This window comes from Pelophylax lessonae (assembly GCF_965119305.1).
Source record: "Pelophylax lessonae genome assembly, chromosome: 11".
Classification (NCBI taxonomy): Eukaryota; Metazoa; Chordata; class Amphibia; order Anura; family Ranidae; genus Pelophylax; species Pelophylax lessonae.
The window spans coordinates 190589359-190661447 of NC_138778.1; the positions used below are offsets into that span (position 1 = coordinate 190589359).

The 72089-nt window shown below is 47.1% G+C and overlaps 1 protein-coding gene across 1 annotated transcript; it reads right to left on the reverse strand.

The window, feature by feature from the left end:
• Positions 1-1127: 1127 nt before the first annotated feature.
• On the reverse strand, positions 1128-42481 carry SERINC3 (serine incorporator 3). The gene is made up of 10 exons (XM_082271716.1): positions 42328-42481; positions 26989-27150; positions 18694-18887; positions 16395-16474; positions 12830-12967; positions 10449-10618; positions 8079-8169; positions 5067-5247; positions 2913-3137; positions 1128-1365 (listed from the first exon to the last, which is right to left on the reverse strand). Exons 1-10 carry the CDS (start codon positions 42364-42366, stop codon positions 1227-1229), a joined length of 1419 nt encoding a protein of 472 aa, XP_082127842.1. The 5' UTR covers positions 42367-42481; the 3' UTR covers positions 1128-1226.
• Between the last annotated feature and the right edge of the window lie 29608 nt (positions 42482-72089).

Sequence of the window (72089 nt, forward strand, 5' to 3'; positions counted from 1 at the left end):
TATTTGTCATGTGGGCCCCCCAAAACCCAGAGTCACTCTGCACTTCCAGTTATCTCCCCCCCCCCCCGTCACTAAACCAAATTGCCAGGCTTTGCTTTATCAGATTGCAGCAATTTCTGCTGCACAGACCGAAACCTGTCAAATGGGATAAGAATACTTTTAGGTGTTTCCTTTATTCTTAAAAGGTCAAATTAACAAAAAAAATGAAAATCTGTACATCTGCCTATCTGTTGCAGTCCAAGTTAGTTGCCTGGAATGACAGGTGCCCAAAAACTGTCAGCTATAGATGGGTGTCTAATTGTGTATCGATTTGGCTTGTTAAATGTCCCCAATCTGTTTTTTAGGGTGAAAGCACCCCTTGCAGCAGACTGGAAATAAAGGATATATGCAGATGGCGAACTTTTTTTTTTTTTTTAAGCTATGTCCACCTTTAGCAACATGTTACACCCATATTTAGGGTGTAACATGTTGCTTAGCCCCAAACCTTCAGCCTTAAGCCCTACCCCCTCCCCATGACAGCAGGCAAGGGTTATTCTCCCCCCACACCTGCTGTCACATCTAAAATCTATGTGGCTGTACAGGGATCTGTGAATGAATAACCTACAAGTCCCATCCGCCATAGCAGCAGACAGTCTTGTAGTTCTTAATGGACTACTAGTGTACTGATCAGGACATTCGTAGTCCATTGTCACATCCTGCAGCTCAGTAACTGAAAGCCCATAGCAAGTTATGGACAGAGCTATAGGAAGTGCCTACAGGAACCTGACATTGCACCCATGATCCATTGATCACAGGTGCAATAAATTTGCAGGCTCCTGTATTTTTTTAATCTGCAAAAAGTTGCATTTTTTTCCCCCTAATTGGTGAATTTCTAGTCTTTAAAATGACAAATCACAAAATATCTGAGCTGTGGAGTCCTGTATGGAATGACAGTCCAGGCTCCAGATGCTTAGGACTACAAAAACTGAGAGGAAATAAGCTGTGCTAAAGCTTGATGTGGCTGAAAAGACCGGATTTATCATTCAGCAACCTCCTGGGGCTTTGGAGGACCCTTCCATGTTGCACAGAACTTGGACAAGAAAATAAAATCTCTGTCCAGGCACTTTCAGGTGATCTGCTGTAATATTTTTATAGGGATTGATGGCTTTCTTGATGACGGGTGCACCCCGAGCAAACTTTGAAAATCGGGGATGATTGTTACCAAAAAAGGGAGGATCGGGAGACATCTAATTGAATTCTCTGTTGGGACAGATGACGGGAGCGATCAATGTCCAGGAATAGAGCAAAAGACACACCCAGCTGGAGGTAATCTTCACCCAAACAGCTGGCCACTTGCTTGTTATAGTATTCAAATCAGCATCCGGGCTACGGGGGAAAATAAAAATATAAAAGCATTAACAATGGAAAACTTTTAGGCTTCATTCACACAGGGCGTTTTATAGCGTATGTCCGTGCAGAGCTGTGTTTACCCACACAGAGATGTACAGGTGTTCCATGCATCCCCATTGATGTCAATTGGTATACAGGAGCAGCTGCTCCCAATCTGGGACATGCACCTGCCCACATCAACACCAGTGAGACTGCATGCACAAGAATGCAAAGAACAACTGTGCTACCCTATATGGGAGTACGCTATATAATGCCCCTTGTGAATAAGGCCTTAGACTGCATTCAATATGAATGTCCATAGTCATGTGATTATAATACACATTTTCATATGCTGCCATTCAATAAGCCCTTCAACGCCCATACTAAAACTCCCCTCTATAACATAAGAGTGAGGAATACTGTAAACGCAGCGGAAATAACAGGTCAGGGTTGTCCGCTCACTAAAGAATATTAGGAGCTCACTGGGTTTTTGGCAGATAACCGGTATTGTTTCTGTACTTGCAGCATTTTTAAAGAGAGAAAAGATAGGGAAATGTTTATTTTACCCAGACATACACCTTAACCCTCTGAGAATAATAGATTACAATTGGTTGATAGTGCAGATGTGAAACACCCATTACGTTCCTGGTCTGGGAGGAAGTGCGCTGGGCCCGGGCCATTACAGATTGGGAAATTTGATTGGGCTTCACCCTCTGACACAAATGTGTCCTTAGTCTGGGGCTTTCCTTTGCGATTTTTTTCACCAATTCTGGAAAGGATCTGATTCAATCCCATGCTCCTCTGGCAAATACTGGGGATTATATTTCTCATCCATGCCCTAGTCCCTTGTGGGTTCTGGTGTGGGCCCTGCTGTCCGGCTGTTTCCCCCACGGACCTCCCAGCTACGGCCATGCTCTACATTTTTTAATACTGGACTTCAGTTCTTTATGTGTTTTTCACTTGCAGATATGGTATAAAACTCTGGACGAATATACCCCAAGAAAAAGACCCTCGGATAAAACGCGTAGGGGTTCCTTGGAGTCCATATGTTTTGCTACATGAGTGAACAAGTCTTATCCACGTATTTTGTACCATGTCCAATTTTGTGCACTTTTTAATCAATTGTTAATTTTTTTGTACCTATGGTTGAAAGCTGTTGTTTCAGCACTGTGATTTTTTTTATCTGGATTCAATAAAAAAATAAGTTTCTATTGATTTTGCATCCACATTTTCCATTACTTTCCCTGGTATCGCAATGTCCCGTTCCCCATTCACCAATTCCTTTTCTTGGGAATCGTTTTGCTCTAAATTCATTTTGGGATAGATACCACAGCTTGGAGTTCTAGAGCGGAACTAACTATTGTTTCATTCTTCACCTCCTAATTAATAATGTGATAAAGCACTGAAAACTAACAGCTTTGGTCCTAAAGGAGAAACAGAAATATAATAAAAATGTAAAATGACCAGCCTGCCTCTCTATCAACACAGCCCAGTGATTGGCTAGTAGTGCCATTCCATAATGAGCATACTGAAGAATCTCTCACCTGTACCAGTTAGTAAGGGTCATCATGACGTAGAGGGAAGCCAGGCACAGCATGAGATGGAAGAAAGAATAGCTGTACTGGACGCCATCCTTCTCATTATCCAACACACGTCGCACCTGCCCGTCCTCGCCATCCGAGCCGGTTCCTACGGTGTCATCCAGCATGGGGGTGTCACTGCCAGATAAGGTGAGCTTGTTCACTTGGCTATTGGTAGAGTTTCGGATGCTGCAAAAAAAGCGCATACAGTCTGATGAGAACAAGCTGCAATACAATGAGCAACCACAAAACAACTCTAATACTGCCACCAACATCAAAACACATATCTATTCTAGGGAAAAAAGTGGAATGCTCGCCCTAATATAAAGACCAAACCAGAGCCAACTAAGGGCATTATTATTCTCCCTGGATAGTCTATTGATGTAATAAAAATCCATTGCCCAAAGACAGCAGATCTGAACATTTTGTAAAGCGCTAAAAAACCAAGAACAGGCTTGTGAGTGAGCCTATAAAACCTTTTAAAATTTAAAGGTTAGAAGTTTTTCCCCTTCCATAGCTTTTACTAGCCAGTAAATTCCCCCTGTGCCTCACTGAAATTAGATTCCAATTATATGTAGGAACCTGCCTCCGTAACAACTGTCTTAACCACTTGCTGACCATCCTATAAAAGGGTCCTTTCACACGAACGATCCAATCAGATCCGCCTGTCAGTTTTTAAGGCGGACCTGATCGGATCCTCCATGAATCCCTATGGGGCAGCGGATGTCAGCGGAGACATCTCTACTGACACGACTGCTATCTGCTTCCGATCCTGTCCGTGAAATCTGGACAGATGGAAACCCTATTTTCCATCCGTCCAGAGGATCGGATCGGATGGGATCCGATGAGAACAGACAGGCGGTTCGTTCTCATTTGATTCCCCCCATAGAGGACAGCGGGGATCTGACAGCTCCCTCTCTGCACTCAGAGTGGAGACAGAGTCGCCATCTGCCTACTCAGCCGGGATCGGTGGATCGATCCCCGCTGAGAAGCACGGAGTGCGGAGGCGGACCGTGTGAAAGGAGCCTAATAGTTTGCTGCCGGTGGGCCGCTTCTGCTGTGATAATTCACAGCAGAATCCGATCTGCGGGGGCCGGCACTCAATGTCCGCCGGCACCTGCTGATCGTCAGGCACAGACTCAGAATGGGGATCTGCCTATGTAAACAAGGCTGGTCTCCATTCTGACAAGGGGGAAGGGATGGGTTTTGTGTTCCTGCAAATCAGGGGCTAAAATCCATATCTTCCCCCCAGTAAAAGCAGCACATACTGTACGCAAAAACACTGGTTAGGCACACAGTTAACCCTTTGATCGCCCTTAGATGTTTAACCCCTTCCGAGCCAATGTCATTAGTACAGTGACAGTGCATATTTTTAGCACTGATCACTGTATTAGTGTTACTGGTTCCCACTAAGCGTCAAAAGTGTCCGACTGTCCGCTGCAATATCGCAGTCCTGGTATAAGTCACTGATCGCCACCATTACTAGTATAAAAAGAATTCCATAAATATATACCATAGTTTGTAGAAGCTATAATGTTCGCATAAATTAAATCAATATACGCTTATTGGGAATTTTTCTTTTTTTTTACCAAAAAGCACATAACATATTGGCCTAAATTTATGAAGAAATTTGATTTTTCATTTTTTTATTGGATAGGTTTTATGGCAGAAAGTAAAAAAATATATTTTTTAAAAATTGCTGGTCATTTTTTGTTTATAGCGCAAAAAATAAAAAACCCTGTGGTGATTAAATACCACCAAAAAAAAGCTATTTTTGTGGTCAAAAAAAATTACAAAATTTTATTTTGGTACAGCATTGCATGACTGTACAATTGTCAGTAAAAGGAACGCAGTGCTGAATCACAAATAATGGCTTGGTCATGAAGGGGGGTAAATCTTCCGAAGGGCAAGTGGTAAAGGGGATTTCCCTCACATTGGAAAGGTTCCTTCTCACTTCCTGTTGAGTCTACAGGACAGAAAGCAAAGGGAAATCTACTAATAGAAATCTACTAATGGTTTCTGTATGTCCACATCACATCGGATTCAGACTTCTTTTTTTACTGAAATTTGGCAGAAAAACACAGCCCCATCGGATGCTTCTGGCAAGCCAGCTCTCACCTGGAATACAGAAGGCACAGCACAAATAGTACCAGGCCAATGATGCTCTGAGTATCCCACCACTGCAATGACTTTATGGGCTCTGGTGTGGGGACCACTGGAATGGTCCCATTTTGGGGACTCAGCGTTGGAGCTGTAATCTTGTGGAGGATGGTCATTAAGCTCGGGTTGCATGTACGATCTGAAAAAAATAAAATAAAAAATCTGCGGTTAAAGACACTCAATCAAGGGCGACAGCCAGCATAGGGCACTTTGGCTTAAAATAAGCATTAATATACATATCCTTATAGCAGGGCTCTCCAAACTTTGTAAACAAAGGCTTTAGAGAGGCCGGACTGTAGCCAGTAGGAGTATAAAATTCCCTGGCATCAGTGCCCCACCATTTGTTTTATTTGGAGAAATAGTGCCCCGTTGTTGGTATCAATTGGAAGAATAGTGCCCAATTGATGGTGTCACCAGGGAAAATGGTGCCCCATCATTGGAGTCAATTAGTGGAATAGTGTCCCAAATGCCAGATAAAGGCAAGCAAAGGGTCACAATTGGCCCCTGGGCTGCAGTTTGGAGACCACTGCCTTAAAGACATCATCTCTTCAGACCAGCTTTTAATTATCAAAGATGTTACTGGTGGCAATAACACCAATCTTCTCTGGAAGAAGAAGCCAAATGGGGTAGACTGCCAAGTTGTCTCCCTGTCAAAAAACAAAATTTTTTCACAACCCTGACCAAAGCCGAGACCCCCTTAGCTTGCAAAATTCTATGTACCTCCAGTTATGAAAAACAATAGGAAAGGACACCTGCCACTCCACAATGCCGCTTTCATTCATTGTGCAATTTCCAACAATTGCGGATTACTTCTTTTTGGAAAGAAGGTGTCAGGGAGTGGAACCACAGTAGATCAAAGTACAGTAAAACCTTGGAATGAGAGTAACTTGGTTTAAGAGCGTTTTGCAAGACAATCAAAAATGTTTTTTAAATTTTGATTTGATAAACAAGCGATGTCTTGATATAAGAGTAGTGTCATGTCACAACTGAGTATAAAAGGAGAAGAGAGGGGCCTCCAACTGTAGCAATATGGTTACATTTAATGAAGGTACAACTAGGGATGCACCGAAATTTTCGGCCGAAAATGGGTTAAAAATGCCGAAATTAATGGCCGCCGTGAGGAAGGAGGAGGGCGCAGCACAGGTTTGAAAAGTCCCGCCTCTGGCCGGCCGCCCGCCTCCCTGTGATGTCCCTACTACTACGATGTGTATGAATGAACTGACACACCGGGCGGGAGGGCGGGCGAGCCGCTGCTAATAGCTATAACTATGTGAGCGCTTCACTTCCCTGTCAGGCATGTATCTCCTCTGACAGGGAAGTGAAGCGCTCACATAGTTATATCTATTAGCGGCCGCTCGCCCGCCCTCCCGCCCGGTGTGTTAGTTCGTTCATGCACAGATCGTAGTAGTAGTGACATCACCGGGAGGCGGGCCTCCGGCCAGAGGCGGGACTTTTGTATGAAAGACACCGGAGGAGCAGAGTGTCTGACAGTAAGGACGCTGAGGCGGGGGGGGGGGGGGGGGGGGAGGGGAAGCTGAGGCGGGGGGGGGGAGCTGAGGCGAGCTTACCAATGGTATCTAGTATTATGCAGCATGAGGGAGTTAATGTATTGCCACTGCTGGTCACTGATGCATTAGTGACCGACCAGTGGCAGTTAATTAACCCCTTTGTGCTGCATTAGTGCAACCAGTATCAGTGCAACCAGTGTTAATTAACACTGATACTGGTTGCACTAATGCAGCACAAAGGGGTTAATTAACTGCCACTGGTCTGTCACTAATGCATCAGTGACCAGTAGTGGCAATACATTAACCCCCTCATGCTGTATAATACAAATACTATTGGTAATTAAATTAACCTCTTGCCAACCCGTCACAGTACATATACTGTGACAGGGAGGCAGCGACAGGTGTATGTCGCTACCTGTTTTTGGTGTATGCCCCTCTTCTATCTATTTTAAAATTATTTGGGGGAAAAAGTCATTTTCGGTTTCGGCCAAGGGCATCCTGCATTTTTGGTTTCGGCCCAGAATTATCATTTCGGTGCATCCCTAGGTTCAACATTTAGCAACTCACATGGTTGTTGATTAAAACAGTCACATCTAAGTATGCAGGAATCTGGGGTAAAGCTATGAGGAAGGCTGAGGCCGAAACCCGTTAGCATCAATGGACATTTGCTGTTGTGCATCAATAAAGGATCTTTTAAGAAGAAGCACCAAGTTGCCGGCTTTTTGTTGGATTTATCTGGGGTAAAGCTGTCCACATAGACCATCCTCCGAACCGCCCTTGACGTCATCCATTACACGCTGCACTCCACGAGTGCTTGCTCAGATCGCTCTACTGCAGGGTAGTCTTCCCGGTCACGACTGACAGCAGTGAGAGCTAGCAGTGAGGAGGATGTGGACAGCTTTACCCCGGATGCCTGCATACTTAGATGTGTCTGCTTTAATCATCAACCATGTGAGTTGCTAAATGTTGTACCTTTATTAAATGTAACCATATTGATACACCTAGAGGTGCCTCTCTTCTCTTTTATACTCTGTAGCTCCTGCTGGATTTTGCTTCTAATCTCCTTGTGGAGGCGCCATTTGTGGATGGACATTTTATGGTTACACAACCTATCACTTGGCTATATTCTTTTTATATGGACTATAAACTGAAGGACTTGTGAATAAATGGTTGTGCAACGAATCATCTGAGTTTCCATTATTTCCTATGGGGAAATTCGCTTTGATATAAGAGTGCTTTGGATTACAAGCATGTTTCCAGAACGAATTAGGCTCGCAATCCAAGGTTTTACTGTATAGAAAACTGCCTCCTACATATGAAGAAGATGGTTCAAAACCGGAGCTAAAACAGTCCACCTACACACAGCCTCAGATCTTCCAAGCTGTAGGTAGATACTGACACCAAGCTTCAGAACGCCCTTTCAAAACACAATAACCAAGTTTTGTTAAATTGAAACACTTACCAGGTTCGTTGGATATGGCAGACCAGGTCAGGTAAACTGTGTACAGGCTAATCACAGAGGACTGAAGGAGCCCAGAACGTGGTTGACCTTCCTGCAAAGCAAAGAGCACACATTATTTCTAATATTTGATACCTTGAACACCAGGCCTATCCTACAACATGATCAGACCCTATTTTCCAGTTTTCCTTATAGGATAAGTTCACCTTTGGAACAGGTTACATGCTCCCGCTGTGACCGACCCTTCGGTCACAATTTAAAAACAGCACAGCTGTGCGGGGCTCCACCCAAGCGGCCGCGCCAGTCATTTAGTTCTGTGAATAAATGAACTATAAGTATTGTCGACCGTGTGGATAACGGCTTGTAGTTCTTAAAGTGATACTAAACTCTCGTTTAATTTTGTTTAAAAATAACAAACCTGTCATACTTACCTGCTCTGTGTAGTGGTTTTGCACAGAGCAGCCCGGATCCTCCTCTTCTCAGGTTCCCCGCCGGCTCTCCTGGCCCCTCCCTCCTGCCGAGGGCCGACACAGCAAGCAGCTTGCTATGGGGGCACCCGAGCCAATCCCCTACTCTGTGTCCATTCAGACACAGAGCCGTGGCTTGGCCCCGCCCTCTCTCTCCTCACTGGCTCACTGACTTAGACAGCAGAGGGAGCCAATGGCGCACTGCTGCTGTCTCAGCTAATGAGGAGGGAGAGTCCAGGACAGTCGAGGCTCTTGTGCAACATCACTGGATCAAGATGGGGCTCAGGTAAGTATTAGGGTGGCTGCTGCTCACAGAAGGTTTTTTTTACCTTCTGCCTTTAGAACTGTGAGGGTGCTGGTGAGCACTCTCATCCATTTATTCTTCCTGCCATTCAGTAACTGCCTGCCAGTACCAGAAGAATGTGCAGACAGTGTAAAGAGAGTCTGCAGGATCCTGGCATTGCACCCACAAATCAGCAGATGCCTTACAGGCTGCAGAGTAAAAAAAATAATAAATGTGGCGGAGTTGCTGGCCTCAGCCAATCATATGGGGGAGTGCTTCAATAAACTGTGGTTTTATTGGACTGAATTCTCCTGCTCTCCTGAATATTGCCTGCTATTGGGCTCCTAGGCTTGAGATCACTTGCCAGTCTGGCTTCAGTCCCTGTGGTCTTTTGCTGTCTTGCAACCCCTTCCCCCCTACAAATTTGTCACCCCACCCATTTCTTTTTTCTTTTACAGCTCAGAGGGAGCACTACACGTTTTCCAGTCATACTGTTTGGTTATGTTAGAGGTAAATGACCATTTCCATCCTAGGACCATGTGAATCAGCTTGCTCTCAAAGGAAGAATTCTAGTTTACATACTGTACTCTATGTTTTTGTCTTATGCATTTTGCATTTCTGGCCTTGGAAGGAGCAATGTGTACGATATAGTTAACCATAGCAGCGAATCTGTCAGTGAGCCGATTGCATTACAATGCCATTTGGTTGCCATGAGTTACTATTCACATCAGCACTGCTCTTTTACTTTAACAATGTAGGCTATGTGGGACTTTAAGTGAGACACCAGCAGGTAATGCCCAGAGTCTCCATCCCTGTATCAGAAAAAACTAAAGTTGAAAAGGATTAAAAGAGGTGCATGGAACCCAGTCTGATGTACTCACCCTCCAGTCTGCCACCAACCAAGTAGACCTGTCTCTGATATAAATAAAGAACAGGGGTTTAGTTGACACGCATTTGCAAACGCACGTGTAAGCTGCAGGGCCACTACAAGGCACCCTAGAAAGTGTTAGGATTGCAGGTAATACTGGGTGCCGTGTAGTGGCCCTGCAGCTTACACGTGTGTTTGCAAATGCGTGTCAACTAAACCCCTGTTCTTTATTTATATCATGAGACAGGTCTACTTGGTTGGTGGCAGACTGGAGGGTGAATACATCATACTGGGGGCTGGCTGGCTTCCATGCACCCCTTTTAATACTTTTCAACTTTCGTTTTTTCTGCTCTTTTACTTTAAGCTTTTATAAACGCAATCAGCTTATAGGGCCACAACCAGACATGCCGTGCATTGCAGGACACACCAGAACTTGCTGATTGAGCGCTGTACAAAAGGAGCTGCCCGCTCTGCAGTCTACCACTCATGTTAGAATATCTATGTCATTTTCCAGCCTGTAGGCTTTTCAGAAAACATAAAGAACATAGATTAGGTTTACCCTGTGCATGACATACAGTACTGCGGAGAGTTCTGCCTGCTGAGCCACAGAGAAAGCAGCACTCATTTTGTTGCACTTCACAGCAGTTCCTGCAATCTGTATATCTAGAACGTTAGGAGGTGATCTCGTCTGTTCTACACCCTCCAACCCCCCCCCCACCACCACCACCACCACCACCAGCATCCGTGGACTGTACCTGCACTTTGGGGAGGATGGAGATGACCGATACAACGAAACACATGATCATGTTGAAACTAATGAAGAATTTGTTCTCGGTGCAACCCCCGGGCACAGTGTAGAATACAAAAAGGAGGGCGAAGAATGTTATTGATGCGACGTACAGCAAACTCATGGATGACAGCAAGACTAGAAGATACAAAGACAATGGAAATTATCTCATACGCACATAACAATTCACAAATGCTAGAATTCAGGTTGTGTCATCACAAGTATTAAACCAGCAGCTGAAAAGTACTATTGAGGTAGAGCTGCATTTTTACTCATTAGTGTCTCTAAAATCAGTGTATACATTACCTTCTTCAATAGGCACGGACTGGACGATAGAGCCTCCAAACAACTTTTCTGTAGGACAGGTAGCATAAACATGTATGATCCGCGGAGAATGCAAACTGATGCCCTGTGTAGAAAGTTAAACCCCTGACTCCGACGATCTCTGGACAGAATTGGAATTGATTTGAGCAATAGTTTAAATGGGTAAAGTGAACCTGATCTTTGCCAATGCAAGGCCAAACAATAGGTTTGGTGTTAAGCCGGCCCCCCAACACTTCCCTTCACTTTCCAGTTGTCCCATTTGCCACTAGAAACAATTTGCAGAACCCCCATGCAAAGGCTCCGTTCATACTGCTGCAACCCCAAAGTCATGTGACTTCCAGTGCGGCTTTGAATTGCAACTTCAATGTGACTTTGGCAAATCAAAACAATACAGTGTGTGACATGTATTACTGAAAGAAACACTCTGAAGCTAAAGTCGTAAAGATACGACAAAGAAACAACATCCTTGTGACTTCTGTGACGGTGACTCAAGTCGCAGCAATTAAATATGTAAACCCAACATTTAATTATTCTGATATGTGCCTGCTGTACCATGTACTTGTATGAGAAAGTATCCTGTTCTCTTTATATTGCTTGTGAAATCCCTGGTGATCCTGCCAGTCCCTCTGCTTTCCTATTAAAAACTGACCACACTAAGCAGGAGAGCACAGTGTGGTTAGTTCTCTAGCTGTGCTGGGAACTTAGTGTGCTCTCCTCCAATGATCATACTTGTCCTGACAACACCCCCCCCCCTCGCACTGCACAGCCATTCACTGGGAAGCTCAGTGTACTGCTGCTTCTCCTTCCCCCAGCTCTTAGGTAGCAGAAAACAGAGGGAATGTGATAACTTATAAAAAGGAAGAGAAAAAGAAAAAAGGTATTATACCTTTGCCTTTTATTTCTATTTTAAACTGAATGGGTGGTTTTACAAGGTGATCGTTTACAATCACTTTAAGATGGCACCCATTGAAATGAACGTGTTATGACTTGTCATGGAACTTTGTGTCACATCCCTACTCCCATGTGACTGTGCTGGATCGATCACCTAATACCAGCGTCGTCATGACCCCCCTGCTAGGAAATACCAAGTATTTTTTCTTTCCTCCTGATGGTTGAAAAGCAAAGCATGTACCGTAAGTAGTGCTGAAGTACATGAAGAAGAATTGTGCAGCACTGAAGTGTCCCTGTAACTGTGGTTTACAACAAAATGGCACCTGTCTGCACACTGCCACAGCATACTGTGAGCTTCTGTTAGAGAAAAAAAAAAAAGGCTTCAGCTTGGTCTCCTTCCCATGGGAGAACAAGTTTTGCCCAGTAGTCTCTACGATTAGGTCCCTACTGGACGAAACAGGTGGAGGGGGGGATCTCCAATGGGAAAGACACCAAGCTGAAGCCATTTTCTACTAAGAGGAGCTCACCATATGCTGTGGCAGAGAGCACACTGGCGCCATTTTGTTGTAGTCCTCGATGTGTCGAACGCGCCAGTATCCAATCCGATCAGCACTTGCAAACACTGTGTCCAGTCAGCTGGGATAACAGATTGGGCCATTTGAGCGCTACCAACTTTATTCGGTTTTTGGTCTGTTATGTAATTGTCTACCCAATGACTCTTAGAATTTGATCTACATGGCCATTATTCCTCCCTCTCTTCGGGTGACAGTAGAAGTTACATAATGCTTATGCTCACATCAATTTCTTGTACACTTGGGATTTGCATGAGACAGACCCAAAAACAAGACTAAAACATGTGTAGACTATTACACAAATACCTACTTTCTATCCAATTTATTCTAATCCTGTGTGAACTAGAAAATGGTTTATGGCCTGGAAATGCTCCACACTCTGCTCTACAACTGTCTCACATAACACCACGGATTGACACGAAGAATCATGTCAGTGTGCTCCTTACCTAAATTAAACCAACCCAAAACAGAAGCAAACCACAAAAAAAATAACATGTCAGACAAAAAAAATGACGTCTTTGGGCTTCAGTGTGAACAGTAAAACATTTAGGACCATTCTTACCTGCATACCAACATCTGGAATTCCCCTCCTCCATGCGCTCCACCCAGGACTCGTTCCAGGAATGTGCAAAATCAACAAGTAGTACCAGCTGGATGAGGATGAAGGAAAAGGCTCCTGCCGCTCCAAAGATAAACCAGGCTAGAATAGGGGAAAAGGACACCACAAATAAAAGCGGAATTCTGGTAAAAAATAATTATATATTTATTACACACAAATAGAAACAACCAAACAAATTATGCCCTTGGTAGCCCTGGAAGACATCTCTCGATGAGGAAAAACGCCTCGGGCAGAGCCTCATGCTGACGTCATCGCATTCCCAGAACTACAAGTCTATGCCGGCTTGGTGACTTATTACATGCACATGTGTTTTATGCTAATGTGAGTGTATTCACTTATTAAATAGGGGAAAAGTTTTTATTGCACTATGGAGAAGAGTTTTTCTTCTTTTTTTACATGAATACCTCTTCTAGGTAAACCAACCAAAACTCCAGAGGTGGAATCCCAGGTGATGGAGTGATTCTATATGCGTTATATCAGTGTTTCTCAACCCTTTTTCAGTCAAGGCACCCTTTAAAATTATAGAGAATCTCAAGGGAACCTTTCAAATTATGGACAGGTCTTGAGACACCCCATTCTAAAATGTAAAAAGCTATTCTAATAGTTTTACATAATGCAGCAACATCCAAATACGTAGGACACCCAACGTTGGAGGGGATTTTTTTCTTCCAAAGCAAATACGCTTTTGCACACCGGTACTGACTAGTAATCAAGTGTTTCTCTTCTCCCTCAATTTCTCTCCATCACTCAGCTAATGTGACCCCAGTGCTGAGGGAGAGGGGCACATGAGGGTCAAACAAGGATGCTGTGGAGGTGACAGACATCCTCATTAACTGGTGACATCATTGGTTGGTAGGATGCCAGTGTCTAGAAAGTCGTAATGGTGCACAATGAAAACCCGTGGCTTTGTGTAACAAAAAGGCAGGCTTCATCCACCTGCTGTCTTGTATACAATTTTGATCAATTTATAGGCATTTTGCCAAGGTACCCCTGAAGCAGCCTTTAAGGAACCCTGGTTGAAAAAGGCTGCGTTATAGGACTTCTCTTGAGGGTGGCTGCTGGTGACACTTTCAGTGTGGAATCTAGTAAAGGAGCACTTTATTACGGTCCAATTTGACCTAAGTGATTGAACTTTTTGTGGACTCTATTAGATCTACCTAAAGTTCTGATTTATTATACGTTTTTATTTTTAAACTCTTTATTGATGGAGAAAAAAAAAATATAAAAAAAAAAAAAAGGTACATACAACAAGGCACTCAACAGGAATGCCAACAGATCAAATAAGGCACTTACAGAAACGGCATCAACTCAGATAAGTATACTCTAAAGGGAATTTCCATGATATACATTATATATGAGCAGGTTATCTTAGAGGACGAACAGCACCATGCAGCTCAACACGGTGTAAGGCAAAACAGTCAAACATGACACGAAAATGGTACAGGGAAAGGTATATACAAACAAAAAAGGTCCACTCTCATCGAACCAAATCTAGGTAACAGAGTTAGTAAGGTCAGAAGAGCACCAAGCCCCCCAGACTTTATCATACTTGGCCGGGCAACCTCTATGTTCAAACACAAGCTTTTCATAGGGCAACACCTGATTAACCAACTCTATCCACATGTGTATTGAAGGAGGAGCGGGTTGAATCCATTTGAGGGCAACGGCCTTATGTGCCGTAAACAAAGCCTCCTGTAGCAAAGTCCTAGCATGTCTCGGCCACTGCTCCTCATCCAGCACTCCTAGTAAACACACCATGGCACCGCGTCAGACAGGACTGAAGAAAGAACCTCAGTCACCCTCTGCCAGTATCGCGCAATGACCGGACACTGCCACATGACATGCCCAAAGTCCGCACGCAGGTGGATTCACCTTGTGCATGCAGGGGTCGGGAGTCTATGCATGGCATGCAGCCAGACCGGAGTCAAATAAGACTGGTGTAGCATGTAAAGATGGATCAACCTATTGTTGACAGCCGGAGAAACCGAGAGGTGCGTCGAACACGCCTCCTCCCAGTCCTCATCCGATAGGTCAGGGATAAGTTGCTGCCACTTGGTACGCACCACCAGCGGATTACTATTAACCGTGGTCGACAACAGATGTAAATTTATTATATGTTTAATAAATCAATTGTGTTACATTTCACTCATAGTTATAATTTATAACTGGGAAGGATACAAACACATATATATATATATATATATATATAATATAATATATATCACATGCACACAGTATAGGTCACAACCCCCTTTTCTTTTTCTCTGCAGCCAGCCTCTAATTCTATCACTTCAAGTTTTATATGGCTTATAAGGCTAATACTGTTTGTTTTAGCGATAGTTACCCTGCCTTGACTGAATTCTGTTTGCTGTCTGAACCCTAACCCTTAGGGCTCTTTCACACGGGCGGTCCGATCAGATCCGCCTGTCAGTTTTTTAGGCGGATCTGATCGGATCCGCCATGCAGCTCTATGGGGCAGCGGGTGTCAGCGGAGGTCACCTTCGCTGACACCCGCTGCCATCCGCATCCGATCCTGTGCTGAAATCTGGACGGATGGAAACCCTATTTTTCCATCCGTTCAGTAATCGGAGCGGATCGGATCTGAAGAGAGCGGACAAGCGGTCCGCTCTCCTCCGATCCCCCATAGAGGGCAGCGGGTGCTGAGACACCTCCCTCTCCGCTCTGCAAGCGGAGACGGAGCTGTCATCCGCCCGGCTCAGCGGGGATCGCGGATCGATCCCTGCTGAGCAACACGGATCCGCCTGCGGAGGCGGACCGTGTGAAAGGAGCCTAAAGCTTCATACTGTCAAGGCTGAAGCCAAAGCCCACAGGAGATGTGAAAGGCCTGCAGTTACTGTCACTTGTTCTTCACCCCTTGTTCTAGGTCAATGGTCAATGCCAGAACTTTCGGTCAGTCTTGTTGGCTCCTGTGGTTCTCTTTCATGGGTCACATGACCTGCAGTTGACAAGTCAGACTACATGACCCTCAGACCTCAATGTCATCTGTGTGTTTATTCACTTTCGACTGCAGACAATGTACTGCTGCCAAGTTATTACACTTCACATTCCCCTACATACCCCCTCCATCCGGTGTCCCTCATGAGTTGATGCCTGCATTAACTTTTCAGGAAGCAGATGTATCTACGTATGAGTTTCCGGAGTATTCATAATAAGGGGAAGAAAGGACTGTGATGAGCTAGGAAGGGGGGCAGGGCTGGGACAAGGGGTAGGCAGGTGGGTCGGCTGCCCTGGGCGCAATGGTTTATTGCAGGGATGGGGGCACCTTGACCCTAACCCTAAGGGAAGGGGGGGGGGGAGCAGTTTGGCATCTTTGCCCTGGGCGCTGGATGACCTTGTCCCCGGCACTGGGGGGGGGGGGGCCTGATAGGGCTGAATAAGAACAGGAGGAGGCTCCAGTATAGTCAGAGTAGGATCAACAAATAGCTACAATAAAGAAGGTGGATAATCAATGGTACCATAGACAACTAAGTAGGTAATTTGTAATTACTTCTTGTGAAGGGTCCTTCTGGAATGTAGAAAGCTCCCACCATAATACCAACAATGGCCAATACTTTGAAGAACCAGAACCTGGAACAAAAAAAATGCCATTAAAATTTTATCAAAAGTAACTGAAAGAAGAGCTGCCTTTTTTTTTTTTTTTTTACAAAAGAGCAGCTAAAAGGTTGGCAGAACGACAGGCAAAGGTTTAGATTACAAATGAGAAAAAAGGACGACTATTTACTAAGTGGTAGGGAGATGTTTGTAACTGAAGCGGTTCCTTAGACCCCCCCTTAAAAAAAAAAAAAAAAAAAAATTAAGTCACCAGCTACAAGTACAGTAAAACCTTGGATTGCGAGCATAATTCCTTCCGGAAGCATGCTTGTAATCCAAAGCACTCTTATATCAAAGCGAATTTTCCCATAAGAAATAATGGAAACTCAGATGATTCGTTCCACAACCATTTATTCACAAGTCTTTCAGTTTATAGTCTATATACAAAGATTATAGCAATGCGATAGGTTGTGTCATCATAAAATTTCCATCCACAAATGGCGCCTCCACAAGGGGATTAGAAGCAAAATCCAGCAGGAGCTACAGAGTATAAAAGAGAAGAGAGGCGCCTCTAAGTGTAGCAGTATGTTGACATTTAATGAAGGTACAACATTTTAGCAACTCACATGGTTGGTGATTAAAGAGGCACATCTAAGTATGCAGGCATCCGGAGTAAAGCTGTCCACATAGACCATCTTCTGAACCACTGGCTCTCACAGATGTCAGTCTGCAGTTGTGATTGGGAAGACTACCCTGCAGTAGAGTGATCTGAAAGCGAGACTTTGAATCGCTCGTGGAGTGCAGCGTGGAAGGGTGTGATGAAGATGGCAGTGAGGAGGACGGTCTATGTGGACAGCTTTACCCCGGATGCCTGCATACTTAGATGTGCCTGTTTTAATCATCAACCATGTGAGCTGCTAAATGTTGAACCTTCATTAAATGTAACCATATTGCTACACATAGAGGCACCTCTCTTCTCTTTTATACAGTTGTGACGTGACGCTACTTGCATATCAAGACATCGCTTGTATATCAAGTCAAAATTTATTTTAAAAATGTGCTTGTCTTGCAAAGCGCTCTCAAACCAAGTTACTCTCAAACCAAGGTTTTACTGTACTTCTAAAAGAACACTTACCTGTTCAGGGATCCAGAGCTGTCCCAACCCAGGCCTGTTCTTTGCCGGTCTTCATGTCCCTATCATGCCAACTGTGGGAAGCCGGCTGTGACTCCTTGTGGCTTCACTCTGCACGCTGTGCTCTGTGAATGGTCCCCGCAGCCCTCTGGAATCTGTGACGTGTCCCAAGAGGCTGTGAGCAGAGGAGGGGGGGCAGAACTCCTGCTTGGATCATGTAGGTCACATGTGTCAAACAAGGCCAGCAGGCCAAATCCAATTCATGTGGCCCTTGTCCCTCTCCTGCTGTTGCGGTACCCCCTCATCTCCACCCTCACCTTGTCTAAGCAGTCAGCAGCAGAAAGGAGGACAGAACTCCTCTGCAAGATCCTGCACTTCTTCGTGCAGCTGCGGAGAGGCTTGGCTCTGCCAACTGTCTCAGCAGTTGGCAGCAGAGGAGGATGAAAGAACTCCTCCTACAGATCCTGTGCCTCTTTGTGCAGCAGGAGCACGTCCTCGTCTCCACCTCCCCTGGTTCCAGCAATCAGCAGACTCCAGCGCTCCTCTGGTCCTCCTCCTTCTTCCTGCAGCAGCACAAGGTAAGGGGAGGTGTACTGTGATGTAACAGAGGGTAGGGTTTCTGGGGAGCCTTTTAATGTATCTGCCCAAACAACTTTATATGACTTATTTTATGTCTGGTCCACCTGTTATCAGTTATCATCACCTAGGGCAGTGATGGCGAACCTTGGCTCCCCAGATGTTTTGGAACTACATTTCCCATGATGCTCAACTACACTTCAGAGTGCATGAGCATTATGGGAAATGTAGTTCCAAAACATCTGGGGTGCCAAGGTTCGCAATCACTGGCCTAGGGTGACAATGCTGCTCTTTCATAGACACGGTACACTGACACCTTAGGACATGAAGTGTGTTTGAGGCAATTTTATCAGGTGAAAATAAAAAAGTCTAAAGACAGAAAACGAATGCTGCCAACAGATGTAAGGATTAGCAAGCTGTAATAACCTACATCTATATTCTTAGGCTTTGATCTGCATTAAGGAGCTTTCTATTAAAAGGATGGCAGTATACGGAGAGATCCAAGGACTGCAGCACAGGACATGTGTATGTGGGAAGACAGACTTACCCATTGTGTATGGCAGCCCGGGGGTCCTTGCTGGTCTTCACTCCAATCATGAGCAAGGCGAAGACTAGGAAGAAAATGGTCATGGCAAAGCTGACACGATACACGGCCTTATAACCGACCAGCACATCGCAGTCCACGTAGCCATTAACACTGGGGATGGTTGTGCCAAATCCTCCTTCACAAAACCCTGGGATCTGCAGAGTGGGAAATAAAACCACACATGAGGCCTCAGCAAAGACCCTTCTGCTGGGGGTCCTGGACAACAAACTAAACATTAAACACCAGGGAGTAAAATGCGTCGGATCACTGCGAGTATGCTAGAGATATTGAGAAGTGCTCTTCATGCTAGGGCTACACTGGTGCGATGTGGGAACCACAACAATTCCTGTGAGAGTTCAGAATCACAGGCAGTTCACACTGCGCTCTGCGAACTGCTGCAGGTATAAATATAAAAAGGTAATGACACCCCCAAGTCGGTTCACAGTACGAACTGTGGAATTGGATGGAATCAGATCGCATGGGTCTGAACTAGGGATAGACCGATATGGTTTTTTCAGGGCCGATACCGATATTTTGGTCACAACGTATCGGTATCGGCCGATATTTTGTACATTTAAAGTTTTGAAAAATAAGACAATTGACACAAATCTGGTACTGAACATGTTAATTTTTGTTTAATGCTTAATGGCTGGCTTGCTGGCACCCTGTGGTGGGTGGCTGACTGGCACCCTGTGGTGGGTGGGTGGCTGGCACCCTGTGGTGGGTGGATGGCGGGCTGGCACCCTGTGGTGGGTGGATGGCGGGCTGGCACCCTGTGGTGGGTGGATGGCGGGCTGGCACCCTGTGGTGGGTGGATGGCACAGGGCCTGTGGGTGGCTGGCTGGCACCCTGTGGTGGGCGGATGGCTGGTACCCTGTGGTGGGTGGGTGGATGGCTGGCTGGCACCCTGTGGTGGGTGGGTGGCTGGTACCCTGTGGTGGGTGGGTGGATGGCTGGCTGGCACCCTGTGGTGGGTGGGCGGCTGGCTGGCACCCTGTGGTGGGCGCCTGACTGGCACCCTGTGGTGGGCGCCTGACTGGCACCCTGTGGTGGGCGCCTGACTGGCACAGGGACTGTGGGTGGCTGGCTGGCACAGGGCCTGTGGCTGGCTGGCTGGCACAGGGCCTGTGGCTGGCTGGCTGGCTGGCACAGGGCCTGTGGCTGGCTGGCTGGCACAGGGCCTGTGGCTGGCTGGCTGGCTGGCACAGGGCCTGTGGCTGGCTGGCTGGCTGGCACAGGGCCTGTGGCTGGCTGGCTGGCTGGCACAGGGCCTGTGGCTGGCTGGCTGGCTGGCACAGGGCCTGTGGCTGGCTGGCTGGCTGGCTGGCACAGGGCCTGTGGCTGGCTGGCTGGCTGGCTGGCACAGGGCCTGTGGCTGGCTGGCTGGCTGGCACAGGGCCTGTGGCTGGCTGGCTGGCTGGCTGGTACAGGGCCTGTGGCTGGCTGGCTGGCTGGCTGGCTGGTACAGGGCCTGTGGCTGGCTGGCTGGCTGGCTGGCTGGTACAGGGCCTGTGGCTGGCTGGCTGGCTGGCACAGGGCCTGTGGCTGGCTGGCTGGCACAGGGCCTGTGGCTGGCTGGCTGGCTGGCACAGGGCCTGTGGCTGGCTGGCTGGCTGGCACAGGGCCTGTGGCTGGCTGGCTGGCTGGCACAGGGCCTGTGGCTGGCTGGCTGGCTGGCTGGCACAGGGCCTGTGGCTGGCTGGCTGGCTGGCTGGCACAGGGCCTGTGGCTGGCTGGCTGGCTGGCTGGCACAGGGCCTGTGGCTGGCTGGCTGGCTGGCACAGGGCCTGTGGCTGGCTGGCTGGCTGGCTGGTACAGGGCCTGTGGCTGGCTGGCTGGCTGGCTGGCTGGTACAGGGCCTGTGGCTGGCTGGCTGGCTGGCTGGCTGGTACAGGGCCTGTGGCTGGCTGGCTGGCTGGCTGGTACAGGGCCTGTGGCTGGCTGGCTGGCTGGTACAGGGCCTGTGGCTGGCTGGCTGGCTGGTACAGGGCCTGTGGCTGGCTGGCTGGCTGGTACAGGGCCTGTGGGTGGCTGGCTGGCTGGTACAGGGCCTGTGGGTGGCTGGCTGGCTGGTACAGGGCCTGTGGGTGGCTGGCTGGCTGGTACGGGGCCTGTGGGCGGCTGGCTGGTACAGGGCCTGTGGGCGGCTGGCTGGCTGGTACAGGGCCTGTGGGCGGCTGGCTGGCTGGTACAGGGCCTGTGGGTGGCTGGCTGGCTGGTACAGGGCCTGTGGGTGGCTGGCTGGCTGGTACAGGGCTGCTGTGGGTGGGTGTATGGCTGTGATACACTCCCGCGAGACTAGTCCCGACTCCAGATGAGGCTGTCCAAGGCGAGGGAGGCAGCCTAAGGCAGAATGACGTCACAAAAATATCGGCAATATTGGCCAGGTCCGGGCCGATACCTATATATCGGGGAAAGTGCATATCGGACCCCGATATATCAGCCTTGCCGATAATCAGTCTATCCCTAGTCTGAACACCCATGCAATCTGATTCTAGTGCAGACAAAAAATATATAAAAAAGGGGTCCTGCACCATTTTGGTGTGAATGCGATACGATTTCTGCCATAAAACCTGTATGGCTGAATCTGCACTGCACAGACATCGCATGTGATGTGCACAGGAATGGGGTGAGAATCACATGTGACGTCTGCAATCACACCAGTGTGAACCTAGCCTCAGTGAAGACTTGTGCGGGTATTTTTATTTATTTTTAAAGACCATTAAATGGTGTTATCTCTTGACACCCTGGAGGTTTGTCTAGCATTGTATAACATGAGGCACAGCTCTTCAAGTTATAATCTCCTTGGGATAAACATGAAGCATATGAACATGTGATCCAAGGTATTAGGCCCAGAGCTAAACGCCATTACACTCCTCACACATGCAGCTTGTGACCAGCATAAAAGCATTCCACAGGACAAAGGCCAAAGCCTGAGAGATTATAATATATATATATATATATATATATATATATATATATATACATATACACATACACACACACACACATATATATATAAAAATTCACTGCTTGCTGATAACTGCTTCAAGGATTGTCTGCAAGGAATGAACATTCTAACAAAGTTGGTTTATTTAACTGTATAAATATATATTAACACACAAATAACTTTATTAAGAAGGTAAACCTGCATTATTTTAAATTTTTTAAATCTATATAAGATGAGTTCAATGTACAACCTGAACCTAAACTGGATGTAAACCTCAGACATTAAATATGAACAAAGCATATTCCTCTATAGTGTGTACTAGTCTCAATCCAGAGCACTAAGTGTCATTTCTGTCTGCTGATTTGTTCCTCTGCTACCAAGCTGGCATGAGTCACTTCTGACTAGTTTTCCTGACACCAAGAGAAAAATGGTGACAAGCGAGGGACTTTCAGCTGATTGACAGCCTCAGCTCTGTTCCTGTGTGAAGGGGGGGGGGCAGTGTTAATTTCGTCGACTAAATTAACACAATTTTAGTCAACTAAAATACGACTAAAACAATTCAGATTACTAAAATACGACTAAAACTAAAATAGCATTTTAGTCAAAAGACTATAACTAAAACTAAATCGAAATTTGCTGCCAAAATTAACACTAGTGCATGCTCAAAGCTTAATACCATAAATAACATATTAGATTTTTCACTCCAGGACCAGCAGTAGTATATAATGAGTTTTGAAATTGTAGAGAAATGCTTAAATAATGCATTACAAATTACAATTGAACTACACCCATTCGATTATAGATGACTAAAATGTACTGGAGTTTTAGTCGACTAAAATGTACTGGAGTTTTAGTCGACTAAAATGTACTGGAGTTTTAGTCGACTAAAATGTACTGGAGTTTTAGTCGACTAAAATGTACTGGAGTTTTAGTCGACTAAAATGTACTGGAGTTTTAGTCGACTAAAATGTACTGGAGTTTTAGTCGACTAAAATGTACTGGAGTTTTAGTCGACTAAAATGTACTGGAGTTTTAGTCGACTAAAATGTACTGGAGTTTTAGTCGACTAAAATGTACTGGAGTTTTAGTCGACTAAAATGTACTGGAGTTTTAGTCGACTAAAATGTACTGGAGTTTTAGTCGACTAAAATGTACTGGAGTTTTAGTCGACTAAAATGTACTGGAGTTTTAGTCGACTAAAATGTACTGGAGTTTTAGTCGACTAAAATGTACTGGAGTTTTAGTCGACTAAATACGACTAAAACTAAAAACACTTGCAGAAGACTAAAATGGGACTTAAACTAAAATGCCATTTTAGTTCTAAGACTAAGACTAAAACTAAATTGAAATTTGCTGCCAAAATTAAACACTGGGGGGGGGTGTCACTTCCCTCCAGTCAGTCCAACGCACATGTCTGGTAGAAATGGCTGTTCATATAAGTGGGTGTTGAAGCGACCATTGGCTGAAACTGTGACTAATCAGTGTAAGAGAATGTCACCAGTACACCAAGGATCTTCGGTGCGAGTCCAAAGCTTTATTCAGCGATCACATTTTTACAGAAGATTGCAACGTTTTGGAGCCATGCCGTACCCCTTCATCAGGCAGTAAGGGCTGTAACGATGTGATTGCTAAATAAAGCTTTGAACTTGCACTGGAGATCCTTGGTGTGCTAATGACATTCATGCTCTTTCCCTCTAATCAGCTCTCACTAATTGTAATTTCAGCTCCGCCCCCTTTTTTCGGAACACTTAGGGCTCTTTTACACGGGCGGTGCACCAGACGGAGCCCGTTCTGCTCAGCGGAGGATGGATCCGCCGATCCCCGCTGAGCAGGTGGATGACAGCTCTGTCTCCGCTCTGTGTGTGGAGACGGAGCTGTGAGATCCCCGCTGTCCTCTATGGGGAGATTGGATGAGAACGGACCGCCTGTCCGTTTTCATCCGATCCCATCCGATCCTCCAGACGGATGGAAAATAGGGTTTCCATCCGTCCGGTTTTTGCAGGTAGCAGCGGTTGTCAGCAGAGATGTCTCCGCTGACACCTGCTGCCCCATAGGGATGCATAGAGCATCCGATCAGGTCCGCCTGAAAAACTGACAGGCGGATCGGATCGGATCGCTCGTGTGAAAGGGGCCTTAGGCAAGCTTTATAAATTCTGCAATTTAAAAACGGATGTAGAGAAGAAAAGATTGCAGATAAACAGGAACAACTTATGTAGGAGGATTTGTTTCACCTCTGTGCATCACCTGAGGCCAGTCCCGTCACCAGGTACATGGAAGGGTTTACAACCACTAAAAAAGAAAGCTACCCTATAACCTAAGCAGCTACTGAAAGCCAAAAATGACAAAACCACTTCATCATCATCTTGTTCTGAATATTCCAAATGTCATTGTAATGAGGCAGCTGTATTGGCGAGCTCAGCGATAATCATCGGCCTCATTACATTCTTCTAGTGCCGACGAGTGACTGTGGAGATGATTAAATATGAAACCTGGAAATTACCGGCTGTATGATTACACCACGAGGCCATGCTAATAAATGAGACCAGCCTAAAATCTAATCTGCTTACAGAGTGTCTTCTCCGATCCTCCCGCTCATCAATATGCTGGTGAAATGATTGCATAAAATAAAAAGTGAATGTTACAAACCATTCCATAAACCTCAGCAAATTTCTAATATAGGGAAAACAGAGGGCTGAATGGGGCCAACGCTGAACAGAATTATGTGCAATGTCTAAGGCTGCCCATACATTATACAATTTTCTTATTCAATTTCCTTTAGATTTACCTTCAACTATGTAGTGGAAGGGCCTGATTACATACAAATTGAAAGTGTTTAGGTTTGACCTCATATTATATGGTTTTGGTAAATCTAAAGGAAAACTGAACAATGTATGGCCAGCCTAAGTGATATCTAGAACAGCGTTTTACAACCTTTTTTCAGTCAAGGCACCCCTTAAAATTCTGCAAATTCTGGAGGCATCCCATTCTAAAATATAAAACACTAAACTAGAAGGATTACATATGGCAGCAGTCTTACCACACGTAGGACACGCAAAGTTAGAGGCGATTTATTCCTCCATCTTTGCACTCTAGTACTGAATATTAGTCCTAACTTTTCTCTTCTCCCCAATTTTGGTGCCGTTTTAGACACCTCTAAGGAGCCCAGATGGCACCTAAGGGTGCCGTGGAACCCTGGCTGAGAAAGGCTGGCATACTGCAACACAAGAAATTCCTGTTGCCTCTTCATAGGCATTGCCTTGCCCTGAATGTGGCTCCTCTCCTGGAGAAATTTGTTTCTTTATCTATGATCTTGTACATTTTCCCCCAAAATGTTTTCTACATTTGGGAACAATCTTTAGGTGTTTTGCCAAGGCATCCCTGATGAACCCAGAAGGCACCCTGGTTGAAAAGGCTGGTCTAGAACACTGCACATAGAGGCAGGAAAGTGACATCCTCCACTTCCTACCCAAGACCATTCCTTGTCGGGCAGAAATCCAGTGAGCAGTCAATGCTGCGGCACTGAAATCTCAGGCTGTGTTGTCAGCACTTCTAGAGGTCTTCTCTGCTGGACTTACAGAACACCTGTATAACATATGGAGAGGAGGAGAGAGGGAGCGTTTTCTGCAGTCCAGTGGGAGAGAACTCAGGACTGGTAACACTGCTTGTGATTTCAGTGCAGTGGAAGCAGTGTTATCTGCTCACTGGAGGAAGTTAAGGTTAAGGCCCCTTTAAGATGGGTCTGACTCCGAGGAGCCCATCTGCTCATTGGGGAATCTGTCCAATGATCCCTGCTGAGCAGGCGGATGGTTTGTCTGTGACACAGTCTGCTCTACGGGCAGTCGGATGTAAATGGACCGCCTGTCTGTGTACACCTGTCATCCGATCCAACAGACGGAGAACAGATCCCCCATCCATCTGTTGTTAGCGGATACGATCAGATCAGAAAAGTGTCTGGAGGGGTGCTTAGAATCATCAGCTTTTATTTATGTGAAAGATTATTCCCATAAAAAAAACTGTTGCTGCGAGCTGGAATTTGGCTTTATTTGTTAGTGCATCCAAATCTGCTAGTCCACATAACATTCCCCTCCCCTCAGACTGACAATGCTGCTGCCCAAAGGTGCCCCTGTGCTCATTCCTCCAGTGTTGAGACACTCTAATACAGGAGGTGTGTTACTGGCCAGATCACCAGGTGAAAACAGAGGAAAAAAGCTAAAGAAAAAAAAAAAATTATATATATATATATATATATATATATATATATATATATATATATATATATATATATATATATATAAAATAATAATGAAAACGAATGCAGCCACCACATCTAATAACTGGTGGGCTGCAATATATTACATGTTTGGTTTTAGGTTTCATTCTGCTTTAAGCTCTCCTAATTGCCACTTGCCTAAAGCTACATTAAACCTTCCTTTTTTTATTAAAATAAAAAAACACGTGTCATGCTTACCTGCTCTGTGTAAGACCCCATTCACACTAGCGCGACTTGGTCGCCTGACAAGTCGCCGTGGGTCGCCTGCCATTGACTAGCACAGGACCCGTTCTAATAGGAGCGACACAAGTCGCTCCGACTTAGAAAAAGGTTCCTATACTACTTTGGGGCGGCGACCTGGAGGCGACTTGCATTGACTTCAATGATATGAAGTCCGTGCATGTCGCGCCGAGGTTGTGGTGCACTTCACAGGTTGCCCCAGCAAGTTGTGTCGCCCTCTGTGTGAATGGGCTCTAATGGTAATACTCTGTGTATGTGTAATGTAATGTTCTGTGTACAGAACAGTCCCGATCCTCCTTTTCTGGGGTCCCCTGCCAGCGCCCCAGGCCCATCCTCTTCGGCGAGTGCCCCATTCCATGGGGGAACCTGTGCGTGCTCGCTCCCAAAGCACCCAGTTTGTGTCTATGGCCCCACCCCAGTCACAGCATTTGATTGACAGCAGCGGGAGCCAATGGCTGCTGCTACCATCAATCTGCCCAATGAGGAGGGAGACAGCGTCGAGGGGCAGTGCTCTTGTGCATGTCACTGGATCAGACTAAACTCAGGTAAGAATAAAGGGGGGGGGCTCCTGCAGCACAGGAGGTTTTTTATCCTAATGCTTAGAATGCATTAGGGTACAAAAAACCTAGAGGCCTTACAACCACTTTAAAATTACATCCAGCTTGATTTTTATTTTTTTAATGGAGACTGAAAGCAGAGCCCATGACAAATAATGTTCCTGGTTTATCTAACCTGTAGGATTAAAGTAGAGCTTGGTTGACCACCATGTGTTATTAAAAAATGCACACAAACCTACCTTTTTCAACTGGTCCGATATCCCGGGGGTGAGCATGATACAGGACAGGAAAGTGCCCAGCAACATGAGGAATGCATAGATGAGACGGGTCACCGTGGAATTACCGGTGCTGGGGCAGCATCGGCACAAGATACACGTTGCACTGCTACACAGGCATGGAATCTGTAAGAGAGAGAAAATCCATTATGAAGCATCTGCAGTTATGGAGAAAGAGCTACAAAAGGGGATATAAAGACTTGCTGCCTAAAAAGGAGGTTCTGATAGTTCTGGAACATTGGGGTTTGCATACGCTTTCCACTGGTTACCCCAACAGTTCAATACAAGCATAGCTATTGATGGAGAATGACACTGGCAGACTGAATAGAGGTATGTGAAGGACTCTTATTTTCTGCAGGAGTATGAAGTAAAAGGAGGGGAGATTGCGTCATAGATGACAAAACAGCAGGGAAAGTAAATATATTCATGCAGCACTGCCCCCTTGAGGACTGCTGGATATTACACTTTCGGGTCCCCCTGGGTTACCGTTAGAAATACTGGCGTTTACAATGTAACACTTTACTTCTTGGCTCGGTCAATGATCAGTCCAGGGGTTTGTAGTTGTTTTTGGTGTTTTATTTAAATTAGGGATGGGAGAAGGGAAGAGTGGGATACTCCAAATTAACTATTCACAAGATGGAGGACTTCTAATTCTTGATACAGCCAGGCTGTTGATTCACCCTGCCACTTAGGTGAATTTGGGGTTAAGTCTCTATTCAGATGACTTGATGAACTAAATTCTCTTCAGGACACTCTCCTAGCATCCTCTTTCTCGACCACTGACACCCGTCTTCTGACTATCCTACACTGGGGGGCCCCCCTCAGGTCAGGCCCCTAGACACGAGCCCCTGTACTCACTATACTGTTTTTTATAGGGTCTACAGTGTCTACCCCTTAGTCAGCTCTCCTAGACCTCTCTGGGTTCAGCTTCGTTCCTCTAGTAATGCTGCATACTAGCACATTATGCATTTACTTTGCAGAGAAGAAAAAAAAATGAAAGTTTACTTCCTCTTTACCTGGCATTGGGGAAAGACCTGTAGTTGTGGAAACCTTCCATTAAATGGAGACTGCATACCACTCGCCTGATCTCCCGAACGGCGGGCGCTCTGAGCAGCTACCGCTGGAGCAAACGCCGGTCGGAGTCTATGGCAGTGCGATGTGGACTCTCCCGCGCAAATGTATATCAGCCAGCCGGGGCCCCGGTATTCATTGGCGGAGATATGTTTGTGATGTGGAATTATCATCGTTTTGATAAATATCTGCCTCTTTTGCTAGAATAATGGCTGGTAGCTTTCTATTATGCTTGATCTGCATGATCAGAAATACTGCTGCTATTTTCCTTTGCAGATATAGTCTCATTTCCTGGAACAGTAGCATAATCACTATCAAATATGGTTTTTATGAACTATATTATATAGGATTCACTCTAACAGGTTATGACGGGAGTGCATACGTAGGTACTGGCATGAGAATCCATGCTAGTGCCATTGTCACAGACTCCTGCACACAGCTCAGTTGGTTCATTTACATACACTCCCATTTCTATTGTACATTTGAATGGATATAAGTGTGTCATTGGCTGATGTGGTGTAGTCATCACTTCCTATCTCTGTTCTTTTGTTGCCCTATAAATAAATTAAGCTCATTGTTCATCACAGGACAACCTGGGAGCATCCAAACTGAAACAGCCTGTATCTCTGAGGATGGTGAACGCGCTAGGATTTCTTTATATAAAATAGCGGTACATTGTAATTTTTCAGTACAAGGGATTAATGGTGCTTGCCGCGTATTGATATCCACAAGTGCGCTTTTCAGCGCACCGCTTCAAACCCTGTTAATTTCCACCACACTTGCGTGCAAGCTCACTCCCAATCCGGCTCTGTGTATCCATTAACACACGAGCGTGGCTCAGCCCCGACACTAGCTGTGATTGATAGCAGCAGAAGCCAATGGCTGCTGTCTGAGCCTGAGCCAGAAACTGTCGGTGGAAATCTTCTATTCGCTGAATAAAAATGCAAGGCTTCTCCTGAATGGAGGGGAAGCACTCAGTCCCACTCTCTTTAATTACAGCAGTAGATGGAAAGCCTGTTGGAACACAGCACCACATACTGCTACAATAGGATACAGGGCACTCAGCAGTCACATTATTTGTTAACCACTTGCTGACCGCCCGCCGATTTACTGTGACAGGCTGGCTCGGCTGCGCGAAACGACATAGCCCTACGTCGGTTGGTCGTGCGCATGATGCTGGGGGGCGAGGGCGCGCTCCTGCTCCCACTAGGCAGCGGGGTGAAGATCCATGGGACCAATGGCCATGACTGCTGCCGGCCACTCGCTATCGCTCCCCGCTGAGAGAGAAGAATGTTCAGCTGTTGTAAACACAGCTGACCGTTCTTCTCTCCGGAATGATCACAGAGCGCCTTCTATATAGGATCACAGGTCTCTATGGTCATTTCACAAGCCCCTCCCCCATACAGTTATAAAACACGGCCCTAGGCTCACACTTAACCCTTTGATCACCACTGCATTAACCCCTTCCCTGCCAGTGTCATTATTACAGTAACAGTGCATATTTGTAGCACTGATTACTGTATTAATGTCACCAGTCCCCCCAAAAGTGTCAAAAATGTCAGTCAGGGGTTCCGATCTGTCCGCCGCAATGTCGCAGTCCTGTTAAAAATTGCAGATTGCTGCCATTACTAGTAAAAAAATAAAATAAATAAATAAAAATGACAAATTTTTCCCCCAGTTTGTAGATGCAATAACAAAATACGCTTATTGCTGGGGTTTTTTTTTTTACCAAAAATATGTAGCAGAATACAAATTGGCCTAGAAGGATGAAAAATTTAGATTTTTACTTTTTTTTTTTGGAATGTTATATAGCAGAATGTGAAAAATATTGTTTTTTTTTCTTTGTTTATAGCTCAAAAAATAAAAAAAATCACAGAGGTGATCAAATACCACCAAAAGAAAGCTCTATATGTGGGAAAAAAAGGACATCGATTTTATTTGGGTACAGCGTCGCACGACCGTGCAATTTTCCGTTAAAGTGCCGAATCGCAAAAAACGGCCTGGTCATTAAGAGGGCAAATTCTTTCGGTTCAGAACTGGTTAATGGAAATGGTTGGGCCAGCTTGGCCTGAACAAACTATATAAAGTGATAGGAAAAGCTGGAATTGTAGCTTCTCAGACTGCCAATCACTATATCATGTGGTGGGGGGTGGTGTGTGGGTGTAATGTACTAAAGGTTATCTTGTACCATTCTGTGTCTGTGTCCTGGTGATTGGAGGTCCTCTGATATCATGTACATAGAGAACAACATTTTCAGCACTATGTAACTGTTCTGTGTTGTTCCTTGAAGAAGACCAGAATGATCAGAACTTATCTGAGTCATCCCATGCAGATATTAGGGGAATTCCTTAAGGGTGACAAACTCTTTATCATGCTGGTAAATTATTACTATCTGTATCTGATCCGCTGCATTGGAGCCCAAAGGAGTTTTGCCTACAGTTACCCTTTAAAGTGCAACTCCACTTTTGTTGAGAAAAAAAAATAAATAAAAACATTCCCCTCTGGGATATATATGTACATTACAAGGATTATAACACACTTTGTTGCAGATTCCCTATCTTTTGTTATTCTGTGTGTTCCTCTGTGCTGAGTGGGTGAAATGGGAGTGGTTTTATAATTATCTATCAGCTGTGGTAGCTGCATTGTCTAATGCGGAAATCTGTTGGGCCTGCATCCCTTTAGATGTGTTCCTATTGGAAGAATCTCACCAAAAATTACATTTTTGTTGTAGGGGATGCCAGAAATCTTAAGCTGGATACACACTATACAACTTTTGTTGTCAGATTTCCTTTAGATTTAAGCCCCGTACACACGTACCGATCATCGGCCGAACGATCGGCTGTCGTGTCTGTTGAAAACTGCAAAAGACTGCACACGAATTTTGTCGGCCAACAACAGCCGACTGCAGAAGTGATGTCATGTGATGGTTAACTTTCCTTGTCTTTTTTCTTTTCTGAGCATGCCCAGTCTTGCTAATCTGCTGTCTGTCGGCCGAAATCTGTACTGACTGGCGAACAATCGGCCGTTCTGGTGTTGGCCAACAAAAATTTTAATGCCTGCACAACAGATTCTGTTCGGCCGAAAATGCGCTGTTGGAAGCATCATACTAACAAGCCTACAATCGGCCGATCAGTCGTCGGCCGAATATTTACAGCCGACAATCGGTATGTGTGTATGGGGCTTTACCTTCAACTATGTAGTGCAAGGGCCTGCCTGATTGCATACAAATTGAAAGTGTTTAGGTCTGACCTCATATTATATGGTTTTGGTAAATCTAAATGTAAAAATATATAGAAAATTGTATAGTGTGTATCCAGCTTTAGGCAGACTTATGGGAAAATCGGTGAGCCGATCACACAAGCAGGAAATGAGGTTTCTGGGGTGGTCAGTATACATTCTGTGTACAGAACACCTCCAGGCGGCCATATTGCATTGCATTTTCAGAAAATTACAGTGGCTGCAGATTGAAAAGGAAAGGAAATTTTTAATAACATTCAATTACAATATGATTTGTGTCACAATTGTATACGCTAGATTGTTTTTTCTTTATTTGCTGATTTATTTCCCCACGAAAGTGGAGTTACCCTTTAAAGAGTAATTGCCTTTTGTTTCACTTGTCCCTCCCTTCTAGATTGTAAGCTCCAACGAGCAGGGCCCTCTAAATCCTCCTGTATTGAATTGTACTGTAACTGTATTGTCTTCCCTCACATTGTAAAGAGCTGCACAAACTGTTGGCGCTATATAAATCCTGTATAATAATAATAATAATAATAGAGGAAGTAAATGTTGCCTCTTTTTTTTTTTTCCTTTTCTTGACCTGCAAAGTAAAAAAGGTATAATGTGCTAGTATACATCGATCGCATACTAGCACATTATGTGAAACTTACCTGAAAACAAAGCCCTCGTTGTCACAGCTGAAGGCCGCATCCATCTTCACCCATCTTTCTTCCAGGTCCGTGGACTCCAGCTGTGTGACTGGCCGCTGCCACATGACGTCACTCTGGTCACGGCACTGGGCTCTGAAGAAACGGCACGTCATCGGCGGCATATAGATCTATCCTAAACTGTGCATGTTTAGGAGATATTTACAGTCCCTTTAGGTAAGGCTTATTATAGGCTTCCTTCTAGGTACAAACAATCCATGGAAGTTTACTTCCACTTTACCAGCTAAAGCTCAGATTACACAACCAGCTGAATAACTTAACCGGTTGCCGACTGTCGCAAGTACATATACTGCAGCGGTCAGCCCCAGCCAGGCAAAGTGATGTATGGGTACGTCACTCGCCTGTCCCTTGCTTGTGAGCCAATAGCGGGCGAGCGCGTGCCTGCGGAGGCGCGCGCCCGCCCCAGCTCCTTCCCTGGGAAGTCAGTGCGTGTGACCAGCGGACCCGATGTCCGCCGGTCACTCGCGATCGTCCGCCGTGAAGGGAGAAAGGCAGGCGGCTAATGTAAACATAGTACAAAATACAATTTAAGGGGCCATAGACAACCCCTTGGAACGGCTGCAAGGGGTTGTCTATGGCCCCTTAAATTGTATTTTGTACTATTGCATTTGGCTGTGGTGGCTCCCCTCCTATTTTTTGAGACCAATTAGATTTCTAAGAGGTCTCTTGACGGTTATGTGTCCAGGCTACACAGGACACAGTAGTCTCACATTTTGGGTGCCCCATTGTTTCAAAGTTGGCTAATGTAAACAAGCCGCCTGTCATTCTCCCCTGTGTAGGAATAGTGATCATACGGTTCTACTATGTAGGACCGTTGATCACTGCTCCTACACCAGTAGCCATGTCCAATCACAGTTAGAATCACGCCCCTAGGGACACACTTAACCCCTCCTTCCCCAATAAAGTTAACACCTTCCCTGCCAGTGTCATTTTGCAGTAACAGTGCATATATATATAGCACTGATTACTGTAATAATGTCACTGGTACCCCTAAAAGTGTCAAAAATGTCAGTCAAGGGTCCGATCTGTCCGCCGCAATGTGGCAGTACCGCAAAAAAAAAAAAAAAAAAAAAAAAAACGCAGATCGCCGCCATTAAGCGTTAAAAAAAAAACACCAAAAATGACAAAAATCTTTCCCTTAGTTAGTAAATGCAATAACTTTTGCAAAAACCAATCAAAATACGCTTTTTGCAATTTTTTTTACCAAACATAGGTAGCAGAAAACAAATTGGCTGAAAATATTAAAACATTTTGATTTTTACATTTTTTTGGGGGGAATTTCATATAAAAAAATGTGAAAAATATTGTTATTTTTGCAAAATTGACGCTCTTTTTTTGTTTATAGCGCAAAAAGTAAAAATCGCACAGGTGATCAAATACCACCAAAAGAAAGCTCTGTTTGTGGGAAAAAAAGGACGTCAAATTCGTTTAGGTACAGCGTCGCACGACCGCGCAATTGTCCGTTAAAGTCACGCAGTGCCGAATCGCAAAAAACCCCCTGGTCGGAATGGGGGTAAAATCTTCCGGGGCTTAAGTGGTTAAAGAGTAATTGCCTTTTGTTTCACTTGACCCTCCGTTCTAGATTGTAAGCTCCAACGAGCTGGGCCCTCTAATTCCTCCTGTATTGAATTGTATAGTAACTGTATTGTCTTCCCTCACATTGTAAAGAGCTGCACAAACTGTTGGCGCTATATAAATCCTGTATAATAATAATAATAATAATAATAATAATAGGAGGAAGTAAGTCTCCGTTCACACTAAGGCGACCTGGTCGCCTCACAGGTCGCCTCACAGGTCGCCTCCCATAGGGAAGCTGCGGACCCGTTCTAATAGGAGCGACACAAGTCGCTCCGACTTAGAAAAAGGGTCCAGAGCTTCTTTGGGGCGAACACGAGGCGACCGCCATAGACTTCAATGTTATGAAGTCCGTGCCGGCCGCTCCGAGGTCGCGGCGCGCTGCATGTGAACGGGGGCTTAATGTTGCCTCTTTTTTTTTTTCTTTTCTTGACCTGCAAAGTAAAAGGTATAATGTGCTAGTATACATCGATCGCATACTAGCACATTATGTGAAACTTAACTGAAAACAAAGCCCTCGTTGTCACGGCTGGAGGCCGCATCCATCTTCACCCATCTTTCTTCCAGGTCCGTGGACTCCAGCTGTGTGACTTGCCGGAGCCACACGATGTCACTCTGGTCATGGCACTGGGCTCTGAAGAAACGGCACGGGTGGCACGTCATTGGCGGCATATAGATCTATCCTAAACAGTGCAAGTTTAGGAGATATTTACAGTCCCTTTAGGTAAGGCTTATTATAGGCTTACTTCTAAGTACAAACAATTCCATGGAAGTTTACTTCCACTTTAACAACTAAAGCTCAGATTACACAACCAGCTGAATACCTTAAACGGAGTGACTCTCAATCTCTCCCTTCTAAGTATGGCCCCATACAGGAATTACATTATAGAAAGGCCGTGTGAATAAGAACAGCTAACGTGGAACCCTCTGGAATAAAACGTTGGCACGGCTGTACTTGCTGTGTAATCTGTGCCGGTCAGATGTCTCCATGTACAGCAGATAAGAGGAATCCAAGTTACAAGGCCAGAGATCTATCTGCTGGAGTTTATGAAGGCCCCACAATCAGCTGTGTCACTATAAAAGCCAGCAGGGACTGGTATGGAGTAAGAGCGGCTCTCCAGCAGGACTTTTACTTTCTATTAGAGCTGGTGTCATGGTGTCATAGGTGGCCCTGTACACAGCCTCACCTGACACACCTATGTGATCCACTATCCCCGACAGAACACATTCCTACAGCACTCAGCAAAGAGGACTTCTCCTTTTATAAATCCTTAATGACACGATGAGCATTTCAAAGCTACCTTTTTAGTATTGGATAAAGTGGAGAGGGATTAGAAATCCTTACATGTTTATATTGCAGTCTGTGTCCCCGTTATTGAGATTCACCCTCTCTTTTTCTCCTGTTATCACCAGGACAAAAAGGTTGGAGTGGTCACCAGAAAAGGAAAAGAGGGGAAATCTTCCAATGGGGGACACTAGTTCGGGTGACAACCAGAAATTCTCTCACTTCCTGTTTTGACTATGGGACAGGAAGTGAAGGGAAATCTCCCAAATGGGACACAAAAGTTCTACTTTAGAGCTGAAACGCAATATGTGCATACAGTATCTCACAAAAGTGAGTACACCCCTCACATTCTTTTAAATATTTAATATATTTTTTCATGTGACAACACTGAACTTTGTTACAATGTAAAGTAGTGAGTGTACAGCTTGTATAACAGTGTGAATTTGCTGTCCCCTCAAAATAACTCAACACACAGCCATTAATGTCTAAACCGCTGGCAACAAAAGTGAGTACACCCCTAAGTGAAAATGTCCAAATTGGGCCCAAAGTGTCAATATTTTGTGTGGCCACCATTATTTCCAGCACTGCCTTAACCCTCTTTGGCACGGGGTTCACCAGAGCTTCACAGATTTCTACTGGAGTCCTCTTCCACTCCTCCATGACAAGATCACGAAGCTGGTGGATGTTAGAGACCTTGTGGTCCTTCACCTTCCATTTGAGGACGCCCCACAGATGCTCAATAGTCTTTAGGTCTGGAGATGCTTGGCCAGTCCCTCTAAACTTTCAGCTCATACAAGGAGAAGACTGATCAGAGATGCAGCCAAGAGGCCTATGATCACTCTGGATGAACTGCAGAGATCTACAGCTGAGGTGGGAGACTCTGTCCATAGGACAACAATCAGTCGTATATTGCACAAATCTGGCCTTTATGGAAGAGTGGCAAGAAGAAAGCCATTTCTTAAAGATATCCATAAAAAGTGTTGTTTAAAGTTTGCCACAAGCCACCTGGGAGACACCAAACATGTGGAAGAAGGTGCTCTGGTCAGATGAAACCAAAATCAAACTTTTTGGCAACAATGGAAAACGTTATGTTTGGCGTAAAAGCAACACAGCTCATCACCCTGAAGACACCATCCCCACTGTCAAACATGGTGGTGGCAGCATCATGGTTTGGGCCTGCTTTTCTTCAGCAGGGACAGGGAAGATGGTTAAAATTGATGGGAAGATGGATGGAGCCAAATACAGGACCATTCTGGAAGAAAACCTGATGGAGTCTGCAAAAGACCTGAGACTGGGACGGAGATTTGTCTTCCAACAAGACAATGATCCAAAACATAAAGCAAAATCTACAATGGAATGGTTCACAAATAAACATATCCAGGTGTTAGAATGGCCAAGTCAAAGTCCAGACCTGAATCCAATCGAGAATCTGTGGAAAGAACTGAAAACTGCTGTTCACAAACGCTCTCCATCCAACCTCACTGAGCTCGAGCTGTTTTGCAAGGAGGAATGGGCAAAAATTTCAGTCTCTCGATGTGCAAAACTGATAGAGACGTACCCCAAGCGACTTACAGCTGTAATCGCAGCAAAAGTATTAACTTAAGGCCCCTTTCACACATACGGTCCGTTCAGTTCATCAGTTCAGTCACGTCAAATGTATCAGTTTTTCATCCGTTTTTCATCCTTTTTTTGTCAGTTGTCATTCGTTTTTCGTCAGTTGTTATCCGTTTTTCATCCGTTTTTCATCAGTTGTTATCCGTTTTTCATCAGATGTTATCCATTTTTTATCCGTTGTTATCCGTTTTTCATCCGTTGTCATCCGTTGACATCCGTTTTTCATCCGTTGTCATCCGTTTTTCGTCCGATCCGTTTTTTTGACGGATGAAAAATAGGGCATTCATCCTTTCAAAAAAACGGACATTGACGGAAGCGGATGACAACGGATGTTAACTGATGATCATCAGTTGTCATCCGTTTTTACATAGAGATACATTGATGTCCGTTTTTCATCCGTCAACGGATGGATGAAAAACGGACAAACGGACAGCATGTGTGAAAGGGGCCTAAGGGGGCTGAATAATTTTGCACGCCCAATTTTTCAGTTTTTTATTCGTTAACAAAGTTTGAAATATCCAATAAATTTTGTTCCACTTCATGATTGTGTCCCACTTGTTGTTGATTCTTCACAAAAAATTACAGTTTTATATCTTTATGTTTGAAGCCTGAAATGTGGCAAAAGGTCAAAAAGTTCAAGGGGGCCGAATACTTTCGCAAGGCACTGTATATGCACTTTTTTTTGCAGATACAAGCATATTTACCCTGCATCTGCTCCTGATGAGGGGAAGAACCCACAAAACGCGTAGAGTCCTTTTCGATGCTACGCCATTACTACCATATGATTGATTACTCGTTTTTACAATCATCATCCATCTATGTATTTTAAAAGAGAGGTCTAGGTCACCTAATAACACCACGGTGGGGTGGCGATTTGTCTGAGTATATACATGTACTATGTGTTATTTATCAACAATACTATTTATTTATTGTATTTTGAAATGACTCGGCTCCGTTCACATGTAGGAGTTTTGGGGCGTTTTTGGGGAGTTTTTCTGCTCTAGGATCAGCTCTCAAAACGCCCAACAAGACAAATCCTATTAATTTCAATGGCCCCTGTTCACATCTGAGCGTTTTGACGCTGTATACAAAACGCCCAACGCTCAAAAAAGTACATGAGCTTCTTTTTGGGCAGATTACAGGCGTTTTCCATTGATCTCTATTCAATCTAAAAACGCCTGCACAAAAATCGCAGTAAAAATCGCGGTAAAAATCGCGGTAAAATACGCGCGAAAACGCTACGCTCAGGTGTGAATGTAGCCTTAATGTACAAATAAACATTTTATACAATGATTTTTCATCACTTTATAGCCCTGTGCTTCATTTCATGTCCCAAACCTCCCTCCTCCATTAGTTCACAAGCAGGGGCATTATATGAAAGAACACATCCCAGCATCCCTTGACTACACCCCCCCCCCCCCCAAGCATCCCTTGACTACACCCCCCCCTCAGCATCCCTTGACAACACCCCCCCCCCTCAGCATCCCTTGACAACACCCCCCCCTCAGCATCCCTTGACTACACCCCCCCCAAGCATCCCTTGACTACACCCCCCCCCCAGAATCCCTTGACTACACCCCCCCCCCCCAAGCATCCCTTGCCAACCCCCCCCCCCCCAAGCATCCCTTGACGACCCCCCCCCCCAAGCATCCCTTGACAACACCCCCCCCCTCAGCATCCCTTGACAACACCCCCCCCCTCAGCATCCCTTGACTACACCCCCCCCAAGCATCCCTTGACTACACCCCCCCCCAAGCATCCCTTGACTACACCCCCCCCAAGCAACCCTTGACTACAACCCCCCCCCCCCCAAGCATCCCTTGACGACCCCCCCCCCCAAGCATCCCTTGACGACCCCCCCCCCAAGCATCCCTTGACGACCCCCCCCCCCCAAGCATCCCTTGACAACCCCCCCCAAGCATCCCTTGACAACACCCCCCCGGCATCCCTTGACTACACCCCCCCCCAAGCATCCCTTGACAACACCCCCCCCCCACCAAATCCCCTGACTACACCCCCCCCCCAAGCATCCCTTGACAACACCCCCCCCCCACCAAATCCCCTGACTACACCACCCCCCCCAAGAATCCCTTGACAACCCCCCCCCCCAAGCATCCCTTGACGACCCCCCCCCCCAAGCATCCCTTGACGACCCCCCCCCCCAAGCATCCCTTGACGACCCCCCCCCCCCAAGCATCCCTTAACAACCCCCCCCAAGCATCCCTTGACAACCCCCCCCAAGCATCCCTTGACAACACCCCCCCCGGCATCCCTTGACTACACCCCCCCCCAAGCATCCCTTGACAACACCCCCCCCCACCAAATCCCCTGACTACACCCCCCACCCAAGCATCCCTTGACAACCCCCCCCCAAGCATCCCTTGACAACCCCCCCCCAAGCATCCCTTGACAACCCCCCCCCAGCATCCCTTGACAACCCCCCCCCCCCAAGCATCCCTTGACAACCCCCCCCCCCAAGCATCCCTTGACAACCCCCCCCCCCAAGCATCCCTTGACAACCCCCCCCCCCAAGCATCCCTTGACAACACTCCCCCCAGGCATCCCTTGACAACACCCCCCCCCAGCATCCCTTGACAACACCCCCCCCCAGCATCCCTTGACAACACCCCCCCCCCAGCATCCCTTGACAATACCCCCCCCCCAGCATCCCTTGACAATACCCCCCCCCCAGCATCCCTTGACAACACCCCCCCCAGCATCCCTTGACAACACCCCCCCCCCAGCATCCCTTGACAACACCCCCCCCCCCCCAGAATCCATAGAGAACACAAATCAGTTGCAATCCCTTCATTTCCTATGTCAATGATTTGCTTGATGGCAGCAGAGAAAGCGGTCAGGTGAGGGGAGTGGAGTGGAGTTAGTGACAGTAGAGATCAGAAGAGGGAATTAATAATTGATGGAAGACATGCAAACAGGAAATGAAGGCAGGCCGGAGATAGCTGATGCAGTTTCAGAGGGATAGAATGTGGAGATGTAAGCTTTTTCCTTTAGCAACCAATCAACTTTTATATCCAGGTGGCCGATGCAGGCAAGGGGACACCTGATTGGCTGCTGTGAGCGCATTTTTAAGCCCAAAAATAGAAAGAACTAAACAGAAGAGGATAAAATGTATCTCTAGACAAAAGCTTTCTTTTCTAGATTTGATCAGTGTGGAGAGGGGTTAGACGATCAGTGTGGAGAGGGGTTAGACGATCAGTGTGGAGAGGGGTTAGACGATCAGTGTGGAGAGGGGTTAGACGATCAGTGTGGAGAGGGGTTAGACCCGCCGATAAGTTTTTACTGTGCAATCTTTTTTTTTTTTTTGTTTTCTTAATATACAGAAACAAAGCAGGCAGTGGGAATGATGGTGGGGTGAAGGGAATTGAATGCAAAACCAGTACAGGTGATGACATCATCAACTTCCAGAAGAGGAACAGAACCAGCATAGGGGTAATCATCCAATAGAGACTCTTTTATCAAGGAAAAAAAGAGGATTTCCTCTCACTTCCTGTTGTGTCTCTGTTACAGGAAGTGAAAAAAATGTACCCAATGGGACACAAACAGCAAAACACTTGGTAGGGGGTTTTAACCCTTTTCTACTAGATCTGAAACAAAAAATGAATACATACAAGTTGTTATCCCATAGACTAGGAAGCACAGAACACAGAGCTCTAGCAGGAGGAGAAGGATCTCAGCTTTCAGCCATGTGACGAGAATTTCCACATCTTAGAGCTGAAAGGAGCCGTCATGTTTATGACACTGGAGATCATCCTGATTGGTTACATTTATCCATTGACCTTCCAGTTTTACCAGCTTAGAGATATAGTATGTGCTGGTATGTCTGATCTGCTGTATACCTGTGCTGGGGGAGGGGTAGGTGAGCTATGGAGTCTGACAACGGAGGAGCTTACTGAGTGCAGGAAAGGCTTGAATTCAGCAAAGACAGACATACAGACAGACATCACCTTCATAGTGACACAGCCAACCCCACCAATACAGGAGCACAGAGGACTGCAGACCACTATGGTCCTACAATCCCCTGGAGACCCTCCTATCACTGACAGCATGGGAGGAATGACAGGATGGGATTTATTCCTATTGGTGGATGGGTATGACCGACACCCACCCAAGGCGCCAACACGGCCCACCAGTTCCCATCCTACGCAGGCCAACCAGCTTCCATCCTACGCGCCAACGCGGCTGACAAGCTCCCCGCTCCTATCCTACGTGGCCAACCAGCTCCCATCCTACGCGCCAACGCGGCCAACCAGCTCCCATTTTACGTGGCCAACCAGCTCCCATCCTACGCACCCACGTGGCCGACAAGCTCCCCGCTCCTATCCTACTCGGCCAACCAGCACCCATCCTACGCGGCCAACCAGCGCCCATCCTACATGGCTAACCAGCGCCCATCCTACATGGCTAACCAGCGCCCATCCTATGCGGCCAACCAGCGCCCATCCTAAGCGGCAGACCAGCGCCCATCCTACGCGGCCAACCAGCGCCCATCCTACGCGGCCAACCAGCGCCCATCCTACGCGGCCAACCAGCGCCCATCCTACGCGGCCAACCAGCGCCCATCCTACGCGGCCAACCAGCGCCCATCCTACGCGGCCAACCAGCGCCCATCCTACGCGGCCAACCAGCGCCCATCCTACGCGCCAACGCGGCTGACAAGCTCCCCGCTCCTATCCTACGTGGCCAACCAGCTCCCATCCTACGCGCCAACGCGGCCAACCAGCTCCCATTTTACGTGGCCAACCAGCTCCCATCCTACGCACCCACGTGGCCGACAAGCTCCCCGCTCCTATCCTACTCGGCCAACCAGCACCCATCCTACGCGGCCAACCAGCGCCCATCCTACATGGCTAACCAGCGCCCATCCTACATGGCTAACCAGCGCCCATCCTATGCGGCCAACCAGCGCCCATCCTAAGCGGCAGACCAGTGCCCATCCTACGCGGCCAACCAGCGCCCATCCTACGCGGCCAACCAGCGCCCATCCTACGCGGCCAACCAGCGCCCATCCTACGCGGCCAACCAGTGCCCATCCTACGCGGCCAACCAGCGCCCATCCTACGCGGCCAACCAGCGCCCATCCTACGCGGCCAACCAGCGCCCATCCTACGCGGCCAACCAGCGCCCATCCTACGCGGCCAACCAGCGCCCATCCTACGCGGCCAACCAGCGCCCATCCTACACGGCCAACCAGCGCCCATCCTACGCGCCAACGCGGCTGACAAGCTCCCCGCTCCTATCCTACGTGGCCAACCAGCTCCCATCCTACGCGCCAACGCGGCCAACCAACTCCCATTTTACGCGGCCAATCAGCTACCATCCTACATACCCACGTGGCCGACAAGCTCCCCGCTCCTATCCTACTCGGCCAACCAGCACCCATCCTACGCGGCCAACCAGCGCCCATCCTACGCGGCCAACCAGCGCCCATCCTACGCGGCCAACCAGCGCCCATCCTACGCGGCCAACCAGCGCCCATCCTACGCGGCCAACCAGCGCCCATCCTACGCTGCCAACCAGCGCCCATCCTACGCGGCCAACCAGCGCCCATCCTACGCTGCCAACCAGCGCCCATCCTACGCGGCCAACCAGCGCCCATCCTACGCGGCCAACCAGCGCCCATCCTATGCGCCAATACTGGTGACCAGGGGTTTCTACCTATAAAACGTCAGGGCAGACAGGTACCCCACAACCAGACATGACTAATCATTACTCAATTCAGACACTGAAATGACAGCCAGGTAGCCCTATAACCAGACATGAATAATAGATTCCCCCCATAGAACCATGTCTTACCCAGCTGGCGACAGAGCAGATGCCCAGCACAGCCCCCATGTCTCCGTCGCCTCTGTTTACAGTCAGACAACAATAATCCTCCTTCTCTTCCTGTCTCTCTGCAGACACTGACGTCACCCTGCGTCCTGACGTCACTCCCTTCTGCAGCTCGGACCCCACCCATCGTCTCCAGGAGAAGGCACGGATCGCGCAGGCGCAGTAGGGGGAACACGGGCTGCTTTCACGGAGCTCGGCTAGCGGCGCTGCGCATGCGTATGGGGTAAATCTGTGTGTAGTGACGAGTGCTGTATGCACAGTGTACAGTGTGGGGTGCTCTGTACGTGTCTCCACCACATGTCTTATTATTATTATTGGGGTAATATGTACCCAATCATCTCATAGACGTGTCTGATCACAGATTGTCCTCCTTGCATACACTTCCTGTCCCAGGGTGACAACGCTCTGCCAGTGACACACTTCCTGTCCCAGGGTGACAACGCTCTGCCAGTGACACACTTCCTGTCCCACGGTGACAACGCTCTGCCAGTGACACACTTCCTGTCCCACGGTGACAACGCTCTTCCAGTGACACACTTCCTGTCCTAGGGTGACAACGCTCTGCCAGTGACACACTTCCTGTCCCAGGGTGACAACGCTCTGCCAGTGACACACCTCCTGTCCCAGGGTGACAACGCTCTGCCAGTGACACACTTCCTGTCCCAAGGTGACAACGCTCTGCCAGTGACACACTTCCTGCCCCAGGGCGACAACTCTCTGCCAGTGACACACTTCCTGTCCCACGGTGACAACGCTCTTCCAGTGACACACTTCCTGCCCCAGGGTGACAACGCTCTGCCAGTGACACACTTCCTGTCCCAGGGTGACAATGCTCTGCCAGTGACACACTTCCTGTCCCCGGATGACAACGCTCTGCCAGTGACACACTTCCTGTCCCAGGGTGACAATCAGTGGCGGCTGGTGTATATGGGGCACAGGGGCGCCGCCCCCCCCCCTATCCATGCTTCCGGCCCCCTAATCTACATGCGGGGTGCCGAATGCATGGAGTACAATGGGATTTTTTTTTTTTTTTTTTAGCCATGTGATTAGAGCCAGAGGCTCTCACAGGCTAAAAAAAAGGGTGGAGCCTGGGCGCAGAGCAGTGCGTCCCGAGCCCACCCATTGTGTGACAATAGCGAATGAAAATTCCGACGGAGTACGGAGAGGAACCCGATCCCCAGGGTGTAGAGCTGTGAGCACCGGACACCCCCGACACAGAGATGAGTCCCGGGACCCGCACTGCTCAACTCTGTGTGTGTTTATTGGGGGAGCTAATACCGACTGATCACCGGGATCGGAGTGGTGGGGTGTCCGGTGTGCGCTGTGTACCGCCTCCCCCTCTCTGCTAGACGTAGGTAGCCGGCTCCCCTCCCTACACTTGGGAGCTGCAGAGGAGCCGGGACTGGGATCGGTGGGATGGATGGAGGAGATCACACTTCCCCACACCCTCTACACGGTGTACGGTCACCGGACTCCATCATCATAAAGGGCCACATCCAGGCCCCCGACACCTCCAGAGGGCCGCACTATAGCACCTCCAATATCAGTGGCTGCAATAGTAATCCCAATCATTGGTGTCAGTGTCCATAATAATAACCCCCATCATTGGTTTGTTTGCGCCCCCCCAAATTTTTGAGCACCAGCCGCCACTGGTGACAATGCTTTGCCAGTGACACATTCCCTCCCCCAGGAGGCAGCCATGTTTTTGGTTACTAGCGGGCGGTGTAAGAACCTGCACTAATTATACCATGTAGTCGGGTGTATGGGCTGCCGGTGTTCCAATCGCTCGAAATCTCCAATATTTCCCAGTGTACACTCACCAGAAATAACGTGGTTGGAGATTTCGGCAGGTTGGAGTTTTCGGCAGGACACCGGAATTTCTGCTTGAATTTGGACCTGAAATGCAGCCAAAGATGCACAGGACCCTTGTGGACAGCGCTGGGACAAGGTCAGCTAGAGCCCAGGGCGAACATGCAAATTGCACTGTCCCCCCCCCCCCAAGATGTATGAGCACTATGTGTCAGCCAGAATTCCCCCCCCCCCCCCCAAAGAAAAAATTGAGCACTAATCTGCATTCTCACCTCTTTTTTTTCCAATAATATCTTTATTAGTTATTCGCACCTCTTAAGCACCCAACTCAAATCCTCTTTCTCCCCATATGCCACCAGCACAAATTCCCCCCCCCCCCAAAAAAAAAAACTCTTCTCCCTCCTAGCACAAAATCTCTACCCCTTAAAAATTTCCCCTATAAGCACATAGCTTCCCTCCACCTCACTCCAAGCACAAATCCCCCCCCCCCCCACAAAAAAAGAAACAAATCCTCTCCCTACCCACTCCAAATCCCCCCCCCCCTTCCAGCACAAATTCCTCTCCCCCATCCTAGCACAGATCCCCCCAAAAAATCTTCCCCCTCCTAGCACAAATCTTCTTCCCCTCAAATCTCCCCTCCAAACACATATCCTCGGCCCACTCCAAATCCCCCCTTCAAGCACAAATTCCTCTCCCCATCCTAGCACAAATCCCCCCCTCCTACAAATTTCCCCTCCTAGTACAAGTGCCCCCCCAATTATTCCTACTAGCAGAAATCCCCCCAAAACAATATTTCCCCTCTACCATATTATTTTTATAGCACAAATCCTCATCCCCCATCCCCCCTTCCCAACATGAATCCCCCTAAATCACCACTCCTAGCACACCTCCTCAAATTTGCCTTCCTAGAACGATTCTACCCCCCCCCCCCGCTGCTGCCCCCCTAATTTCCCCTTTATAACACCAATGCCCTCAACCCTCAAGCCCCCTGTGGTGCCCCCTTGCCTTCCATGATACCACAGTGCCCAGGGCAGCCGTCCCTCCTGCCCACCCCTTGTCCCGGCCCTGCTTGTGGAATCCGCTCCGGAGCCGCCCTGGAGATGTGTGAACCGGCTCCATTGAGAGCCAATCACAGTCTCCTGTCATGCCAAATTGGATGAGGGGAAACCCATAACTAATTCACATCAGTGTGAACCCAGCCTCACAGTGCAGGCAGGCCCTTGTACTACACATCTAAAGAAGATTGTACAATCAGATTGTATGGTGCATGGCTGCAGACGACCCCATCTGCCACAGATGGAAGCTGGATGGGGGGGGGGGGATCTTATCCACCTCACTTGGAGATGCCTGAAATGACATTGTTACTGGTCATCAGATATGAACCCCCCTAAATAGGGAGTGTCAGTTCTCTATCCCACTAGACCCCGACCATTGTCTGCTGGGTATGCTGAGTGATCTTATAACTGAGGACTACATGGGAGCGGCTGTAATCGCTCTCTTCCAAGCCTGTATTCTGGATTCTATTACTTTGGAGACCCCCCCCCCCCCCCCATCAAATATGGGTGACACACCTGGGACACACCGTAACCTTTGTAAAGTATGTGTGGCAGCCCAGGGGTTGTGTGGATAAGTGTGAGAAGCTATGGGTGCCTTGGCTGGACACCCCTGGACTTAGTCCACATGAACTGCTCCAGATGTGACTGGTGTGGTGTCCAGATGGGCCGACGTGAGAGTGTAGCACCCTACAGGTAGGCGCTAGGTAAATGTATAGTGGGCCTTGTCTGCCTAACAGCAGGGATATGATTTCTTTTGTCAGGGTGTCATGGCCTCCAGATGTGTCTGCTGAGAGGGAAGTCTCCCCACTGGCTCCTGTGAGAGGCTTCATAGGGCAGTGGAGGAAACCCAATCAGGGACACATTCAGGCTTGTAACTACCCCAAGAGGCGGATTGTGCCACAGAGGATTCTGAGGGAGGGTACAAGTCTGAAGGGGGCGCATTACACGGTGTCTTTGGTGGGAGCAGAGTCCCAGGAAGGAGAGTACGGCTGTCTCTCCTCCTGTCTGAGGAAGGCGGATGTCTCGGGATGCTGCCTGAGAATCCAGAGAGTGTTGAGTTGAGCTGAGGGGATCCGGTGTACCGAGAACCTGCGGAGAGAGAGGTGTCCAGTCCCAGGAAAGCCTATAAAGGTCGTGAGTACTGAGGATTGCCCCTGGGGGTCTGCCTAGAGTCAGAGGGGACCACTCCAGAAGAGGTTCTGGGATCCAGTGCCAGCTATCTGTAAAGGGGGTGTCTAGGTTGAGGACCCTGAAGCTACAAAGGGGGTACCTAGTCAGTGGACCCTAAAGAGTTAAAGTCAAAGGGGGCACCCGCAGCTGGGCCCTGAATTGTATAGAGTGTGCCAGTTACAGTGACAGCTATACAGAGTTCTACTTCAGTGTCAGGAATTCTACAGTTCTCAGTCCTGAGTCTTCTGGATTAAAAGTCGAGGATTCAGCACTTCTGTGTTCTACAAAGTATTCTCAGCGTTAGTGGGCGCCGGCTGGCGGCATGGAAGCGCCAAGGGGCATTTTCAGGAGTAAAGTCCCACATGTAATTAGTTCAAGCCTCAAGGAGTTTCCCACTCATTCCCTTCTTCCATCCCCTTTAAATCAAATAAAAACCACAAACAAAGATGCCGGAGTTGTCGCTGCTTCAGTTCTCACACCCAGGGTCACAGCTCACATGGGCTGGAGAGAGTACGGGTAATAATGGCAGACCCACATCAGGCCACAGGCCTGGAAACCTTGCTACACAAATAAAAAATGACCTGTTGGATAGAATAAAAAATAAAATGTTTGGAGTCAGACTATGTGGAGAAGGGGAGATTATGTGTGCAGGGCCGCTGATAAGGCAGTACAACCAGTCCTAGTGTACTGGGCCCGGGCCCCATCAGCTAAACAGGGGGGCCCAAGGCAACTTTATTGTTTATTTCTGCCTAAATTCATTTTACTAGATTACAAACCCCTCCTACTTGCTTACCAGGCCTTAAACTACAATTCCCTAGGCCCCATCAGGGTAACAGAGAGGCCCAGAAGGTGGGAGCAGAGGGGGATTTTTTTTATTTCTGTGGTGTAGATAAATAAAGTTGGTGTTGCTTTTCCGCTGTAGAGGTGGGTATGGGGGTAGTGGGGTGTAGGCGTGGTTGGGGGGGGGGCATCAGGGCTGTATAGGGCCCCATCATTTCTAACAGCGGCCCTGTATGTGTGTATGGAGGTCTGAAGATCATTCAACACAACTACACTGTAACAATGATGTGTGTATGTCTTAGTGCCAGTTCACACATATGCGATGCGGGAACCCTGCAAATCCACTGCGAGTTCCCGCATCGCACCTGACTTGCAGGCAGTTCAAACTGCCATATGCGAATCGCTGGGGGGTGTCAATACAAAGTTAATAACACCTCCAGATCAGTTCAACTGTCAGTTCGGACATGAATCGGATGACATAGGTGTGAACACCCATGTGATCCGATTCTAGTGCTAACCCAAAAAAGGGTCCTGTGCGAGTTTGGTCTGAATGCGATGCAAATTCAGCCATACAATCTGCATGGCTGAATTCACATCACACAGACATCGCATGTGATTAACACAGCAGTGCGCTTCGAATCACATGCAGTCTGACATCGCATGTATATGAACCGGCTCTTATACAGCAACACCTGGAAGTGGTTGTGATGACCTCTCTTGTTTTCCTTCCCAACCGGGTGATGCTAAGCAAGGCTTGTACTTTCTTCTTAGGCCTCATGCACACGGGGCGTTTTTGCAGCTGCTTTGAGGAGCGTCAGACGTTTTTTTTTTTTTTTTGCAGCTCCATGTTATTCTATTCACTTCCGGTCACTGAATCGCATCTGAAACACGGAACGGCGTTCCGACCTCCCTGGCCAGCTTTCTTCATTTTTAATGTAAGTTACTACTTTATTTTAAATAAGGCCCCTTTCACACATACGGTCCGTTCAGTTCATCAGTTCAGCCATGTCAAAATGTATCAGTTTTCCATCCGTTTTCCATCAGTTTTTCATCCGTTTTTCATCCGTTTTTCATCCGTTTTTCATCCGTTTTTCATCCGTTTTCCATCCGTTTTTCATCCGTTTTCCATCCGTTTTTCATCCGTTTTCCATCCGTTTTTCATCCGTTTTTCATCCGTTTTCCATCCGTTTTTCATCCGTTTTCCATCCGTTTTTCATCCGTTTTTCATCCGTTTTCCATCCGTTTTTCATCCGTTTTTCATCCATTTTACATCCGTTTCTCTTCCGTTTTTCATCTGTTTTTTTTTACATCCACTACAAATGCAAAAACTGATTTAAAACGGACCATTTGTCCGTTTACATCCATTTTTCATCCGATCCGTTTTTTAACGGATGAAAAATAGGGCATTCATCCGTTCCAAAAAACGGACATTGACGGAAGCGGATGAAAACGGATGTTAACGGATGATCATCAATTGTCATCTGTTTTTACATAGAGATACATTGATGTCCGTTTTTCATCCGTCAACAGATGAATGAAAACCGACAAACGGACCGCATGTGTGAAAGGGGCCTAAATGTACAGAAATACTGCACTATGAGCCTCCATTTTATTCACATATGCTGGGATCCCAACCATATATAACCAGCGAATGGGCCCCGGAGGATATTAGTGAAGGCTGTCTGTACACCCCAAAAAGACCGCGTTCTCTACTGAGGAAGCTGAGCGGGATTATACAGTAGGCGATCGTATTTACATCTGACCCCAAGGGATCATCTGGTAAGTGGGCTGTGCGTGTGGTGGAGGTGAAAGAAGGCAGCACATAACCCACCAAATTTTCCACCAAGCAAACACTGTTCCATGGTTTACCAGCTCACCAATTAAGCACCAAGAAATACCCTAAGGGTCCTTTCACACGGGGCGGACCGTTTTTTGATCCGCTCCAGCAGTTTTTTTTTTATGGATACGGATGACACTTGTGTCATCCGGTCCGTATGTCTGCATATCATCCCATCAGTTTGCAGATGATAAACGGAGATAATGTATTTCAATGGGATTGCGGATGTCAGCGGATGACACCGCTGACATCCGTTTTTGCGCCCGTTACGTTTTTTTTAAACGGAAGAAAAATCTCTTCCGTTCCAAAAAACTGAACTGATAGGAAAGGACGCAAATCGGATGTCAGCGGATGGTCATCCGCTGACATCCGCAATCCCATTGACGTGCATTATGTCCGTTTTTCATCCGCAAAAAAATGGGATGATATACGGACATACGGAGCGCCCGTGTGAAAGAGCCCTTACTAAAGTGGACTTCCTTCAAACATTATTTGTATAGCACTATTTATTCACTATTTTTGGCACTAAGAGCACTTTACAGAATTTTGGACTTTTTTCACTATGGTTTGTGTGAACACCTAAATATATTAGCTATTATTTATTTATAAATATATATAAATATTTATAAATAAATAATAGCTAATATAGATAGGTGTTCACACAAACCATAGTGAAAAAATTCTGTAAAGTGCTGATGGTTTGCACATTTGAGATATTCACATGAATTTTTAATTTGTAACATATTGGTGTATTATAGAGTTATTTAATATTCCCACTACATATTTATTTATTTATATATTTCAATTATTTATTTATATACACAAATTATTGAGCGCGGTCCCTATTTTAAATCCTATGGCCTCACGCACACACAGGCTTTTAGGAGCTCCAAGTGGCATAGGCATTTTTAAGCTGCAAAAAAAAAAACCCAGGGTCATTGCGTTCTGATGACCAGCGTTAGAGCTGTAAAAACGTCTGACGCTGCTAAAGGCAGATTAATGTTGCTTATACAGCGTTAAGCCACATCATACATTTTTTTCCCTATGGGAGCCCATTGATTTGAATGGAAGTCGCATCACAAGTCCGATCATGATGATCTGACTTGTGGTGCAACTTGCGCTCTGAGCATCTTGAGGGGGAACTCCATACCAAAATGAAAAATAAAAAAAAACAGGCCGTTCAGGAAGCCACGCCCCCATTGCTATATAAGAAGCTGCAAAGACAGGAGCCGGCATTATCACGGGAGACATCGTCGGAGGAGGACCAGAGGGAGAAGACCAGAGGGAGACAACCAGAGGGAGACGACCAGAGGAAGAAGACTAGAGGGAGAAGACCAGAGGGAGAAGACCAGTGGGAGAAGACCAGATGAAGAAGATCGGAGGGGAGAAGACCGGAGAGGAGAAGATCAGAGGAAGATTTTTAATAAAGGACTTCTCAAAACCGTCTCTTGTCCCAAAGCACCTACCCTCCTCATGTTGAGGGCGTGTGGCCTGGTATGGTCCAGGAGGGGGTGGGGCCGCTTGCCCCCTTTCCTGACCTGCATGCTCGAATAAGGGTTTGGTATGGATTTTGGGGGGGAACCCATGCCATTTTTTTAGTGTGGGGCTCCCCTCAAAATCCATACCAGACCTGAAGGGCCTGGTTTGGAACCTGGGGGGACCCCCACAGTGCTTTTTGTTCCCATTTTGGCGTGGAGTTCCCCCTCAAGATCCTCAGAGCGCAAGTCGCACCACAAGTCGTATCATCCTGATATCCAGATTCAAATCAATGGGCTGAAAGCCGTATCAAAGATGGCTCCTAGGCAACCATTGATTTTGAATGGAGGCAGAAAAACGCTGCTAAAAGCCAACGTGGCCAAACATGCAATAACGCCAATTGAAAAAGCTACTAAAAGCACGTTTTTACAGCTGCTTTTTCCTGGCATTAGAGGTGGCTCTGCAGCTTGTTTTTTTCTGATGCCCTGTGTGCATCAGGCCTAAATATCTACAGAATGTCAAATCCGGAGCCTTGGGACCACAAAGAAACTTTCCACCCCAGTCTGGTGATTAGCAGTCACATGAGTGAGGACAATGCTCCATCAGTTGTGTCTCAGCAGTGCTCACATGTTTTACTTGTAATACTTAAAAACTTCCACTAGATGTCCTCAGCTGATTATACTGGATGGTAGCACTGAGCAGAATCAGCCTTGGAAGAGCCCCTAATGCAGCCCATAAGAATTCATTGGGGGACTTTTGAAGAGTTCCCAGGAAAATGTAAAACGTGTCAACTTTTTTTCCTTTATTTTCACCTGGTAATCTGTCTAGTAACACATTTACGATCTTAGGGTGTCTTTACTCTGGATGGAGGAGCAAAGGAGACCCTTTTGGACAGCCGCATTGTCAGTGTGGGTGGAGGAAGTGTGGAATAGCAGATTTAAAGGAAAAGTTCACTTGGAAAAAAAATATAATAAATGCACTTTATTTAAAAAAAAAAAAACAAATGTGCATTTATTATTTTTTGCTGTAGAAGCTTGGAAAGCACTGACGGATGGAAAATAGGGTTCCATTAGGGATCGACAGATTATCAGCAAAGCCAATATATCGAGGGGCGATATGCACTTTCCCCGATATATCGGAATCGGCCACCAAGGTTACCAATGTTGCCGATATTTCGGGAAAGTGCTTGTACCGGAGTGATGCCTGCAGTTAGAGACATCACCCCGGTACCGGCGTCTATAGCAGACGGTCGGCTGTCTTGTGATGACAACCGATGAGAAGCCACTCGGCTGTCATTACAAGGAGCGGGAGGGGACGTCCCCCAACCCCTCCCGCCGCCTTACGTGGCTTGCCCGGGTATCTCGTCCCACCGGGAGACCCGGGCAACCAGCCTGCATGGCCGCCGAAGACCCGATCAAAGCCACATTCGGCTCTGATCGGGTCTCCATGCAAAAACCCCAAAGTGATGTCATGACATCACTTCCAGGTACAGTCTGGTACCAGATTAAAAAAAAATGACAGCATTCAAAACAGCCAAACTTGGCGTTTTGAATGCTTTTAAGTGCAGAGGAGGGGTTTGGGGTCTTTTAAAAAAGTACAGAAATTTTCGCCCATATCGGCCGATATGCATTGGCCAAAATATTGGTATTGGTATCGGTAATGAAAAATCAATATCAGTCGATCACTAGTTTCCATCTGTCTGGATTTCACAGACAGGATTGGATCGGATAGCAGCGGGTGTCAGCGTACATGTCTCCACTGATATCCACCACTCCATAGGGATGCATAGAGGATCCGATCCGGCCCTTCTGAAAAACTGACAGGCGGATCGGATCGGAAAGCCCGTGTGAAAGGGGCCTAAGTTGCACTCCTTAGTTTTTTGCTCATGTTTTTGTACTGTATATCTCACTTTTAAGTTGCTGCTTTGGATTGCTTATTTAGCGCAGTTTATTTTCTGTGATTATGCAGTTTATTGACTGCAGAAGACAACCCGGAAGTCAGCTGTGGTCAGGGAAATAACGCGAGATTTCAATATTAGGGAATTTTCTTGGACTCCTGGGTAGATGACGCTGATTTCTCAGGAGTCCAAAGGAATCGCCCTATCACGACATCGCCTAGGGGGCCGGACCGGAAGTGCTGCATACACAGATAAAAATAAGGTATTCAGACATTAAAGAGGAAGTAAACCCTCCTCTGACACTTGTACCTATAGGTAAGCCTATGATAAGGGTTACCTATAGGTACTGTAAATATCTCCTAAACATGTACCGTTTAGGAGATATTTACCTTACATGCAGCCAGTGACGTCACTGGCGCATGCCCTCTGAAGGAACGGCCGCTGGTGCCGTTTCTTCAGAGACCCGTGCCTTCATTGTCGGCTCCCGCGCGTGCGCGGGAGTGACGTCACCGCGGCTCCGGCCAATCAGATGGCCGGATGCCGCGATCCCGGAAGACGGGCGACATGAGCGGACGGCACGGCGGGGGCTCGTTCTAAGGTAAGTATTTCATAATGAGCTAGTATGCGATGCATACTAGCTAATTATGTGTTTATCTTTCAGCTTGTAAAAAAAAAGACTAATAATTTAGCAGAGTTTACAACCTCTTTTAAAAAAAAAGAAAAAGGCTTATCCATTTACGAATGCACCGGGGGTTGGCATGTGGATGAAAGCAACTTTTAAAAATAGGTGGAGCTCTTCTTTAAAAAAAAAAAAAAAAACGAAAGCAGTCATCACATCCAAGAATTATTGAGCTGCAGTATAATCATTTTTGGTTTTTGGGTTTAATACTACTTTAACCACTTCAGGACCGCCCGCCACAGATTTACTGCGGCAGGCAGCCCCTCCTGCGCGAACCAACGTAGCTGTACGACCAGGGCCGTCTTTTCCACTGGGCATGCCCGGCGGTTGCCCGGGGGCCCCACATGCCAAGGGGCCCGACATGGATGGTGGCATGTCCCTGGTGGTCTAGGGCCCCCCCGTTCCGTTGTCCGCCGGCCCGCCCCCCCCCCTTATTGCTTCCTCCCCTCCGGCGGCGGCCGTGGCTCGAGTCTGCACTGCAGTGCACACTGGTTGCTAAGGCCAGCCCGATTGGCATCTAGCAACCAGTGACGTTAGCAGAGTGCAAACCCAGGATGCACAGCGCCGCCGGCCGCAGCGGAGGACTCGGAGGAGGATCCTCCTCCTCGTCGGCTCTTCCTCCTCACTCCTCTCCAGTCCGGCTCCGTCTCGACACTAGAAGAAGACTGGCTCTGCCTCCGCCTCCACCCACCTCCTCCCATGTGCAGCCGTTGTAAGGTAAGGCTGCCACAGCCAGCCTGCCAGGCTGACTGATTAAATTATATATTTTTTTAACTCTCTCATGGTCATGGCATGATGGCAATGATGGGATCGAATCGATGTGACACAAGAGACAGACAACTACCTGTCCTGGCTGGAGGATATACCTACTATATATTGGTCCCTGGCCTGTAGTATGTATATAGTAAGGTATATATCCTCCAGGTAGTAGTTGTACTCTCTTGTAGTATATAGTGTTCCCTGTAATGTGTATATAGTCTATATACATATTACAGGGAACACTATATACTACAAGAGAGTACAACTACTACCTGGAGTATATACCTTACTATATACATATTACAGGGACCAATATATACTACAAGAGACAACTACCTTGCATTTTTATTCTCGTGGGTGATTGTGTAGGCAGGGGGCCCCAGTGCACTGCATTGCCCAGGGGCCTATAAGGCTCTTAAGATGGCACTGTGTACGAGGGTCGCGTGGCTGCAGCTAGGGGGCGCGTGCGCCCCGCATCGGCGCGCTCCCGCCCCCAATCGGCAGCGTGGACTCTGATGCATGGGCCAGGCGGCTCCGATTTCTGCCGGCCACCGGGGATCGCTCCCCGCTGAGAGAGAAGAACGGTCAGCTGTTGTAAACACAGCTGACCGTTCTTCTCCCTGGAATAATCACAGAGCGCCTGTGATCCTTCTATATAGAATCACAGGTCTCTGTGATCATTTCGAAAGCCCCGCCCCCATACAGTTAGAAAACACCCCTTAGGCTCACATTTAACCCCTTGATCACCTATACTGTTTTAACCCCATCCCTGCCAGTGTCATTATTACAGTAACAGTGCATATTTTTAACATACTGTAGTAATGTCCCTGGTACCCCCAAAACTGTCAAAAATGTCAGTCAGGTGACTGATCTGTCTGCCGCAATGTCACAGTCCCGCTAAAAATCACAGATCGCCGCCATTACTAGTGAAAAAAAAAAAAACAATAAAAATGACATTAAATCTTTCCTGTAGTTAGTAAACGTGATAACTTTTGTGCAAACCAATCAAAACACGCTTTTTGCGATTTTTTTTTTTACCAAAAATATGTAGCAGAATACAAATTGGCCTAAAATGTTAAAAAATTTAAATTTTTAATTTTTTTGGGGGGGAATGTTAAATAGCAGAAAGTGAAAAATATTGTTTTTTTTTCCCAGAATTGTTGCTCTTTTTTTGTTTATAGCTCAAAAAATGAAAATCGCACAGGTGATCAAATACCACCAAAAGAAAGCTCTGTTTGTGGGGGAAAAAGGACATCAACATTATTTAGGTACAGCCTCGCACGACCGAGCAATCGTCCATTAAAGTAACGCAGTGCTGAATCGCAAAATATGGCCTGGTCATTAAGGAGGAAAATCCAGAAGTGGTTAAACCCCAATTATTGTGATCGGGAAGCTTAAAGATTTTTTCATTCCTGCTTGGGCACAGTATAATAGCGCATATCTCTCTGACCTTGACAGTAAGAAGAGAGAGGCGATGTCTTAGGACAAAGCAGCGTTCCTGCAGATTGCATAGTCAGGTCATCATGGTGTAATGACAGTGATCACCAGCTGGGAGTTGATGTGTTTGGCTTTCAGCACCTTCGCTGTGACCACGGCTGTCATAAACCATCTGTTCCCAGACAAATATACTCTGCATGGTAATGCGCAGACTACAGTACAGGCTCCCACGGGTACCTGTGCGCAGTTTTCACAGACGTTCCTCCATGCACGGGCGCATATGTGAATGGCAGATGTACTATGAACAGCGAAACATCGCTAGCATGGATCTACACCCTGCTACTGGAATGCACAGCAGATTGGGGAGTAGGCAACTGTCACCTGGGCATTGACAACTGTCAGCCAATCAGAAACCACTTTACAGGGGATAATACTAAGTAGTCAAAAGCATCCGGATTTCTTATTGGCTGTGTGTTTTCCACACTGTGTCTTTACATAAAATCAATGACGTTACATATTTGAACAGGGCGGGTTGTGGATATCTTTTAATTAATTTAACTGTCCGGGAGTCTATAAGGACATGATGGGATGCAGATGGGCTGTTGTCTCTCAATTACAGCCGCCCTGGCCATTATAAGAGAATACATCCCACTGGGCCACCCACCAGCATATTTTACTTTAATAGTTTTAATTAGAAGCAGCCAGTAAAAACAATAAAGGGGCGCAGCTGTTTCCGTATCTTTATGTGTTAAAGTGATCTAATGTTTCTTACTCTTTAAAGAGGTTGTAAACCTATTAAATTTTTTTTTTTTTTTTTGCTGCAACCTGAAAGAGAAACCCATAATGAGCTAGTATGCATCGCATACTAGCTCATTATGAAATACTTACCTAAGAACGAGCCCCCCGCCTTGCCACCCACTCACCTCTATGACGGGCGACATGTCCAGTCGCCCGTCTTCCGGGATCGCGGCATCCGGCCATCTGATTGGCCGGAGCTGCGGTGACGTCACTCCCGCGCACGCGCGCGGGAGCCGACGGTCATGGCACGGGGCTCTGAAGAAACGGCACCAGTGGCCGTTCCTTCAGAGCGCATGCGCCAGTGACGTCACTGGCTGCATGTAAGGTAAATATCTCCTAAACGGTACATGTTTAGGAGATATTTACAGTACCTATAGGTAAGCCTTAATATAGGCTTACCTATAGGTGAAAGTGTCAGAGGAGGGTTTACTTCCTCTTTAAGGCCCCTTTCACATAGGCGGACCGTTCAGATCCGCCTGTCCTTTTTTTTGGCGGATCTGAACGGATGCTCCATGCATCTCTATGGGGCATCGGATGTCATTGGAGACATGTTCGCTGACATCCGATCCGATCCGTCAAATCTGGACCGATGGAAACCCTGTTTTCCATCCGTCCAGCGGATTGGATCGGATGAGAAGGGATAGACGGTCAGTTCCCATCCGATTCCCCCATAGAGAAGAGCGGGGACCTGAGAGCTCTGTCTCTGCACACAGCACGGAGATCGAGCTGCCATCCGCCTGCTCAGCGGGGGATCAATCCGATCTGACGGACTCCGTGTGTGAAATGGGCCTTAAGAAAACATTTCGGTATGTATAGCCTTTAATCACTTCTGGACCGGAAGGATTTGCCCCCTTAATGACCAGGCCATTTTTTGCAATTAGCGCTGCGTTACTTTAACGGACAATTGCGCGGTCGTGCAACACTGTACCGAAATAATATTGATGTCCTTTTTTCCCCACAAATAGAGCTTTCTTTTGGTGGTATTTGATCACCTGTGCGTTTTTTATTTTTTGCACTTTAAACGAAAAAAAAAATTCTGCTATAAAACATTCCCAATAAAAAAAAAAAATTAGAAATCAATAAATGTCATTCTTTTAGGCCAATTTGTATTCTGCTACATATTTTTGGTAAAAAAAATCCCAATAAGCGTATTTTTATTGGTTTGCACAAAAGTTATCGTGTCTACAAACTAGGGGAAAGATTTGTGTCATTTTTATTTATTTATTTACTAGTAATGGCGGCGATCTGTGATTTTTAGCGAGACTGCGACATTGCGACGGACAGATTGGATTCCTAACTGACATTTTTGACACTTTTGGGGGGACCAGTGACATTACTACAGTAATCAGAAATAAAAATATGCACTGTCACTGTACTAATGACACTGGCAGGGAAGGGGTTAATCCTGTGGGTGATCAAAGGGTTGTGTGAGCCTAGGGGAGTGATTACTAACTGTATGGGGGAGGGACTTGTCAAATCATCATAGAGACCTGTGATCCTATATAGAAGGATCACAGGCACTCTGTGATAATTTCAGAAGGAAGAATGGTCAGCTGTGTTTACAACAGCTGACCGTCGTTCTCTCTCAGCAGGGAGCGATCGCGGGTGCAGCTGTGGATCGGCATCCCCGCTGCCTAGTGGGGGTGGGCACACGCCCCTGGGTGCGCTACCACAGACCGCCTTTCAGGTACAGCGATTCGCACAGCCAAGCCAGCCTGCCCCAGTATATATGCGGCGGGTGGTCGGGAAGTGGTTAAAGTGTTATTAAAGCTCCGTATACACGATCCGAAAATGAGAGGACAGATCGTCTTTTTTTTTTTGCATACTAGTCACATATTGAACATGAAGAGTTTACTAAAGTTTTTAAAAATTCTCATACGACAGAATAAAAATTCGGAAGTGATGTGATGTGTTGTAGGTTATTTGTATTGTATTTTGGAATGACAACTGTACTGATTAAACGAAAATCGCACGATTTGATATCGTATAAGAAACATTTTCATTGGTCCTTCGGCGTATTGTCTGGCTGAAATGCTGGTCTGCGGACTAGACTTCTAAGAAGGCCTTATCTGATCTCCCTCTTCCTCTCTCAGGATCTCAAGATTAGGGATCAAAAGTCAGGGCCTCCACCCTCAGGGTTCCAAGAGGACCTGGTCTGGCAAGCCACGAGCGGGATCTTCCAGACCTGTAGACAAGGCTGCCTCTGTTAAAGTGTTAATAAACCCTGGACCCTGCATTCACTATATCTGGTCTCCCCAGGACCCTGCATTCACTATATCTGGTCTCCCCAGGACTCTGCATTCACTATATCTGCTCTCCCCAGGAGTCTGCAGTCACTATATCTGGTCTCCCCAGGAGCCTGCATTCACTATATCTGCTCTCCCCAGGACCCTGCATTCACTATATCTGATCTCCCCAGGAGCCTGCATTCACTATATCTGATCTCCCCAGGACCCTGCATTCACTATATCTGGTCTCCCCAGGAACCTGCATTCACTATATCTGGTCTCCCCAGGAGCCTGCATTCACTATATCTGGTCTCCCCAGGAGCCTGCATTCACTATATCTGGTCTCCCCAGGAGCCTGCATTCACTATATATGATCTCCCCAGGACCCTGCATTCACTATATCTGATCTCCCCAGGAGCCTGCATTCACTATATATGATCTCCCCAGGACCCTGCATTTGCTATATCTGGTCTCCCCAGGAACCTGCATTCACTATATCTGGTCTCCCCAGGAGCCTGCATTCACTATATATGATCTCCCCAGGACCCTGCATTCACTATATCTGATCTCCCCAGGAGCCTGCATTCACTATATATGACCTCCCCAGGACCCTGCATTTGCTATATCTGGTCTCCCCAGGACTCTGCATTCACTATATCTGGTCTCCCCATAAGCCTGCAGTCACTATATCTGGTCTCCCCAGTAGCCTGCAGTCACTATATCTGATCTCCCCAGGAGCCTGCATTCACTATATCTGATCTCCCCAGGAGCCTGCATTCACTATATATGATCTCCCCAGGACTCTGTATTCACTATATCTGGTCTCCCCAGGAGCCTGCATTCGCTATATCTGCTCTCCCCAGGAGCCTGCATTCACTATATCTGGTCTCTCCAGGACTCTGCATTCACTATATCTGGTCTCCCACAGTACACAGAACATGCAAATGCAATCATATTAGTAAATATAAACTGCTAAATATCTTTTCTCATCAGCAGTATATAGCAGTCTTATGACTTCTATCAGTGTCTGGTTAAAACTTGTAGGAGGAGTTTTCATTCTACTCCGACTGTCCTATGAGGCTTCAGGACCCCTGATCCTCTGGACAGTGCTGATTGGCCCCGTGCTGATCACATGCACCCTTCCCCCCCAAAAAAAACTCTCTAACAATACACACCAAACTGAGCATGTGCAGAGTGACTCCAAGTGAACTCTGTGCTATCAGCAGATGGATTGGGGACAGAATAAGAAGGGGAGGGTCAGGGAAGACAGGATCACACAGCCTTTTTACATAATACAGAGGATTACCCCCTCAGGTATCACAGTGAGTGTAACAAGCATGCTTTACTGCATATACAGACTGACTTTACTGTTGTCGGTTTAGCAACACTTGAGGGGGCTTTTTGCCCAGCTAAACTGCCAAGTACATTCATTCTGTGCAAATATGGGCTAAGAAATAGAATGTTCTCAGGCTACTTCCTTTACATATCAAATGTGAATAATTCATAAAATAACAGTGGTTTAGTAAAATACCACATTATGTCCACTAGATGGAGCTGAGGGTCATAGGAAATAAACTGCTAATCTTCAGCTCCATCTAGTGGACATAATGTAGTATTTCACTAAACCACTGTTATTTTATGAATTATTCAAATTTGATATGTAAAGGAAGTAGCATGTGAACATTCTATTTCTTAGCCCAAACCCGCCCTGTTTTTTATGAATGAATAACATTTCACCTGTAGAGGAGACAGATTGAGAACATTTGGTTTTTGCCCCATTCACACAGAACAAATGTACCAGCGATTTTGCTGGACAAATAGCAATGAAACTTTTTTTTTTTTTTTTTTATAAATACACCCCTTGATGATATATAGCAGGGGGTCTCCAAACTTTCTAAACAAAGGGCTATTTTGCCATCCTTCAGACTTTAGGGGGGGCTGGATTGTGGCAAGGGGGAGTACAAAATGTCATGGCATCAATGGGAGTAAACTATGTGCCATCTTTGGTGTCATTGGGAGGAATAGAGCTTGTTGGTGTAAGAGGAAGGAACTGTGCCCCATTGTTGGTGTCCCCTCTCAAAATTACACCAACAATGGTGCCCTATCCTTAGAGTCAGTGGGTAGAACCGTACCCCATTGTTGGTGTCAGTGACAATAATCACGTCCTATTAGTGTCATTGGATGAAATAGTACCCCAAGATAAGGGCAAGCAAAGGGCCACATCTGATGATCCCTGGTATATAGCCTTCTACTGATATGAACTTGTTTTATGATATGAATATAAAGTCTTTATCAGGTTAGATATTCCATTTTTATTGCAGCATATTTATGACGCACACACAGTTTGTATTCTGATTTATAAGACTTTGCACAGTCATGTTTCTCGGCGCTTTACAACATTTATGCTCAATACTTCCTGTTTTTTTTTTTTATAAATCTTTTTTATTTGTAAAAATTGAATGGAGAGAAAAACTCTGTCTGTGAAATTCTGGTATTGTCCCCTCAAAAATGTAAGAACTAGGTAAATATAACCGGGTATGGTGGGAAAATATAAAGAGGATGGAAGGGGAAAAGGGAAGGGGAGTAGAAGAGGGAAAGAAGGGGTGTGTCAACCAAACCTGTATTTGGGGATCTGAATGTGCCCAAGCCTTAACAGCAAAATGGGTTAAAAGGAGTTAATCCATATTTATTCAAAGTACAAAAAGGTTTATATAAAAAGAACACAGTCATAAAGGTATAACAATACATGCATATAATGCGTCACATGACCTAAGAATGGACCATATGATCTTGCTGTGGATCTACGCGTTTCGCTCACAATCATTGAGCTTCTTCAGGATCCAATTATGCATGCATACAGAAAAAAAACCTTTATAATGAAACAGTATCCTTAGCATAAAATAATTTGACCAGTGTCATAGGTAAGTGATGAGATCTTTAACTTTATACTGAGATTGGCAAACCAGATCTTATAACAAGATAACTGTCAGGAGGACAGGTAGAGCCTGACGAGTATAGAGAACTCTCACCTAATGAGGGCCTGAGGTTACTGAGCCGGATCCCCGGATGGACACTGGGCAGGTACTCTGGCAAGGGCACGGGTTCCCCTAGGGTGCGGAGTCTAGGTGCTAGCTGGTTTTCACCAGGTCTCCTAGTGGTGGAGATGGACTACGCTGCAGACTAACACCAGGTTGCGGTCCCCAGGATCACTCAGCCAGGCAGAGAGCAGGCTCAGGTCCAGTAGCAGATAAGCAGACAAGGATAACCGAGAGAATAGTCAAGCAAGCTGAATGTCAGGGCAGGCAGTGGGTAGCAGGGTCAAGAGGAAGCCGGGTCAAATAATCAGGAACAACGGGTACAGAACACAGGATCACAGGACGAGCTGAAGATAACACAGAAACTACCTGGTGAGGCTGCGGTGTTTAAATAGGCCGCTTGGCACCAAGACAATTAGTGTGCGCATGCGCAGTGGCGAATCCGCGCACGCAAACTTGCATACGCTAAACGCTAATTGCGTACAGTAAGTGCGTATGTGCATGCGCAATGGTGAATGTGCGTTCCTGATGGGGAGACTACCAGTGCGCCTGCGTTGGTTAGCAAGTCTCTGACAATAACCATATGTTAACCTCCCTGGCGGTCTGATTATGTCCAGATTTCTGTGCTAAAAGCGGTACATTGTTTTGCATGGAAATCTGTTGTTTTACATTTTAAAACTCACCTTCCCCTGTGATCCCCCGCCGTCCTTCCCTGCTATCCTCCTGCTGTCCTCCCGCTGTGTGCTCGGCCGATGCAGGGGGTGGAACCGGCGGCAAATTCAAAAGTGTAAATACACTAATGGCTCGTTTCCACTGAGCTTTCTGGTACGGTTCGGTACGGTACGGTATTTATGCCGTTTCCAATATAATTGGTACCCTAATTCCGAACCGTACCATACCACTTTTTGGGACCCTTTCGTTGGGGTACCAAGCACATTAGTACCGTACCAACAGGGTGGAGCTACACTCTGCAGAACTTTGATTGGTTGACAGAGAATCGTCTATCACAGCTTTCCTGCTACACTACGCCTATCATGAAAGGGTACTATTGGCAGTGGAAACGCAATGTGTACCGTTCCGAACCGTACCGTACCGTACCGTACTGAACCGAACCGTACCGTACCACTCAGTGGAAATGAGGCATTTTTGATAGAAGGCTGTGATCCTAACGGATTACACTGTATCATCCCATTTCACCACAGGATTTCACCTGGTGACTTTTCCAGTGCCCTGCCTGTGCTTTTCCAGTTCTTTGTGCCTGGAAAATTGAGAAAGACCATGGCGTACAAAAAGCGTTCTTTTTGCGCAAAAGCGCTTTTAGACAAACTGGAAACAGTGACAGCAAAACTGAGTTACTTGAAGAACTGAGCGATAGCGATTCGTGGGAAAATTCCTCATCAGGTACGGAAAGTGATGACAGCGATGATTCTGATGTCTTTCTGGCACATCGCTCCGTTGGAAATTCTGAAGAATCATTTGATATACTTCCCAAATTCCACAAGCTATGTGCCAGAAAGAGACCTCAGAATCGCAGCTGTCGTCACTTTCCGTACCTGATGATGAATTTTCCCACGAATTGCAATCGCTCAGTTCTTCAAGTAACTTCGCTTCGCTGTCACTGTTTTCCAGTTCGTCTAAAAGCGATTATGCGCAAAAAAAAACGCTTTTTGGACGCCATGGTCATTCTCAATTTTTCAGGCGCAAAGCACTGGAAAAGCACAGGAAGGGCACTGGAAAAGTCACCAGGTGAAATCCTGTGGTGGCATGATACAGTGTATTCCGTTAGGATCACAGCTTTGTATCATGTCATTTAGTGTATTTACATTTTTGAATTTGCCGCCGGTTCCACCCCCCTGTGTCGCAACGCTAGCAGGAGGGAACCGGAAAGCAAGTGCCGACAATCGGCCGTGCACAGAGCGGGCAGAGACTGTGAGGACGCCGGGGAGGACAGCGGGGGATCGTAGGGAAGGGGAGTAACATTCTGGGGTAATCCCGAGTGTGGCTTGGGGTTACCGCTTTTGGTACTGAAAGTTAACCCCGAGACACACTCCGCTAGGGAGGTTAAGGGCCAAGCCAAGGATGTAATACAAAGAAGAAAAGATGAAAGGGGGGGGGGGTTAACCCAAATAGGAACCCCCAATCCAAGGTATACCAAACAAACCAATCCAAAAAAAAGGAATATTAAACTATGGAGGCCTCAATATTACCATATAGTGACCTGGCAGATATGCCAACGGAGCATATGACACCAAACTCCTGTTTTATGATATGAATATGAAGTCTTTATCAGGTTAGATATTCCATTTATATTGCAGGCAGCATATTTATGACGCACACACAGATTATATTCTGATTTATAAGACTTTGCACAGTCATGTTTCTCGGCCCTTTACAACATTTATGCCTAATACTTCCTGTTTGTTTTTTATAAACCTTTTTTATTTGTTTTAATATAAAAGGAAGGATTGTACAAGGAGAGCTCATCCTCGCAAGGGAGGGCCGCCTGGAGACAAAACGCGCATAACCATTACATCATGAGAACAGGTAATGTGTATATACAATATAATATGGTCTCTGCAGTCTTCATCCCCCAAAGGAGAGAGCGCCTCCTCATGGATGGAATGTGTATAACGATAGCAGAGGGATCCTGCTGGTAGATATTGGGGCAATAATATCCATTACTATTGGACAATCATAACTTATACTCTTCGGTAAAGCAGGGAATTCATCTGCGTTTGCTGCGACCACGTTGATTCATAATGCAGCAAATTTACCCTGGCATGTTGGGTTTGGTAAGCGGTGCCATGCTTCAAACTCACCAGCTGAGATCGATGGGACCATGCTGCTCAACCGCAGTAGCGGCATAGTATTTTGAGACAAGATTCCCCTTGGGATTGCAAAAAAAAAAAAATAGGTATTCAGTAGATGGCAGTATCGCCTCCCAAAAGTCTGCAAACCATAATCGCTTTTCAGAGGGGTGATAGAACCTTCAGCTCATGTGATAGTGAGGAGATTTATTTTAAACATTAAACTCTGGTTTAAAAAAAAAAAATTCTGTTCATGTATTCTTAACTCAGAAAAGTACAGAGTGCAGAATTCGGAGTGGACTATGTACAGAGTACCGATTTCAGAGGTGCACTATATACAGAGTTCAGGGGTGCGCTATGTACAGAGTGCCAAGTTCAGAGGTGCGCTATATACAGAGTTCAGGGGTGCACTATGTACAGAGTGCCGAGTTCAAGGGTGCACTATATGTACCGAGTGCTGATTTCAAAGGTGCACTATGTACTGAGTACCAGGTTCAGGGGTGCACTATGTACAGAGTGCCAAGTTCAGGGGTGCGATTTGTACAGAGTGCAGAGTTCAAGGGTGCGCTAGGTACAGATTGCTGAGTACAGGGGTGCACTATGTACAGAGTGCCGAGTTCAGGGGTGCGCTAGGTACAGAGTGCCAAGTTCAGGGGTGCGATTTGTACAGAGTGCCAAGTTCAAGGGTGCGCTTTGTACAGAGTGCCAAGTACAGGGGTGCAATATGTACAGAGTGTCGAGTCCAGGGGTGTGATTTGTACAGCGTACCAAGTTCAGGGGTGCGCTATGTACAGAGTGCCGAGTACAGGGGTGCACTATGTACAGAGTGTTGAGTCCAGGGGTGTGATTTGTACAGAGTGCCAGGTTTAGGGGTGCGCTATGTACAGAGTGCCAGGTTCAGGCGTGCACTATGTACAGAGTGCCAGGTTCAGGCGTGCACTATGTACAGAGTGTCAGGTTTAGGCGTGCACTATGTACAGAGTGCCGAGTTCGCGTGTGCGCTATGTACAGAGGGAAGAATTGCGCAATGTACAGAGTGCCGAGTTCAGGGGTGCGCTATGTACAGAGTGCGAAGTTCAGGGGTGCACTATGTACAGAGTGCCGAGTTCCAGGGTGCGCTATGTACAGAGTGCCGTGTTCAGGGGTGTGCAATGTACAGAGTGCCGAGTTCAGGGGTGCCCTATGTACAGAGTGCCGAGTTCCAGGGTGCGCTATGTACAGAGTGCCGTGTTCAGGGGTGTGCAATGTACAGAGTGCCGAGTTCAGGGGTGCCCTATGTACAGAGTGCCGAGTTCCGGGTTGCCCTATGTACAGAGTGCCGAGTTCAGGGGTGCCCTATGTACAGAGTGCCGAGTTCAGGGGTGCCCTATGTACAGAGTGCCGAGTTCAGGGGTGCGCTATACACAGAGTGCCAGGGTTTGGGAGTGTACTATGCACAATGTGCAGGATTCAGCTCTATTTTGCAGGCTGTCCACATCTCACCTCCACCCCTCCCCCTGGGAGTGAATGCCACATGAAATGGCCTGGCGAGCCCTGTGTTTGACACATGTGGCCTATGCGATCCGACCAGAAGTGGGAGTTCCACTTTAATTAGTGGATGAGTATGGATCATTTCTAAAGACTAGAGTCAATTTAAAAGCAAGTAAATGAGTTCCCAGCCCGCTCTGAGTGGGTTATGGGAGAGTGAAGTCAGTAGCTGTAGGGGGTTATCCAGACATGACGTCTATACATTAATGAATTTGTGAGCGCAGTGCCTGATTACTTATGTATGCTGGTAGAAGGGCAGATAAGAGTTAACTAGCTTCTTCCAGAAGAGGAGTGATGGGTATCTGGCTTTTTTACACAATGCAATAGCTTTGGGTGCATAAAAGTACTGCAGGCTGAGTAGTGCCCCTTCACCTGTAGGGGGAGCAAGATCCTCCCCTGGAGATTGGAATGGTCATAATACAATTACCCATCTCATGCCAGACGTTTAGATCTATAGTGCAAGTCTAAAAGCTGTGGAGAAGATCCATCTATATGCCTCTTGGTTAGTAGAGATTTAATTGTACTGTTCTTTTCTATGCTCAGACTGAATCCTGCTGCTCCTACATGGTCCAATCACGGGCTGGGGGCGGGGAGGTGACCTAGCTGTGTTGCTTACCTGCAGTGGATGGAGGTCAGGTCACCGTCTCTGCTGCCTGCCTGTGCTCCCCTAGGTCATGCAGACCATTTTTATTTGAGTCAGCCCCCTAAATGAAGACTATTATCCAGCTTACAGCAATACAAGAAACTGTGAAAGATGAATAATTACTTGGCGATTTTATCTCGGCCAGTTCTCACAGAGAAAGGTGCCTTGTCTGATGACAATGACAGCTGTGTGCAGGCCGGGGAATTCCAGCATTCCATCCTCCTCCTGCTAAATAAGAACAATCAGCCCATAAAGAAATGGAGATAAACACAACACAAGGTGCTCCTTGGCTCTGCAGGAGACCAGCAGGTCCTGGCATTGTGCCATCACCTGGGTATTACCTTAGTCTGTATTCAGGGCAGAATTAACATAGGGGCTATTGGAGCTATAGCTCCTGGTCTCCAGCATAAGATAGGCCCAGCCCAGTGAGTCATTAATGCTGCCCAGCCCTGCTCTGTGTGTGCGCACATGATTGATATGTATATAGCCGGCGGCAGGCGGTATTGATGTGCAATCCATGGACAGCATTGATATTTAAATGGTGGGCACATTCATAGATATATCAAACTCCCCTGAGCCTCGGTCCACCACCATCTCTGCTGAAAGAAGCCGACATTGAGAATGAAAGCACACCTTGCCCTGCCACTGCCACAAAGCCTGCCATCAGCCTGTACTGCAAAGCTTAGCAGATGGGGGCCAGAGGTAACAGAGAAGGGGTTACAGTTTGGAATGCAAACATGAGCAAAGAGGAGGTGGAAAGGTGGGGCTAGGGTGCAAAAATGGGCAGAGGCATGTGGAGTGCGCTCCTCTCCTCCACATACTACCCACCGCCATACAATCTGCACTCCTCTCCTGCACATACTACCCACCGCCATACACTCCGCACTCCTCATCTGCACATACTACCTGCTGCCATACACTCCGCACTTCTCACCTGCACATACTACCCACCGCCATACACTCCGCACCCCTCTCCTGCACATACTACCACTGCCATACACTCCACACCCCTCTCCTGCACATACTACCCGCTGCCATACACTCTGCACTCCTCTCCTGCACATACTACCCACTGCCGTACACTCCACACCCCTCTCCTGCACATTCTACCCGCTGCCATACACTGCACACCCCTCTCCTGCACATACTACCTGCTGCCATACACTCCGCACTCCTCTCCTGCACATACTACCCACTGCCGTGCACTCCACACCCCTCTCCTGCACATTCTACCCACTGCCATACACTGCACACCCCTCTCCTGTACATACTACCTGCCACCATACACTCCCAACCCCTCTCCTGCACATACTACCCGCTGCCATACACTCCACACCCCTATCCTGCACATACTACCCACTGCCATACACTCCACACCCCTCTCCTGTACATACTACCTGCCGCCATACACTCCACACCCCTCTCCTGCACATACTACCACTGCCGTACACTCCACACCCCTCTCCTGCACATTGTACCCGCTGCCATACACTGCACACCCCTCTCCTGCACATACTACCTGCTGCCATACACTCCGCACTCCTCTCCTGCACATACTACCCACTGCCGTGCACTCCACACCCCTCTCCTGCACATTCTACCCACTGCCATACACTGCTCACCCCTCTCCTGTACATACTACCTGCCGCCATACACTCCACACCCCTATCCTGCACATACTACCCGCTGCCATACACTCCACACCCCTCTCCTGCACATACTACCCACTGCCGTACACTCCACACCCCTCTCCTGCACATTCTACCTGCTGCACAGCGACACTGCAATCTATCACACGGTGACACTGCGATATTCTGCCACACGGCGACACTGCAATCTGCTGCACGGTGACGCTGCATTCTGCTGCACGGTGACGCTGCAATCTGCTGCATGGTGACACTGCAATCTGCTGCACGGTGACACTGCAACCTGCCACATTACAAACTGCTGCACGGTGATGCTGCAATCTGCTACACGGTGACACTGCAATTTGCCACACTGAAATCTGCTGTATGATGACGCTGCATTCTGCCACACTGCGATCTGCTGTACGGTGACACTGCAATCTGTTGCACAGTGACACTGCAATCTGCCACACTGCAATCTGCTGCACGGTGACACTGCAATCTGCTGCACGGTGACACTGCAATCTGCCACACTGCAATCTGCTGTGCGGTGACACTGCAATCTGCCACACTGCAATCTGCTGCATGGTGACACTGCAATCTGCCACACTGCAATCTGCTGTACGGCGACACTGCAATCTGCTGTACGGTGACACTGCAATCCGCTGTACGGTGACACTGCTATCTGCCACACTGCAATCTGCTGTACGGTGACACTGCAATCTGCTGCACGGTGACACTGCAATCTGCTGTACGGTGACACTGCAATCTGCTGCACGGTGACACTGCAATCTGCTGCATGGTGACACTGCAATCTGCTGTACGGTGACACTGCAATCTGCTGCATGGTGACACTGCAATCTGCTGTACGGTGACACTGCAATCTGCTGCACGATGACACTGGAATCTGCGGCACTGCTGCATTTCAAAGTAATTAATTCTCAGACCTGGGAAAAGCAGGCAGCCATTGGAATGTGAGGATAACTGCTCCAGCTTGACAAAGTCATTTTATTTATACTGACATGGTCCCTTTAAAACCCATCAGTGACCTGCCTTGTAGAAAGGACATTTTTATTTTCTGTGGAGGGGGGTAGACTTGTTTACAATAAAATTTGCGTCAGCCACAAAGGTCCAGGATGTAGAAGGCTGCCTAAAGTCTGCATCCTGTCTGTGAGTGCCCAGACAATGTACACAGATCAGCCCCATACTGCTTCCTCTGCCTGTCTAGAATATACAGGCGATGCCCTTTCCCTGTGCCAGCCTTCTTCTCTCCGACGTGCCTCTGACGCTATTGTTGGGGAATCTGCTTCTAAATAGCTTCCAGGCTGCTATTATACTGGATTTGGCCAGGGTGTCAACGCATGGCCCTGGGATTCCCACGAAAGATGGGAGCAGACGCCTGATCTTTATCCTCTCTGTATTCTTCAAGTGTTGGGAGCCTACGGAGCACACGGGTCAGGCCATTGTTCTAGAACAGTGTAGGCGAACCAGCCCCGGCCTGCCACTGCTGCAACAGTAGAAATGAAGGAGAAATAAGCCGCACACCACCAGCTGCTAGGAAGATGAATCCTTTATTAATATACATCAAAGGTACACAGGATACAGAGATAGTGCTTCTGAACGAGCACTTTGAAAGTGTGAAACGCGTCTATCTCTGTATCCTGTATACCTTTGACATATGTTAATAAAGGATTAATCTTCCTAGCAGCTGGTGGTGTGCGGCCGATTTCTCCTTCATTTCTCATGAAAATATGTAGCAGAATACATATAGGCCTAAATTCATGACATTTTTTTTGGGAATGTTTTATAGCAGAAAGTAAAAGCAGAAAGTAAAAAAAAAAAAAAAAAAAATATATATATATATATATATATATATATATATATATATATATATACACAGTGGTGCGAACTAGTATTTGATACACTGCCGATTTTGCGGGTTTTCCTACTTACAAAGCATGTAGAGGTCTGTAATTTTTATCATAGGTACTCTTCAGGGCCGGCCTTATTTTTTTTGCGATAGGCTTAGAAGAGAAGAGGCGGCCGGGGGCTGCCTCTTCTCTTCTAAGCCTATCGCAAAAAAAATAAAAATAAATGTCCGCGGCTGGCCCGACATGCACACTGCGCATGCGCCGCCGCCGCCGCTCGGCAAAGCCCGTAAATGTTCGGCTATTTCCGGGAATAGCCGAACATGTATTAGCTTTCCCGAGCAGGGGCGCATGCGCAGTGTGCATGTCAGGCCGGCCGCGGACGTGTTGACGTGTGGCGTCGGGCGGCGCCATTTTTAAATTCTAAAGCGCCCTTTAGGAACAGGTAAGTGAGACTGCACACTACCTGTCATTATGCGGGGCTGCAGGCATACTACAGAAGATGCAGTGCTGCGGGTATGGTACATGCCCACAGCACTGCATCTCCTGTAGTATGCCCACAGCCCCGAATTCTCTTGTACCATATCCGTCTCCTGTACCATGCCCACACAGCCCTGCATTCTCATACACCATGCCCACACAGCCCTGCATTCTCATACACCATGCCCACACAGCCCTGCATTCTCATACACCATGCCCACAGCCCTGCATTCTCCTGTACCATGCCCGCAGACCCGCATTCTCCTGTACCATGCGCACAGCCCTGCATTCTCCTGTACCATGCCCGCACACCCGCATTCTCCCGTACCATGCCCGCAGCCCCGCATTCTCCTGTACCATGTCCGCAGCCCCGCATTCTCCTGAACAATGCCTGCAGCCCCGCATTCTCCTGCACAATTCCCGCAGCCCCGCATTCTCCTGCACCATGCCCGCAGCCCCGCATTCTCCCGTACCATGCCCGCAGCCCCGCATTCTCCCGTACCATGCCCACAGCCCTGCATTCTCCCGTACCATGCCCGCAGCCACGCATTCTCCTGTACCATGCCCGCAGCCCCGCATTCTCCCATACCATGCATGCAGCCTTGCATTCTCCTGTACCATGCCCACAGCCCCGCATTCTCCTGTACCATGCCCACAGCCCCACATTCTCCTGTACCATGCCCGCAGTCTTGCATTCTCCTGTACCATGCCCACTGCCCCGCATCCTCCCGTACCATGCCCGCAGCCCCGCATTCTCCTGTACCATGTCCGCAGCCCCGCATTCTCCTGTACCATGCCCGCAGCCCCACATTCTCCTGTACCATGCCCGCAGCCCCGCATTCTCCTGTACCATGCCTGCAGCCCCGCATTCTTCTGTACCATGCCCGCAGCACTGCATTCTCCTGTACCATGCCCGCAGCCCTTCATTCTCCTGTACCATGTCCGCAGCCCTGCATTCTCCTATACCATGCCCGCAGCACTGCATTCTCCTGTACCATGTCCGCAGCCCTGCATTCTCCTATACCATGCCCACAGCCCTGCAGGGCACTGTGGCACTATAGACAGTAGAAAGCCTGGTGCGCTCATCTGCCCAGTGTCTACTGCTCTGTCCTGCTCCTGCTGTCACTCCGTACACACTCACACTCCTCTGACTGCTTTCATAGTCCTATAGACTGTGGGGGCATCTTGGAGGGCGTGAATTTTTTTTTTTTTTTGGGCGGGGGCAGCATTTCATTCTCGGACCCAGGCAGCACAATGTCTTGGGCCAGCCCTGGTATTCTTCAACTGTGAGAGATGGAATCTTAAACAAAGATCTAGAAAATCATATTGTATGGTTTTTAAGTAATTAATTTGCATTTTATTGCATGACATAAGTATTTGATACATCAGAAAAGCAGAACTTAATATTTGGTACAGAAACCTTTGTTTGCAATTACAGAGATCTTACATTTCCTGTAGTTCTTCAGGTTTGCACACACTGCAGCAGGGATTTTGGCCCACTCCTCCATACAGAGCTTCTCCAGATCCTTCAGGTTTCAGGGCTGTCGCTGGGCAATACAGACTTTCAGCTCCCTACAAAGATTTTCTATTGGGTTCAGGTCCGGAGACTGGCTAGGCAACTCCAGGACCTTGAGATGCTTCTTACGGAGCCACTCCTTAGTTGCCCTGGCTGTGTGTTTTGGGTCATTGTCATGCTGGAAGACCCAGCCACGACCCATCTTCAATGCTCTTACGGAGGGAAGGAGGTTGTTGGCCAAGATCTCACGATACATGGGTCCATCCATCCTCCTCTCAATACGGTGCAGTCATCCTGTCC

Coding starts and splice junctions, on each gene's coding strand:
- SERINC3 (XM_082271716.1), bottom strand. CDS start 42,366: ATGGGGGCTGTGCTGGGCATCTGCTCTGTCGCCAGCTGG. Junction 27,151..42,327: donor TCTGCTCTGTCGCCAGCTGG/GTAAGACATGGT, acceptor TCTCTCTTACAG/ATTCCATGCCTGTGTAGCAG. Junction 3,138..5,066: donor CTGTGCCTTCTGTATTCCAG/GTGAGAGCTGGC, acceptor CTTTTTTTGCAG/CATCCGAAACTCTACCAATA.